A 72,089-nucleotide genomic window follows, 5' to 3' on the forward strand; every position below is an offset into this window, starting at 1 on the left:
GTATAAGAGGTTCAAGCTGGAATAAGTCTGTTAGAAACGTATAGGACTATATAATAAAAAAACTACATAATAACTCACATATGTATAGTTTTTACGTGTTGATAATTTAAACTAACTTCCTAGTTCAGTCTAAGATGATAAGGTTGTTATCAGACATGAATTATGGTGAGGATAAAACTCAGATGGGTTGTCCGTAACGTCCTGCATTTATCAGACGTCAGCTCTGTAACAGTTGTATATCCGACGGTTCCCATGACCACCCCTATCAGATGAAACACCACCATTTCGCGCCCGTTCTTTCTAAGTTTCTTGCTCAACGAAAGTAAACCGAAACAGTGAAAGTCTGACTTTAAACTTCTTGTTTTAAACACCCCCATCAAATAGAATTTTACGGATAAGTTTCCTTCTACGTGCATCTGAAATTGGCCGTAATGCTATTTTCTATTGAATTTTTTTACTAATTCTATCGTACTGTAGTTATGATATATTTAATTATTTATATTTACCCGCTTATTTTTTAAATACATTATTTTATAATCAGTAACTGACCATTGAAGATAAATGTATCGTATATATAATATAAATCATGTTAACAATTTTAACTAAATTTCATATTATGAAATTTTTTGAACTTAAAGTTTACTCCATCTCCCATAAGAAATATGTAATCATACGTTTAACTTTTTAAACATATATACCTAATACGGTAAAATTAAACTTAAAATTTGAAATTTTCGATGAATAATGATTTGAAAGTTGGATTAAAATATCACAGACAGCATAAAACTGAAAAGCGAAGTATCCTACAAATTACAAAATACAAGTTGTAATATTAAAAAAGGTCTTTATTATTAAAGTAGTATAAATTTCATATTCTATTCTTTCAAAGTCCTTTATTGGTTGGACGTATTCTGAAACTTATAATGGTTCATATTGAGATCGGGGAGCCTGTCATTGTTTAATCATTAGATATTGTCAAGTTTTAAATGTCTAAGATACAAATTAATTGATGTAAAACTGTACGCGGACAGTATAATGCGTAACCAAAATCAAAATATTTATTCCTTGAAATAAATGAAAATTGTTTCCAATTTTATTTCAGTGTTTAAAGCTGATTATGAATAGCCTTCACAATGTTCTATAGTCCATTCATTAAGCCATTCACTATATTTTACCTATGAAGCATTTGGGATAATATTACGAAAAATACATAAAATATTAGTTTTAATTCAATTATATGTGTTAGCATGGAACAAGCAAAACTTTCTGATAACTAATAATGTTCTAATGTTAAACGGAATTTTATCTAGGGAGTCTGCTTAGACACAAACCACGATTAATTTAGAGTAATAAATGCTGATTGGTTTTTTACATAATATTTTGTAAAACGTTGTAATATAGTAATTCTTGTACAATTAAAAGTTATTAAAAGTGTGTGAAAAATGTTCTAACAAACCTAAACACAGCTGAACCCAACTTACTGTTAAACCAAGTAACTTTGAAGTAACCTAGTCGCATAAAGATAAAGTCAAACAAACAAGTACAAGTACAATTCTCATTCATCGTTGGCTTACAACTGAAAGGTAGACATTACTTCTATGACCCTTCTCTTAGTTTGTCACTTTCCCTGCTGGCCAAAATTTCCATTTATATAAACTTATACAGCTGTTGTAGTTATTTTTCGTACTATATACTACTATCTATATTTAAAATTTAGTTGCATGCTTGTAGCATTTATAGGTTCGCAGGAATAACACAATGTGGAAGTTTTCCTTTACAAAGGCAAAATACATATTTCAGTTCGTATAAAATAGTTTTATAACCTAAGAGGTTTTATGGATACTATTATGTACCATTACGAATTGCCTGGTCTGTATAAAGATTCATACTGATCTATATACTAAGGTGTAATGTACTGTACTATATAAATTGTATTTCATTAAGTTCAGGATCACAGTTCTGTATTGACAGCACGTTAACTGTGTTATGTCAATTGACAGTACAATATGCATAATAAAAGTTTAATAGGTGCTATTTGTCTTGGACGCATAACAGAGAATATAGTTCACACATTGTGATATAGATCATTTTTCAAGTTATAACGAGCTTTTACTTATTCCGTGTAACATGTGTTACGATTTCCGACGATGGTCTTTTATAGTAGTCCCGTCAATCCAAAAATATGAAGAATTAGTGCGATGAAAGTAGACCTTCGTACAAAGAACAAAGTAGTGTTAAGTACTTAGATAACTTAGTTTACTGTATGTGGATTATTACACAGGAAAAAGTAATGCAACAGGAAAGGTTCTATCAAAGGACTAATGTGATATGTGATGTGACTATTACAGTAGTAATGGTTGAACTGGCAATTGGAATATTTAAGGTGGAAAAACAAGCAATTTTGGATTATGATTGGTTACTAATATCAAGAGACGGAAGGACACAATCATTTCTAGGAAATTAAAATTGTGCCGTATCAGTACATAAAGTACTGCCAGCATCAACCTGGATAATGCAAATTAACGTAAGAAATCAGTTATGTTAAACAGAGACATCTAATAAACAACTGGTACGTTTTGATAGAATATGCTATTACTGTTTGACATTCAAAACGCATAGGTAGAATAAAATCAAAGGTTATTATGTAGAATACTCCATACTAAATTTGATTAACAATTCGATGTGAATGCCACAAATCACTCCCTCTTTTACTTACAATGTTGTACTTCAAGTGCACTTATACAGAGAGCATCATGTATATACTTAGCATTAATTTCATTGGAACATATTATTGCAAGTGTAAGTTACCCGACTGCCTAGAGGTGCAATTAGGTTATTAAAGAAACAAATGTGAATTGCGATAGTAATAGTACATGAATTACCTAAGAGCGTCTTCAGTCTGAAGGCTTTTCCGTGTCAGATAGATGTCTGTTTTCAGTATTAATGTTACCAATATTTTCTCGACCCCCTGAACAGCACTCTCTAGGGTGGATCATTCATTTTATCAGTCATCCTGCCAACCGTTCCTCCAAAGGCTGTACAATATTATGTTTTATACACCGCTGAATAGAGTTTCTCAGGCATAGCAAACTATTTATAAATATTAGGCATAAATTCATCTTAGGACTATGTGCTATCAGATAAATTATTAATGCAGACTGTTTTATTAATGGAAAATTTCTAAATTGTACTATAAGTCAACTGTACTTATTAATCTGTAGTTGAATATATGAATCTTGCATATATTTAGGTGTAACAATTTTGTACCTTCCAAAGGCTGATCTGTAACTCCACGATAAAAAGGTTATTAACCCTGTATTAATGTATTATTAAATATATGGTTGAACGAGTTTTATTATTTAGACAGTGGAAACACTATTTACGGAGTACTAAAGACTTATAACTTAATATTTGTGTTTAAAATATTGTTTTTGTGCGTTAAGAGTGATTAATAATTTCAAATACGAATGTGGTTCATGATACTGTATTTTTCCCTTATTAGACATAAATTTATTTATAAGAATATAATACCTAATTAATCCATAAAAAATAATATGATCCATTAAGTATTTTAAATTTTATATCTTAACGTATATCTGATATTCAATTATAACCGTGTAAGTAACCTGTAAGACGCTTTTCTCTATAAATTGAATTCATATTAAAGAGTATTTTCTATACTTTTATAAATCTAACTAACTAAAATATCGTAAAAATCCTTCATTAACTTCTATAAGTATATATTTTAAGTTTCAATAATTTATTTCAATTTAATTGTCTCTCAAAAGAAATATTTTTATAACATTTATTTTAGAAATAAATAAATCTAGACATACCTTGATAGGAAAATTTAAATTGGCCTACCATTTATTTTCTAGAATTATTAACTTTTTGAAAGATTACAACAATCTTACAGGAGTTAGTTATTTTTTTAAGTGTTTTCATATAACTTATGAAGTACATGAACTTAACCAGTTAAATATAATTAAGATTATTCAAGTTTCCAACTTATCATACCTAGTTGAATTTATTGTATTAGGACCTCAAAGTAATATAGTAGACAGTTTTGGTTCTATGAATAATATTTATACAAAATTAACATAATAATAAAATAAGCCAGAAATAATTTATATGTATATAACCAACTTTCACTGACTACACAAGTGCTGGAAGTAATAAACCCATTCGGCTAACGTCTTGATGGTAGTAAATGGGAGATGTTGCATGAACAGCGCAGGTCAAGTTTTTGCTAGTACCGAGGGAGCTATATATATTGCAGACAATAAGCACTGCACAGTTGTATAATCTGTCCATTTCCTCCTGACTCCCTACGAGTATTTATTGGACTACAAACTGTCTGTCACGAGGATACTCTCTTTCTTAGATTTTCTAAACTTTACCCAAATATCGTTACAATGCTGTATAGGAATATGTTTATGCGATTTATATAACATTTCAACATCAGTGGACATTTTAATTGGATTTTTTCCATGGCTCTAGAACAATACCTTTTTACGTATTATCCTAGTAAACTTTATCTTTCAAGATAAAGTTGAGATATAGTTAAGTCCTGTTATAGATATAGAAAATAAATACTTACCATGCTTTTGAATATCATAATATTATGTTAAAACTATAAACCTGAGGTCTAATTCGAACACAATAGATGTAATCACAGACAGCATATATGTAAGCTACTCGTATTGCTGTTACACGCATTTTTCGGACCCGAAACATATCATATACCAGCTATTTAAATACCGTTTATCTGTAGTAAAACATTCCTGCAGCTACGATTCTATTAGTTATACATGTTTATCCTACAGACGGGTCCTACGTAATAATTAACTCGGGTATGATTTACCCAGGATCCACATGTTTCCGCAGACCTCGAAGTTTGAAAATTCTTTTTTCGTTACACTTAATCTAACCAAGTACCTCCTTAGTATGGTTACAGAAAAAGAGTTCAGCGCTTGGATCTTTTTTGCAGAATAAACAAAAAGTATCTTGTGCTTGTATACTAATCTGCTATCAAGTGAGCTTTGTGTATGTGTGTATATATACATATATATTTGTGTGCGTGTGTGTGTGTGTGTGTGCGCGCAAAAAATTGACACAGAAATGTCAGTCTGTTGCATAGTTGTGTATTGAGTGGAAATGACAGTTGCCGTGGTAATTGTCGTGCTTCTACGACTTCATCTAATTCATCTCAGTGGTTGCTCTAATGATTTGGACGAAAAAAATATTATTTTTTTCATTATTTATAAACGTCTACTAGCTGTTACCGGCGGCCTCATTTACATTAATTTGTAGCATAGAATTTAAATTCAATATATATATATATATATATATATATATATATATATATATATATTATGTGTGTGTGTGTGTGTGTGTGTGTGTGTGTGTTTGTGTGTGTGTGTGTGTATATATTGGTTAAAATTGTAAAATATTGATCAAATATTCTAATATTATTCTTATGCGAAAGGTTGTACAAGTAACGCAAAAATTGAGAATTACGTTAACAATCCAAAAAGGGAATAATATTTTGTATCAATTTTTACCCGTGCGGAACATTATAAAAAGCCTATTGAAATAAACAGCAATTGTCATTTAACAGTTATATTTTATTTTTCAACAATTTCAGTTTCTGACTTATAACTTCATTTCAAGGATTCAATTATTATATCAAATTAATAAATTAAAACACTTAGTAACCTTTTAAATTTAGTGATAGATTAGTGACAAAAAACATCATACATTTTACCATTCAAATGGTGTTAAAATGTGATTGTACCATTTATTAAGATACCTCGAGAAAGTTTTTAACTGTGGACTGGAAATTTTGCATTAAAATTTATGTATACGTACACATGGATAAGTTATATGATGCATCATGTCCAACCGTGGAATTTGGCAAGGCGGATTTTATTAATATGACTCAGTAGGCTGACAAAAGTTTTCATTCTTTCGCTGGAGGAAGTATAGTTATTTTCTCTTTTTTCTATTTTTGTATCATTCAAAGATAAAATTAGTTATACGCTAGATATTATGCATAAAACACTAGCTATTCCTGTTACGTTTGTTCCAGTGAATCATATTAGAAATTTACGTCAGAGACTTTCAAAAACTTTTCAAAAGTGTAATAGCCAAAAATGTTTGACTTTGTGGAAAAATTGTTTTGTATCACTTTATAATATCAAATTTTGGCAGTAAATATGATTTTAATGATATCATAAAATATCTGAAATATTTTCAAATAATATAGTACTTTTGAGTGTTTGTATGTTATATTTTACGAGAGTTTAAATAGTGTTTTGAGCTATAAAGTGACCATATGAAGATTATATTAATTTTGATAACAAACATTTTCAATCGCTTACTGCAATAAAAACTTTTGTTACTTAATTAAGAAAATTTTATATTTCTTAGGTAGTAAAAACTTTAGATTTGTTCATGATTGTTAAAGTAATTTAATTATAATAAATGTTTGCAGGAGTGTAACAAAAGGAAGCTAAATGAAATATTAAATATACGATGTATTATATGAAGCATATGATTAAGAATATTTGTATTCATCGAAACAAATTTTAAATTATGCAAATTTGACAAACTCGACTTAACCATAACGAGTTTAAGCTGCGACGCGTCGATTTCGTTAACAATTTTTGGGCAGAACACATCTTACCCTGACCAGAAGAGAGAGCTTATTAGCTTCCTGGTACATAAAACATGATTGTTTACGCGCTAATTAGGTTCCATACAGAGCACAGAATATCAGTGACTTTTACATATTAGACTCTAGTACATTCTTACATGGAAATGGAAAACTTATGACACACTATTTACCAGTTTTTTAACTCACTAGCAAAGGTGAACTAGAAGAAATCTGTAAAGCGACCCTACCCCTGAAAATACTGTACATGGTTGGTTTATAGCTGTACTATAGAGTTATAGAGCACTCAGCTGATGGAACAGTACGACTCAGGTGGCAGTAATACACCAAGTTGGTCGGCCAGGGCTGGGCAGCAGGCGGTCTACCGGAGCGGAATGCATCTCACATTTCCCTCGAGACCGCTTTCCATTGGTTACGCACGATCCCAACATTTGTAATAACCCGTGCAAGTTTTACATTCGAGGTTCATCTCCTAGTGGCTGAGTTAAGCTAAAGCCGGTTTAGCGCGGCTTTTAAACATATTATCATGTGCCATAATTATATTAACAGTCAGGCCAACGGTTGCAATACGGGATCAGTGGTTTTATATACATCTATTTAACATTTTTACCCTATTGAAACCCATACTTGGACAAATATTGTTTTAGACGATATAAAGAAATATCTATATATATGAAACATAATTTTTTTTAACATTTATATATGCATTATTACGTTAGAGACCACAAAAGTATATAAAAATACCATTTTAAATATTCACATTGCATTTTTAAATAATATATTTATCCTGATGTTTTAACATAGCAGATCATAATATCTTTCTTCAGCGTATTTAACTATTTTATATTAACCATGTTATTTACCTATTGGGACACGTTTTTTCAAAAGAGTTAACTATAATAATTGATAATGTTTTTAAATCAAATTTCTTAGATACATATTATTAAAAAATATTAAGCCATTTAAGTAGGGTTAAATCAGGATCGGATTACTATATTCAGACTGCTATAAATTTACAACATTTAAACTCTTTAATTAGTTGTCTGACACTGATATATTACTTATGTGATTAAATCTATGTTTTTTTACTATAGGACAGGAAAATATAGTATTAGAAAAAAATACGATTTGTATAATTAATCCCTCTCAACATCATTCCAAAACCTATTTTGGCCTCCACCAAAACTACCGTGGCTGACAAAAAACTTTTTCATATCCCAAAAATTCCTGTATCGATCTCAAGAGATACAGGTTATGTGCTTATAAATTTCACTAGCTCCTACAATATTATGGTTACATCTTATGAGCAAGTTTAATAATATGCTATATTACTACTGATATTAATCGCAACGTTGCTGTAATACGCTTATGATTTATAGCCATTACGTTCAATGAGATATGGCACATTCCCCTTGGGGAGTCCTCTAATACTTCAATGGCAGTCTGTTGTGTGTATCAAAGCTGATTATTTTGCTAATTAAATTAACTTAGTCCCACGCCTACCATATTACATATATTGTTTAATGATTTTAATACACAATGTCTGAATTATAGTGTTTGGCCTTTTGTATTATTATAAAACGGTCAAGTAGCTACTCTTATTCTAATGCATATTATATTGTTAAGTTTAAATTATATTTTTCTCATAAATTGTAGTTCAGCATTGTATTGTTCTTAGTATTAGACATACATAAATTACCCGTTTAACTATTACTTGCCTGTTAATATTTTAAAAAATTTTAAATAAGGATAAATTAGATATATTGATACCGTATACATATTGCACAGCCTTCATTAATGTTTTAAAACTTTTATTGAACTGACCGCTTCTGCTTTAAAAGTAACATACATGATAACCTTGATGTAAAAATATTTTGATTTTAATTTTTCGTCCTCACAGACAAAATTAATAATATTAAGATACAAAGTGAATAAATTTAAAATTTTTGTGTCAGGATTATCAATATACTCTATGAATGTAAACAATTTTAATATTTAAATTTAGCCCTAACTTCCCTCGATTGCATGCTCGTCTGTAAAGCGATTTTATCAGTTAATTAATTTATAATGAGCCACTGAGTTATTTTCCTCTTAGAACAAGAGGCTTATAGCTTGCACGGAGTCTTCATAGAACCTTTGTGCTGCTTCCATCCTGATAGTATATTCTGAATTGGTAAGGTTTGGAGTGGGGCTACCTCCTGTCAAGATCATATGGAAGGATTTTTTGACATTATCTCAAACATGTCTTTTAGGAAGAAGGGGAGGGTAACTCTGAACCAGCCTCTCCAGCCTAAGCTGACAGGAGGTGGCATGCACACATGCTCTTGTGCCCATGCTAGCAACAGCTTACATAATTTGGGGAGCCCAACAACTCCACCAGTCAGTACGCGCAGTAGACTAAATAAGTCGATCTACCCTTGCGCCCTAGATTATTGGAATTTGCGGTTAGTGATGTGCCACTCCTGGACCTCTATAAGGTTGCCAAGTATTAAGTGACACATTGTTAGTTTTCTGAACCAATTTTAAGTTCAATTGGAAGGTAGAAACGAGTCAGAAGTAACCCCTCCTGGGTATGAATCTGAGTTAATGTAGCTGTTGGGAAAATGGAGATAGGCAATGTAAGACTGACTGTTGGGTTAAGTGTTTTAATAACATGTCCAATATTTTAATATGGTTGGAAGACCTATAAATCTTTTAGTTTGTGAGATGTAAAACTGATAAATTACTGAAAATTATTTGAAAAATAACAAAAAAAAACTATCATGATAAGTGTAAGCATGCCAATGGTATATGTAAATATTTTACGTGTTTTAAACGTTTTAATATGGTATTATAGAAAGCCACTAACACATAACCTCACACACACACACACACACACACACACACACACACACACACACACACACACACACACACACACACACACACACACACACACACACACGAAAATTCAAACGCAAAAACACACATACGGCATACATATGTACATATTGACATCCATACATATGAACAAAACGTTTATGGAGTGGGTAACAAATACACTTTCTATGGAATAGAAAACGTATATCGCAATTCATAGGGTTTTAATAAAATAGCACCTTTTACGACAATTGTAAGGAAAAATACTTTTAACATTTTAAAAGAATACTGGTTTAAAATAGTTCCCTTTTAATCAAAATTCAAGTTTATAATAATCTATGATGATAATCCAACAAATTAAATTAATAAAACAACCATTTACAAATTTTAAATTTCTAATACTATTTTTTTAGTTTAACATGTAATTAAGATTTTCATTGCACTCAAAAAATCTTTTTACATTTCAGTAACAAGACATCATGTATATTAAGTTTAAAATTGCTTATAAGTTGTTAAACTTGTATTTGGAAGTGGAGTAGAAAATGTATTTCATAATTTATAGGGTTTTGTCATATTAAGACGGTTTGCAAAACTTTTTAGTAAAAATACGGTTAAACATAAAGGTTTCAAATAGTTAATTTTTAATCGTAAATTTGAGTTTATAATTTCACCCATCCACTGAGGTTTTATGCTATTTTTAGAGTGTATTAGTTTATTAGTTCAAGCAATAAAATTCAAGATGACCTAAATTAATAAAATATATGAGACTGTAGGAACTTTTAACCCTAAGTGACAAAATTAAATTTAATATTTTTAAGTTTTTTTCCCACCATTACGTGTGTACATCCATACGTGTTTATATTTTACACACGTAGTGGTAGGAAAAAACCTTTCATTTAAGTTTGCTTCCTTTTTTAATATTAAAAATCTTAAATTTAATTTTGTCACTTAGGGTTAAAAACTTCCTACAGTATCATATATTTTATTAATTTAGGTCATCTTTCATTTTATTGCTTAAACTAATACTATCTATACATGAGGAACTAGGATCGGTATTGTCTGTAACCTAACTCTTAAATTTAACCCCACATAAGTCATTTGTGTGAAAAAAACATAATGGCCCCATGAAAGATCCTTGAGGCACACTATGAGTGATTACACCTAATTATTACTTTCCAGTGTGCTCATGACTTCCTTTTGTGAATTCGAAACCTTGAATCTTTTAATCTTATTTCTATAATAAGACTCTTTGATAGCTCTCAGTGCAAACTTAAAATAGTTTCTATATCCACCTATACTAAAATGTAAGACGAATATTATTTTTTAGTTTTTTATGATTAGGAGACATTGAAAATTGTTATTAGATCTTTTAGTTCTATTACATATAATTTATAACAAAGAGTTAAAAGCAAACGACACAGACTGCGGTTCATAAACCATAGGCAAGTAGGTTTGTTGTAACAAATAATTTAATTTATCAGTGTCTATATTAGAGATGCTTAATTTTTATTTGCTTTAACTATTTAAATTATTACTATACATTAATAGCAAATGGTTCTCTGTCTAGTAGTTTTATATTTAAACATAGTATTATTTACTCTTTGTACGTCTTACACAGTATGTTAACTCAAAATACATAATTGCTTTATAAATATGGATTTCATGTAATATTATATACAGGTGTGCACTAATAATCAGTTTATTGCCATTCATACAAAATAAATGGATATACAAGTTTTCTAAAAGTTTTTTGGCCTTCCGAACTTATGTTATTTTGATTATTTAAACACGTGTTTGACAAAAATGGGGAAATAAAGAATAATTGATTTGTAAAAACTAAAGGATCCAGTGGTGTAGGTGTTGTCCACCGAATAGGAAGAATTGCAGTACAAGCAGATAGGAAATGCTTTGTGTAATTCAATCATTATTGACTTTTACATAAATTAGCCAGTTTTTTTGAATATATATATATATATATATATATATATATATATATACCAGTATAGCATAACAAATAAAAAGGCATATACAAATTTTCTGGGTATAACCAATAATTAATTGTACTTACAAAATTGAGTTAATACAAATAATTGATACTTTAATTATGTTATTATGCATCGAGGACATTACATAATGCTAACAAACAAAGGTTGCGGATCAATTAATCCCTAGATAACAAGTAAAAAGCGGCGTGTTGTATGGTCTTGAATAAACTACTTTTATTTTATTCTGCATACTTATATAACTTGTAATGTTTCCGTGTTATTGCTCATGATGTAAGTGAGACTCTTAAAGTTATTATTCTATAACTTTTTTAGGTTTATTAACAAATCAATAAGGTTAGAGTTGGGAAATGTTTCCATAGTGATCACTTATTACGTATAAATCTTATGATAATATAAAGGATTCAGGAGTTTGATGATACTTCAAAGATCCTCGAACCTGTCAGAGACAAGCACCTGATACAGACCAGGAGATAACAGAGACAGAGGATGCTAATTTCCGAAACTGCCTGAACCGGAATTTCAACAATTTCAGACGATGTGAAAGTCCAGAGCACCTAAAGGGTGTTAGGTCCTGGAAACAAGGATCTTCAAGAGACCGGTGACTGCCAGAACTGGTGGTGTCATTATTTGATAACTGAATGATACTAAATGCGTCATATAACCTAGAGCTGCAATATGATTACGTACAACTATAAAAAAGCGGAAGCTGTTTATGACGAGATTTATTGTTGAGAGCATCTCTGGAGAAAAAAAAGATAATCCAAGTGATTAAGAGTTTATTGAGATTATATTTTGATTTTGAAGCTTGAAAGCTATTGTTTCATCAGTTTAGTGCAAATTAAACATAAATATAAACTAATATTGGATTTTTAGTAATAAATATTCAAAAATATACCTTTAATCTGCCTTTGTCCACAGAGATATTTTATTACTTAAGTAATGCGGTTCTATGGACTAATCAAACATCTATTGCTAAATTAAGGATATTTTATAACGTGTAAAGTTTTTAGAAATAATATGGATGAGTGTATTCAATATACTCTGAGAAGCAAGGCCAGGTTACAAGGTATCTGTACCCAACGCTGTAACGTGTATTCCTTCAAGAGAATTATGTTTACAAATAAAGCAGACTGTGCTGCGTGCCTGGAATATTTTATATTGCACCCTCATGGTTACTACTATACAATCAAGTAGCGCACAAAAATTATATTTATTCTATATTTTAATTGCAAACCATCTTTAGACTCCACATGTATAAGACGAAGGAATATAAGTAGGAAATTGAATATTGGATTGTGAAGTGTATACAAATCAGTCAATACATAAAAATGTTACACTGTATGATAAATAGTTATGATCAACAATTATTCGTAACCAGACTAAGGTTTTATATTTACACAAACACACATTGGCCGCGCGCGCATACAAAGATATACGTGGTGGTCCAGGAGGAAATGAAGATATTTTTACAGATGACTGTAGACAAGACAAATAATATATAAACCTGTGTCTAGAAATACTTCCTTAGCAAGTTATACCTAATACATAATTTTCCCCATATTTACCTCACCATGTTAATTGAGGTCTTCCTAAATTTATGGCAAGGTAGATTTATAGGCAAATCCAATTTCTTATAGGGTTATGGGATTCTTCCTAAAAGATTTTAATAAATCAAGTCTAGGACATGTAACTAAAGTAATTTTTACAAAACCAGTGTCAAATGCAATACCTGGAGTGAAAAACACATATTTTATTTTCAAATAAAAATAAATGTGTTATTTTACGAATAAAAAGATCCAAATATTTAATAACAAATTTAATAAAACATGTAAAAAATTGTATTGTAAAAACTAATTGTGCAGGGTAAGAATAAATAAACGGAATATATTTTTTTATTAAACTAATTTTAATACACAACAGTACAATATACCCTTTACACTACAATAGCAATATTAATAACGTATTAAAAATTTAAATAACCCTAGAGTAGACGGGCAAAACAGTTACGTATCAGGACGGCTGGGTCTGACAGACCCAAATAAAAACAATGAAATAAAATATGTTTTAACCAGTTTATTAATACAAATTTATTTTTAAATTAAAATAAAGGCATGACTGTATTAGTATTGGCTAGTTTTAATGTCGTAATTAAATGAAGAGCTATTATTACAAAACAGCTAATTAGATCTTACACATTTACTTAAAATATGAAATGTTTTCAAAAACACGTTATCCTTACCATGATGTGTATATTAAAATTAAACTTTACATATTTTTGAAATAAGAAAGACCTATATAATAAAGTAAAAATGTAAAATCTTTCTGAAATAAAACCGATTTCTTATTATATAGACGTAAAGAATCTACTTTTGCAAATGTAAATTTCCGTATACAGAAAAGCAAAATGAAGACAAGTACTGTTCTTACTCTACAAATAGATATTTACACAATAAAACGTATCATTTTATCACTATGACTAATAAGAAGGGGGAAAAATACTAAATTACTTTCACAATCATAGATACAAGCTGTAGGAGTTGGTTGTGTCCTTATCTTAGATCTACTCAGCGCAATCCCGGCACAACAGTTCCGCGTGAGACAAGCACAGCCACTCTGTTGCGCTGTTGGAAATACAATTATTTTGAACCAAACAATTTTAATACACGTGCAAAACTTATTAGGAGTCGGATGAAACTGTTATAATCTTAATCATGGACACAGAAATAATACGAACCTGATGTATACCTGCTTAAGTTTAAAAATGTCATAAGACTTATCATATTACATAATAAGTGCTTTTTATAATTGTATTATGAATATATATTTTTAAAATTGCGTTTTAAACCGCGGGTAACAGCTAGTATTTAAATAAATACTATGAATGTCTGTGCATGTTAAAAAACTTTAAATACCCTTTATTATATGACATTATTTATTAAATATATCATTAAAATTTATCTTTCTTTGTTTGTAATGACATATTAACCTACTTTGAGCCAACAAGAGGTTTCTAGATAAGATAAGACTTCTCTTTAATAAATGTTCTGTGCCAGCCAAGCGGTAATGGAAGGATTATACAAATGTACTGCGCTTATTATCTATAGTGAATGTCTTTCCCTCGTTATCCTTAAAACATTTTCCTAGAATCCCATAACTCACCCATTTCCCATTTCTTTCTAAGATACTGGAAGAATAAATAAAAATTGTAATAATTGTAATCCTTTTCTCATTCAATTATCAGATATTTTGTAGCATGGTAGTTATGTTAGGAGTTCTGTTTAACAGGCTTCAGAGACCTTCAGCCAGTGTAAATTTATTTTCAACCTGTTATTTAACTTATAAAACACATATGTTTATTAGGGAAATGTGTTGTCCTTTCAAAACAATCTAGGCACATACATCAATGCGTTAAATCCAATCGCATTATTTCCCACATTTTCAGGTTGGATAGATTCCAATCATTCAGGTACACATAAGTTCAAGGGCAGTAAATTATTAATTAACAATCAATGTTGGTGGTAGTGAATCTGTATTTAATTATGGAATACAGCATATCATTATGAACTACATGTTGTTAAAGGTGCCAAGTGAATGAATGTTGATAAAGCTTTATTTTCCTGGCACAAAGTAAGGATTGTTTTATTACATGTAAATACAAATAATAACGAAATGTGCATTTTTTAGGAAGCAGTACGTCTTTTGAACACCTTATTGTGGTTATATAATACATCCTTGTTGTCCACAGACAAAATGTATCAGAGCAGTAATGTATTTTAGTGACGAATAAACAAGTAGTGTATGCAGCCCAAAAGCTATTGATAAAAAGTTTTTAAATAAAAAATATAAAAGTTTAGTTAATTTAATTATTTTCCGATTTTATATCCTTGTTGTTATTTTATATGTTAAACATTATAAAGTAAGTTTTATATGAATTGAAATAAAGTAAGTGATAAAAAGTACAAATATATTGTAGTACAATTGTTTAACTCTTTGTTATTTATTGTAAGGGATATGTAGTTATTAGTAAAATTTCATGACTAAAAATAGATCGCCTTAGGATAGGACGTTTTGTAATACACAGCGAAATAAACATCCGCCGGATATAAGTCGATACACATCCACTCAGACAGTGCTCTGCTTAACCTGTACAGCATTATAAGAATACACAACAAATACGCTGATACCAATCAATAATAGTAATCGGCAATCATTACTTGCGATTCTCGAGAAACGTGGTCAGGCCAACATGGCAGGAGGACTCTTAAAAACCCATCTAAACAGGATCATCAAAGCAGTGCTCCGAATGAAAATTCGATGACGATAATTAAAGATCAGGTATGCGCAAGACAGTTTTCGTGCGCGGCAGAAAAGACTTTAGGCACTATAGTGTCTTGTGTACGTGTCCATTGAAGAGATTTAAGTAGAGAACATTTTAAATTTAGTAATCAGGAGGTATTATTAGACAATAATCAGGGGTTTATCAATAATATTAATATTTAAACGTTTTAAGTTATAAAATTTGTACCTGAAACTGAAATCAATTAATAAAATAATCATACGTACAAATATAATTAAAACTTTGTTATTTGTAAATATATTTATAAATTTCATATTACTTATGTAACTGTTCTTCATTTTCAAAATAAATTAATTCGTTTTAACTAAAAAAAATTATGTGAAAGTTTAGGAATCTTGATATAAACATTTCTCTTGCTTAATTTACGAATGGTAACTTTCTGAAATAAAATAGTTTAGAATATAGTTGGCTCGCTGAAGCCATGCTTATTATTCACAGCCAAGCATAACTTGATGAACCCTCAAATTAAACTTTGCTTAGTAAAATCTAACCATCACCTTACATAATTCAATGTCACCCTTACATGACGGAACGCCAGCCTCTTACATTATTTAATGCGTCTCTTTTCGCAATGAAGATGTCAAAATGCAATTTAATACAAAATTGGCTCTGAAACAAAAACACATGTTAAAATGCAGATGGTTTTTAACTGTTTAACTTATTAAGTGAATAACAAGTGAGTGTGTTCGAAAAAAATTCTCATGATATGTAATATTTTTGTAAGCTAATTTATTTTGTTTTACCTTATCCATTGTTGTGCTACATTAGAGCCATACATTTCGATTTTGGTTTGAAACCGAGTGAATGGCACCTTTTGATAGCCAGTTAAGTTAGTGGCCATCATGTTTTAATTATTATGGTGCCAATGTTAAGCTTCACTTAAAATTGTTTTGCATAAATTCATTAAACATACTCATATGACTGATAAGTATATGAAATCCCAAAATGTATTCTTTGTAACATATAAACACAAAACTATTAATCAATATTAAGTAGCTATCTAGTAGTTGAAGGTTAAGAGATTCTAAAGAGCAATTCAATATCACTCAATGGGACTAAGGCACTATTGTGAAGAACAGAGCAGTTCCGACGGATGTTTAAACGGCTGTCCAGAGATGGCGGACATCCAAATGCTTTGTGTCAAACTACGATTTCACTGCCGTTACTGCGGCGAAAGGATTGACAATATTTTGGCCGAATATACCCATCAGAGACTTGAAGATTACTTATTAGGAATTTTAAAAATCTATTAAGTTTAATGCATATTACACCCTAGATCAGCATTCTTTGGAGTATGACATTTATTTAAAAGCCTTCAAATTTTCATTCAAAGTTTCAACTACCACAATACTGTTAAGCAATGAAAACCCTAAAAATACTGAAAGAAGTTGATTTATAGCTCCAAACTCGAGTTGTAGAGCACTCAGCTGATGGAATAACACGACCCAGGTGGCAGTAATACACCGAGTTGGTCGGCCAGGACTGGGCAGCAGGCAGTCTACCGGAGCGGAATGTATCTCACATTTCCCTCGAGGCCGTTTTCTACTGCTCAGTAACAGTAGTATCGTAACTTCCACATTGAAGAGTACATCACCACAAGACTTTCATTAGAGTTTCATTATTTTGGTGGCCTAGAAAAGCTAAACGCGGTTTAACTCGACATTTTAAACACAATAACTACTGGAAATGTTTTTTGGATTCAGACCGTCGGACGCTTAAAACACCAGAATAGTGATTTCATTTCCATGTACATAATATTTTAATCATTTCGAGTTCTTAATTTTTAACGATTTATTATAGAATATTTTTCAGAATTTTAGACAATATAATCAAATAAAAACTAAAATATTCAAACAAAATTTGTTGTTCTTACACATTTTTATATACATTACAAGATAACAACTATAACATTTTAGAAATATAAATTTTAATTTAGTTAATACAATTGTAAAACAGTTTATTTATTGAGATATTTCAATATGGCAGATCATAAAACCTTCCTTCATCGTATTTAAACTGTCTACTTATAAATGTTATTTTCTTTCGGTTCTCTTATTTTTTCCAAATTTTCCGATCGTCAACACGCTAGTGCTCTTGTAGTCTAAATGGTAAGGCATGATTAAGGTCGAACATAATAAACAATCATTTTATTTATATCATTTTTCTTATCCTGGCACTCTCAAAGAGCCGTTAGCCACGTAAGAAGTTTTAATTCAGTGTCAGTTAACTATATACAGACTCAAAGTTGTGAATTTCAGTATATTTATCAAGTTGCCTGGCGCTTAAAGAACTATTTATTCTGGGATTAACGATGTTTTATCTGTATAAAGCAAGAAAAACATAATCTGATAAAAAGTAATTTTATACATTATCATCATTTCCTTTGGATGCCACTTTAATTAAAAAAATAATAAATAAACTAGCGTGGATGACGATAGATTTATTTCTGACAGCAGGTTCCTCTACCGATTTAAATACATTCCCGGTTGCGTTCATAAATTTCATTGTTGTAGTATGTCTGTTAATGACTTACCAATGTTGCAAACAGAAGGCCTACATTTATCTTAGCATTTAATTAGTTATCAATGTATTAAATGAAGATATTTTAAACATTTTGACACCGTATGTATTTTGTGTATCCATCATTAATATATTTAACTGGTAAGTGAACTGATGGCTACTGCTTAAAAGTAACTAACAGGATACTACGTAATGACGTAAGACAGCCGACGTTAATGTTAAAGTGTATTGCTTGAATGAAAAATGTTATCTTTACTTTTTAAAATTAATATGAATGGGTTACAAAATTAAATAATACCAACACTTTTTAAATATTGTTGTCAGGGTATTCAATAGACTCCCTAAAATTATAAACAATGTAGGTAACACATGTGTAAAGTGTAGTAATCCACACTACTGACAAGGTAAGTTTTTGTAGTTAAAATTTTAAGATAGGCCATTGTATTATATTTAAATGCTGAATCTGAGGTAATGTGCTAGTTACGAGAGTAAACGTATGCAGTGTAAATTATATTGTGGGTTAGATAATGTTAACAAGATTTTTGATAATTTACTATGCCTTTACATCGCTATTCCATTTTAAATTTTTGAAGAGGTTCTGTTTTAACCCCATTTTACTAAGGAATTAAAAATAATTATATAATTAATATAAAATCTAAATTTATTACACCAAGAAACACTTAATACTTGGCGTAAATATAAAACTATCGGGGTATTAACCAACACTGGCTGTTCTTTATTACGTAATATCTTCAGATAGAACTGTAATTTAGACTATCAAGGCCTCGTGCACAGAAAACTCCAGCCAGTCTCTAAACTCTGGGCGCACGGATTAATCCACCATATGTTACTTTAATTTTGTGAATCATTGTATACGGTCTTATTTTTATTACCTATACTACAGTATAACATTGAATGGTGTAAATGTATTAAATACTAATACATGTACAGATTATTGTAATGGTTATATTGAACAGTTGTATGGACATTCTTAGGTTTCCTTGTTGGCGTGTAGGCCTATTCCTATTTCACTAATTCCTTAAAGTAACGGATCCACTAGTCATGAAATCTACACTTTTTGCCTTAATAAAGAATTCTGAACATTCATCTGACAACAATATTGATTACATAAATTATTTTTGGTTTTTAATTTCAGACGAAAGAATGCATATAATGTTATACAACTGTGTTGTAAAACCATATTGAAATATATGTTCTTATTTTGTATATAACTAACCATATTTAAATAAGAATTATAAATATGTGATATATTGACTGGCTTCAAATATTCATCACAACTTTAAATATGCATAGATATTTGAATATATATCATCAAAATCAACACATTCTTAAAGTGCTTTTACATTTATGTTAGCGAAAAAAGTATAATGGAATCTCTTTAAACCCCATATTTTAAATAGCTCTCCTTATAAGAGATTTCATTCTTTCTTTAGCATATATAATTGAGTAAATAAATCAGTAATCTTGTTTTATTTTAAAATAAACACAATCCTTTTTATCGTTTTTTTACGTAAATAATGATACAACATTGAAGGTATTATGTTTGTATTGGAGTAGTTTAAACAAAGTCTTTATTAAAGTCAATTTAGAATCTGAGTTAGGTTGTTTATTTTTCAGTATATAATATATTTTTAAACTGACTAAATAAAACAAAACTAATTAAAAAAACACTATTTGTTTCAAAGTTAATATATCTATTCAGATAGAGGAGTATTTTTTCAATTATCTTTCTTATTTAAATTATTAACATACTAAACCATCAATTTGTATCATCTACTAACAAGTCCAATATTTCTTTTTATTTAATTTCATCTCTTTTGTGTTCTAAATATGAAGAAACGTTAAATTTTTATTTACTGAATTACGTATGATAAGTTATTACAATGCATTTTATAGAATGTATTATATATGGACGTATACAGAATTTTATTTTCTTTAAAAGTAATAACTTTTTTTGTATTAGTTATTCGTGATTTCTTATATTTCGTCAAGTTTTAAGATAGTTAGATTGATTAGATAAATTGTTTCTTAGATTTGTAATGTCGATTATAGATTTATTTTTGTATCATGATTGTAGTATTTACTGCAATAAGAAGTTGTCATTCATTTTACTGCACTATATTTATTAAAATAAATATATCACAGATAACTAGCATCCACTACACTGATCACCTCTCACAAGGGTACCATCAGTTCATGTTTTGAAAGGTTAAGAATTTTGGATATCGAAGAAATCCCCATTCTTTCATCTTAACACTCGTCATTTAACATTGCTAGGAAACTCATTGGTAACATACCAAGAAAACCATATTCACCAGGAATTGAATATTCATAACATGATTAAAGATATACATCGATGACTGTATCATACTCTTCTATGAAAGCAGTGAACATTAATGGACTATATTAATACAATTTACCAACTCCGGATACTGCAGCTCTACGACTGTTCTGTTAACAACTGGCAGTTAAAAATGAAATGATAGAGTAGAAGTTAATCATGGCTTTGTACGCAATTTCCTTGCGTATAACAAAGTTTTCAATAACAGTCAAAGATTGTATAATCTATACTCTAAAAATTACTCACATAAAGATAATGCAATCTCCTGATCAATTCAAGAATAGCTACAAGAATAAGTTTTCAGTTTAAATGCAGTGTCGTGAAGACAGAAAATATACACAATTTTGTGACTGTATATAACATCAAGTGAGGCATCATGTTTTTAAAATTTGGGTGTCGAAGAAAAGTAAAATTCCAAATTTATAAATTATAGGGGAGTTCTTAAACAAAATACTGCTCTTCAAGGAATTAAAACACGAATGAAACCCATGTGGCTGATTTATCTTTATGACCAATATTTTTCTTTTGCCCGTTGTGATCATAAAACATTGCTGTATATAAAACAATGTAAGGGATTTCGTAGGGATTACAACACCGTTGTAATCCAAGATTACAACATCTTGAGGATGTTGATTTTCTTGCTTTCAGTTTTATTTTAGTTTTTCTCTAAGATTCATCCTTATAGGCTGTTGGGATGCATTTTACAAAACACAAACTTGTAGTTCATCTCACGGTTGCAATCTGATTTGAACTGGTATGGGTTATTGATGTACATCAAGTTCTCTTAATTTCTTGTCAGTATTAGACTCGTGGGTTACGTATGATATATTTATGAAAATTGTAAATTTTTTATTTTATATGTGTGTTTTATTGCCACTTTATGGGATATTGGAAAGTGAAGAATGATTGAAATCGATTAAGTAAAGTGTTTTCCTATTATGTATGTAAAGAAAAATACCTAGTTGTAAAATCCCTGTCTAATGCGTGTGGTAAAAAAACGTAATCCTTAACGTAATCATAATTGTAAATGAACATTTAAAGTTTCATCTCCAGTTCCGTGTTTCCCTGTTGCTATTTTAATACCAATAAGTTTTAATCTATAATATGCTTCGTAATAAATTCCTATAAAAATAAAAATAATAAACTTTGAATATACCACTGCCACGAAAAAATACACTTAAATGCTCAACTTTATCGTATTACCTACCTGAACTTACCGTACAGCAATTTTTAACGAAATCTATGGTATTTTGGTTATATTTAGGTTATTGTAATGAGTGTACAAAGCAGTATTACTTGTTTATTAAATATTAAGGAATCTGCAAACAACCGGCCAATAGAGCAATGTATAAAGTAACTAAATAATATTAGTTTAGGTTAACAAAGAAAAAGTTGGAATAATACCAAGACTGTTTCATAAACGGTTTCTCTCTACACTGAATAAGGATATGTACTAGCAGGTGTCTCTATAGCTGAGTCCACCAGAGAGTGCAGTTGAGGGAGAACGTAAGGTATGTTAGTTTGAGGATTATATAGTACACTGTGACCACTGTTTGTGTCGGCCGTAGCGTGCCGTGTCAACTACACTCTTTCGTGGTCCTTAGTGTAGTAGACCTGGGCAGGAAGTGGGGATACGAATTGTGTCAACTGGTTGCATCATCTCGTACCATCATATATTTCTCAGTTTCAGTATAAATCAAAACATTTAGAGCAAAGTACGCATTTATATTCGCAGAACATTCATAATTTCTGTATTGAAACAGTTAACAAAGGCATATATGTATTTATCTTTTTCATTCTAATTCAATCCTACTTCAATCAGATTATAAAACTCATAGGAAATCAGTTATAACTCAAATAAAATTAAAAAAATGTCTTATGGATAATAACTGTTTTTGCCAATATATATACGAAGGAGGGTAAAATATTGCACCAACAGAGTAGTATTATTTTAATACCATAGTAAAATCAGTGGGATGTTTTAAAGCACAATATTATTACTTTACAGTTTAAGAAGAGTTTTTAATTTATTTCAGTAAATAAATAAATTTTCGTCTAGTAAATTTATCAATGTATACCATTGTAGGTGCTAAGATTCTTTGCACGCTCACTGAGTATTCACTATACCGGGACTCAAGAAACGTTCTCAAATCTGCTAACTTAGAAACTATATTTTCATTACAATTATGTAGAACTATTCATAAATGTGGTTAAATGTACTTAGCAATATCATTGTAGAGCTATAGGTAAATCTATTTTAATGGTGTTTAACTTCTATGCATTATTAAAACACATATGGTAAATGTGTGAAACTCATGGCTACTGTCTTATCTTTTCATCTATAAGAATTTAGTGACATATTACATTAAATACCCACTTATTTTTTGTCACCCTAAAACCTCTGTTCTTCATTTAAACTCCATTCATTTCCTCACTCAGACTTAATGACTGAAAGTAGTGTTCGCATTATCTGTAAGAGCGCTCCAAATACATGTTGCCAACTCCTCATTTTCAAGTTACCTCATCCACTCTATCATGGTTCTTAGAAGTAAACATGTGTTTGTCAGCAGCGTACTCGAATGATGGTAACACCATTTACTGTAGAACCAGAGCTTTCTTTATCAGAGTCATGTGGCCGGGTTACACCATCCATTTATCTCTTTACCCAGCTTTCCGTTTGTTTACTTATTTTCAATTATCTGCAGATGACTTAATATATGAATTTAAATGTTGTTGGTACACTGGTTGTAAAGATAAACCTTTGAAGTGCCCCGTATCTCATTGATAGTAAACATTTTGTCCACATCTTACAAAAGAATCTATAGCCACTAACTGTGTCATGCTCGATACAACAGGACTTATAGTCACTTATATAATGCCTTATCACATGAGGACTTCAAACTCAACACTATAATATTCAAGATTTATACTTTGAAAATATTCAGTTATGTATTATATTTATCTTATATATAACAATTTTTAAACTTGATGGAATAATTGTTCACATAAATATTCACAACAGCTTTTAGTTACAAACAAAAGAATCATAATACACGTCCTTTACATTATTTACTGTTCAACATAGCTTCTTATTACAGTTAATAGAAAATTTTATAATCTTAATAAATGTAAATTATTCAGTGTATAAAGTATATAAATGACCATAACCCCTTGTTTCTAAACATTAAACAGGATGCTGTAAACAGTAATAAAACCAACGTAATGTATTGGTGCTGTGAGGTTTGCACAATTCATTGCATGTAAATCAGATATTTCCTTCAGTGAACTCGAGGGAAATGTTCACCTCTGAGCCGTAGAACGCTGCGGATCACAGCAGAAGCCTGCATTTATGTAAATGAAAATTTTTAGCTAGAACAATATACTTTTATTTCCTTATCAATATATGGCACAATATAAAATATCATAAAACTTTAGTTTATATTATAAAAATCCGTATTTATGTTTAAGCCAAAAGAGTACCAGTGTTCTTTGAGGAAAGGCTCATTCATAAAAGATTTATAGTTTTTCTTGATACAAAAAGCAAGTTTCATTCTAATAATAAATGTGTAATTATGTTCATAATGGTTTAAAATAAGGTTTTTAATTCAGTGAAGTAATTATTTTAAAAACACATTATTCAATAATCTAACATTGCAATATGTTTTTTATTCATAATGTTTCTTAAAGCTGCAAGTGTTTCTCCTGAAAGTACTTCTTATTTAAGTACTCTTATCACATCATTCACTGTCAGGATTTCTCCATGCAAAACATAAATTCACTCAGTGTACCAAAATAAATTTAAAACCATTCATAATATTTATCGTTTCATCTCAAGTTTATGTTCAAGAGGAAGACATAATACTTTCTAATTTCTAGGTAATAGATGCTCTTTCCTCATATAAATATTTTAGTAAGATTAAGTTTTTGTGGCTTTCAAGAGTTGTATAAGTTAAGTACGATCTACCTTAATTGTGTAGAAATATAAATATAAGGACATCTACGTTTATTTATTACTATTACCATTATATTAAAAGTAGATTAAACTGGGCAAGAAAGACTAGTTTAATATAATAGAGGGGGGAACGTCTGGGAAAAAATCTCTCTAGGTACGCTACATCATCATTCGCCAACTTATACATCTAAAAAAATGAGCAATCATTAAAATGTGAAAGATTTATATATAATTTAAGCGCCTTTATCATGCTCTTTTGCAAAAAAAAGCTAAGCTGCTCAGCCGGAAAATTTGCCAAGCAGGTGTGCTTTTCATGCATCACTATAAATTTTTATATACAAGGAGTAATTAAAAATGCCACACACTGTTTTAATCAAGAAGATGTATAATCATATATAATGCTGTATACAAATCTTATGTCTGTCTGTGTTGATGTGGGTGAAGTAATATCATAAAATCCACTAGACCGAATTTAATGAAACTTTACATCAAAATTTTCAGAACTTTTTGTATGTATTTCGTTTTTGACTAATGAAAGAAAGCAAAATCACTTGTGGTAACAAAGACTTCATTTACAAGTAGCAAAAAATAAACATTTTGGGCATATGTTTTGGTCGTAGCAACAAAGCAAACTCAACGTTGACATTAGAAATATAATTCATTGTGAAAGTGTGCTAGTCTGGGATTAACTGCTTTTTCCAGTCGAAAGTAGGAATACTTTGTCCTTTATTATATTTAACCTGACGTACAAGTATTAATACAAACTATTCGTAATATGAAAAACAAAATAAATTAAATTAGATTAACATTATTTCAAGAATGAAATTAATTGTTGCAATATATGTTATAAAAATAACAAGAAATATTGAATAACTACATTTACTCCTAAGTATATGATATTTTTTTTAATTAATGTTATATTGCGCAATAATATTGATGAAGAGGTTTAAACAAAATATATTCGAAATATATAATATTAAAATTAAAACTTTTCATTTTATTAAAATTGTTTACAGAATTAAAGTTTACTTAACTTAAGGGGAAAATACTGATTCGCAACTGTTCTACTTAGTAAGTCTAATGGTAAAATATACTTGATGCCTAGCTACAGTCTTGTCTTGATCAAGGGTGACATGAAAAATGATTTAGCCTATTCATGAAAACACAGAAACTTTATTACAGACCATACTATGTTTAGTTGGTGCAAAATATGTATTTTACCATTAGACGCCACACATTATACTGCTGAAACGCAAAATCTCTTAGATATTATTGCAGTTAACGATTTTAAGGACATAGTTCACAAGGTGTAACTTCCAATCCCTGCCATTTTATAAGACGATATTATTTTCTTTTTGTTTTTTTATAAAACGTTAAGCCTGAAGGAAACAGGATTTTTCCGGACATTTGCCATCGTTCAGTGAAACAACGTTGAATCGTCAAAAATAACCTTCAAACAAAGGACGTTAAGCCTTCTAAAAGTTTTCGGAAATATAGGGATTTTCTGCGTTTTATATAAATGTTTTTGGAAGGCATCATCCTAAAAGTCTGTCAGATGCCCTACCTTAGGAGTGCGGTAACAAACTCCCAGAGTTACGCCATCCGAACCAGACAATCCATTGTCAAAGAACACATATTTAGGTACATGTGACTACTGACTATTCCCGAGGCGAATAATCTAGTACCTTATACCGCGACACACCCACGCCTTTATTAAGTCTATGGTTTCTCTAGAGGAAGTATCCACTTAATTATACCTTTCCACTGGGAATACTTGGCTTTTACACTATAATAACATCAAAATTTTGATTCCTAAACAGCACAGATACGCTCGTTTAATGAGTGCGCATAAAAATGGGCAACTTTTATTTGTTTGTGACAAGGGAGATTTCATGTAACAAAAGTTAGGTGGAGGAGTGATTGGGAGAGATAGTGGATTGGGCAGATTAGACTATGTCAGCCACCGACATACCCAATGTGGAGCCACGACCACTAAGGGCCAGTCTGTCACAAGGCCAGGCTACACACACTGACACAATCCATTTATCTCAAAACTATCGTAAATTTGTAAACATTGTATATAAAAATTCTCTAAATATTATAAACTTACCGCAAATTTGGTTATATTAGGTGAAGATTTATATGAGGAAAGATGTAACAGATAATGAGGTTACTACAGGTGGAAAACTTCTACATCGTTAGAAGTCTTCCAGGATCTCCAGTAGGGTTTCAAAGGTCAAACCTCCAAGATTATAAGAGTTCACAAAAGCGGGAGGTTTATATTTTCTGGAACCAAGAAGGTAAAAGGATAGTTTGAAAACTCATTTTTATATTTAGGTTTCTTTTTCAAGATGAAGAGATCGATTGCAAATAATATTTTCTGTTCATAAGAAGTTGACAAGCTTCGACTTCACTACTGACAAGTTGTTAAGATTTCTTAGTGATACTAACAACAGTATAGGTCGTGGGGTGGCAGAGTCTACGTTGTTTTAGGCATTTCTTTATTTCATTCTTGACACTTTCGTTAGCAAGATTGTTTAATATCCAGAAGTTTCGACAAGCCGATTTATAATCATTGTAGAGAAACTATACTTGAGTATTGAGGCCAGTGATATATCTCTTTTATATTTGTATTATCTCCTAGAAAAATAACGATTAAGGGTATTCAACCAAAATACTCAGCACTTTACCACAAAATAATTTAAAACAACTTTTGTATGTAAAGTAAAACTTACAGACAAAACTGTTTAATGAAAGAAAATTTAAATGTATGCATAAACCACGGTAGCAATATTCTTCTATAAAATATAGAGGACTAATATTAAATTCAAGTATGGATGCGTAGCTACATTTATCTTTTAGGTTTTTAACTAAAAGCTAATTGAAAAACAAAATTTTAAAGGGGTATATGCAAATAAAATATGGAGTAGTTGTAGGGAGTAGTGGCTAAAAATAATGCTTTATCGGCGAAGACAATAAAATTAAATAAACTTCATGTATACCCATTAAACAAATTGTCATATAAAATTATTAATACATTTTGAGATAGAAAAAGACCTGCTATAGAAACAATCATATTCAATAAACTGTAGTGTAATATGTGAATAGTTTGAAATGTAATAACCTAATATATGTAAATGTATTTCAATATAGTACTTTCCAAAGGAATGACGCGATCCCAACTCATGTATGTATTCAAGTGTACTCCACAAAAGGCTCATGAACAACAATAGCCGCATCTTCAGCGCGATCCACGGGTTTATCTCAGGAGCAATATATACTACCCTTTGTATCTGCTTGTATTGAGCCTTTCAACAACACTTCATGTTTACAATACGCCCACCATATTAAGAATCTTCTGCTTAACATAATACATGCTAATATTTATCCGAGAAGTTGTGTGTGTCTTATGAATTATTTAGCAGTTTAACCTAAATAATCAGAATATACATGGTTGTTACTAAAATACCTAATAAACTTTCATATTAATTTATTCAAATATTATATTGTTTTTATGGGATTATTTTCCAAAAAATATATAATATGAAAATTGATATCTTGCTAGCACAACCGATGTGTGTGTGTGTGTGTGTGTGTTATTTTTGACCCTAGAACCTCTTTATATACTCCATAAATCTCCAGTTCCACACTTCTGCTACACTAGTTCGTTGACCTTACGCAGCATACTTTACATAGCGGAATCACAAACCTCTTTCCTTGCTCTATCCTCATTCATCACAATTTATGTCTTTATTTTTTAGGACGCAGATTAAAATCTCATCACCTATTTCTTGATAAAAAATTTAAAGCATACTTCATTTTTTTACCGTCGGAGTGAGTGCCAGCAGGCTGGTCTATCTTAACTGTAAATTCAAGAGAAAGTCATTCATAGTTTGCATCTTTCTAGAGTTCTTTCTCTATATATACAAGACACACACCTACATTTCTCTTTAAGCTTTCATATCCTTTTGTATGCTTGTGCCTTAGTGACATAACGTTGCAAAATGCTAAACCTCCTACTGGAATGTCAAATTGCATTTGCCTCATTGCACGCAATCAAAATTTTTAATATTATAAATTCATTTTTGACATTAACCACAAAATAATTGTATGCGATACATTAAATGATATTTTTGAATGGAAAATAACATTTCTAGATTTCCACTGAAACAAACCTTACTGGTGTTTTCCCAAATTGGTGTGGATTATTCAACAGGTAAAGGTATACATTTTTTACCAGATGGTAATTGCTTATAATTAGTACACGGTTTGGCTTTACATGTTCGTTATGGTTAAGGTACCTGTAATCAGGAATATTAACTACATGAAAAGGTTAACTTATGTCACGTGATGTGGTATCCGTGACGTCTGCAGAGATGTTAATACTGTGATTGGAAATGATAGCGTATATCAGACAAAACTTACGTCACTAACATGTGCTGTTTACCAAATATTAGTGGAATTTGGACTATTTAGCTCCACCAGCATTGGTTCTGATATACTGTACAATAATATAATAGAACAGATTATCTTGGATACTAGTGACGAAAATGTTATATTAACTTTTGGGAATTGTTCAAGACAAGCATATCTAAGTACTTGCTCCACCAGCGGAGCTCGAATGGTTCACAGACGGCTCTAAAACGAAAAGCGGCACAGGCGCTAGAGTTCTGGGAGTGAGACCATGTAGTGAGCTGGTGGTCCCTATGGGTCCGTATCCGACAGTCTTTCAAGCGGAGGTCGCAGTTATTATGGAATGAGCTCGTGAGAATCTTCGTCTTCGATATAGGAGCAAGACGATTAATATTTTCACGGACAGTCAGGCAGCGCTGATGGCGCTGGACTCTTGCGTGATCAAATCCAAACTGGTTTGGGATTGCTATCAGGCCGTTTCTTTCCTTGCCAAAATCAACAATGTAACCGTTTGTTGGGTTGCTGGTCATGAGGGGATTCTTGGGAACGAAAGAGCTGATGCCCTGGCCAACCAGGACTCAGCGACAATTATGACGGACCCTCTACCGTTCTGCGGTGTTCCAGGTGTGAATTCTGGAAATGGATTCGCGCGGAGCATGAGAGAAGGTGGAGGTTGCATCCGGGTTTGAAAATGAGTAGAATGGCATTACAGTTACCTTCGTCCAGGGTGGCTTCGGACCTTCTCTCATTAAACAGACCATTGTCTTCTCAGGATATTGGTCTCATTACGGGGCATGGTCACCTGAGGAAGCATCTTCACAGAGTCGGCATCCTTCAGGAGGATCCGCTCTTTAGAGGGTGTAATGAACAGGAGGACACTGCTGAGCACCTGCTCTTTGATTGTCCCGCAATATCAAGAGAGCGGTATGCCATCTTTGGTAGTTTTGATAGGGGTGGTGAATTTTTCCAGGAGGACTTGATAGGTTGTTTTCGGCGGTTTGTGGAACTGCTAAAATTGTAGACTGGTGGACCTCATTGTGTGTTCCGGGGTGCGCAAAAAGCCCTTGAGGCTTAAGTACATGGCAGTAGGCCACCCCAAGGGGAAAAAATAAAAAAAGTACTTCCTATGACGTTAGCCCCACCATCTTCAAAGAACCTCAGGTAAATATATATATATATATATATATATAACTCATGGCCATATTGGATGGATAGTGTCGTTTTACAATGATGATGATACAAATTAACAACCACTAGTTGTATGTATGTTGTGCATTAAAAAACAATTCTGGGTAAGTTCAAATCTATCATAACGATAATCAGTTAATTGTAGGCCATCGGATCTAATTATAGAAGAAAATGTTTGCTTATATTAAAATGAAAAGCGAAGGATAATGGGAGGTATTAATTTAGGATAGATTGTTTTAGTAAATTAATTGAAGCATAAGAATAATGTTATTATGTTAACAATTTAAAACATTTCCCAAAAACCGTTCTGATGTTATATTTTCCAATCCTTTAAGAGTCCTTGTCGTTTAGTTTATGTTAAAATAAAAAGATATATGCTTGAAGTCGTAAATATGCATAGTACATTATTTGAGTTAACACAATTATTTAGTGTTGGTGGCTTTTCTTACAAATAAATGTTCAGTATTTTTAAGGGTTTTTAAACATATATTACCCTTACCATAAAGAATATAATAATTATATTTAAATATATCTAATGATTAATATATTGATATATCAGTGAGAAATGTCATCCGGTTCTATAAATATCGTTCATAAAAATTTTTATTATCAAGAATATGATGTGATAGGCCAGTATAATTTGCTATTGCATTTATTTTACAACAATAATATGTATAATTGATATTAAATACAATTTAAATATGAACGAACTTATTCCTAAACTATTCAACATAGTTTATTCTCTCCAGTAAACCAGACAGGTTCTATCGAAGAAATTTCAAACTTTTAATGAGATTATGCGGTTGGTCTACTTCTACTCAGGAAATCTCAGAATTCAATAATTAGATAAAGGTTTACTTTAACTTCATTGTGGAAATAACTAACACTTTTTCAATGCAATGTTCAATTTTTTTAGATAATTAAATTCTACGATTCTGGAAAGGCCATTTTCTGGTAGTATCACGTAATAAAGACAATAGTATTTGTTTACATTTCTAACAAGTCGTTGTTGATTATAAGTTTTATAATAATTAGCATACTTACTTTTAAAGCACTACAAAAATAACAATATACAGGATAGAATTACTATTCAGTTTGTAAAATTATCTAAACAATGAATTCAATGTAGAATTGTAGAATACATCTTTAAGTTATGTAAAGAAGACTTAAAAATATTGACATTTTTTAACATTTACACAAACCTCATATTATTTAATTCAAAATGATCTACTGTGAACACGTAAGTAATAACTTCTCCTAGGGTCGTATAAAGTAACGCTGTCGATGGCCTGATTTATATCCACGAAATGCTTGTCTAATAATAGAAAATGTATTCACGATACTTTCTTTCGTTAATCAAAAATAGAATAGTAAGTTTCGGGGATTTGAATCTATCTTCCTTATCAAGAGGCAAAATTTTAATATATTGATTGGTTTAAAAAAGAATCTAATTACAGTTAAAAATGTATATCGCATTGCAATAATTGGTAAGTATGCATTTATGATAATATATAGTGTGCTCTATCTTCTCATCAAAACATTTTCACGACGTAAACGTTGTGAGTACAATGTTCATGTTTGTACGCAACTAAGAAAACCTAGATTGGAAAAATATGTGGTTGAAATGGACGGTGATCTTATCGCATTCACTATAATTTAAAACTTTATGATCAAGTTCTTTAAGTAAGAGAAATAACATTAACTAATTCTTTTTTCACCACTTGCACTGAAATGCTGATGAATAGAACAAAAATAGAATAGTAAGTTTCGAGGATTTGAATCTTTCTTCCTTATCAAGAGGCAAAATTGTAATATATTGATTGGTTTAAAAAAGAATCTAATTACAGTTAAAAATGTATATCACATAGCAATAATTGGTAAGTATGCATTTATGATAATATATAGTTTGCTCTATCTTCTCATCAAAACATTTTCACGACGTAAACGTTGTGAGTACAAAGTTCATGTTTGTACGCAACTAAGAAAACCTAGATTGGAAAAATATGTGGTTGAAATGGACGGTGATCTTATCGCATTCACTATCATTTAAAACTTTATGATCAAGGTCTTTAAGTAAGAGAAATAACATTAACTAATTCTTTTTCACCGCCTGCACTGAAATGCTCATGAATCGATTAAACATTTACAACTACGATTAAAACAATGTTTGTTAAACAACGATATGTATCGATCACAAAAGAAGCTGGAATTAAACTTATATTATTGATTCCTAGAAAATTTATGTTAAGCGAATTTCATTATTTTCGCTGAGTGCATTATGTTATGCTAATTAAACTTGCATTATCTTATGTTAATAAACCTACTTCAATTTGTAAATTATTATACCTAAAGACATGCACGCACAAAACAAAATATTATTTTTATCATACTATTTTTAAATATGTTCTAACATTGTAGCTACAGAAATATATATGCTATACCCATACATTATACTTTAGACGTCAAATTATAAAGTCTGCTAATCGAGCTTTGTATTACACATTATATTTCTGAAAATGCAAATAATAAAATATAACTCATTTACAACATTAATATTTTTATAAAAATTCTGCACTTTCGATTTCATAAACGCTCACTTTGACGTTTAATCTTGTGTATGATTTATAGATCAATGCTGATACCTCAGCAGACTTCTGCTACGTGTGGAAGTTATTTCAATAAAATGATGCACCAGTATAAAAAATTACTAGGAAGAGTACAAATGTGGGCTCGATGTTTATATAGATTAATGTAGTCGTTGGTAGTCTATACACAAATTAAAAGAAATATCCTTCAATATAAATTTATCTCAAACAATAAAAATATCATTGGCCTATTTTTATATTTAATAGAAATAATTTAACATAGACCGATACAGCTGTATAGTTACATAAATAATAAATTTAACACAGCCATAAACAAAATATTAGGATGTGTAATAGGATACATGTATTGATTATAATAAATAAAACATAACAACAACCCAAAGATATTGAAACAAAGAAAAACACGTTTAATTATCTTCCAGTGCCATTTTGCTCAGTTTTATACTTTTTTACTTTTTTTTATAAAGCTAATTTAAAAAAAAAAATTTAAATTTGGTTCAGATGATTTAAACTTTTTTATATAAAGCTAATTTTTGAAAAAAATATGTTAAATTTGGTTCAGATGATTTAACTTACTTAAAAAAATATTTATCGGTAAATTTTATGGATGAGTGTTATTATTAAATATGTTTGTTAGTTTCGATATAATAACCGGGTCCCCTTACTGTATTCTTCCATAATACCTCGTTTATTGTGGGAGAAAACCAATGCAATTCATGTGAAAATTAGATTTTTAATCTCAAAATGATGTCGTTTCGTGTAGATAGCATTAAGAAATAAGATCAGAGGTTCTTAAAAAGATTGTTCTGGAGACCTCAGTATCATTTGCTTTCCAGAATTCAAATTTACTGTTACCTGTAATTTCTAAGGGTACATGGCTTGCTGAGATTCTGAGTATTTAATGTAAACATGTCACTTTATTAAGTATTTCTGTACGAGCTTTGCTATGAATACTACTGATAATTTATTAAATTTAAACCAATAGAATAATCATTTAACATTGTGTAATGAGATTTTGCTCTACATAAACAATAGAAACAAGTTCCCATGAGGCATTGAAATGATATTTTGGTAATGTTTTCGATAATCTGAGAAGTTAAGTTTCTGGTGACAGATAAGCTGTGGTCCGATAAATACTCGAAGGGAGTCAGGAGGAAATGGACAGATTATACAACTGTTCAGTGCTTATTGTCTGCAATATATATCGCTCCCTTAGTAACAGCAAAACTTGAGCTAAGCCATTCACGCGAAATCTTCCATGATATTTTTAAGTCGTTATAATTGAATATTATAATGCGTTACTTCATACATACATACTTAGACAATTATGTTTTCTACTTAAAAGTTTTTTAATTTTCAGCGTTAGAAGAGATCCACTGAAAGTGAGAATTGATGGAACAAAGAATTTTCCTAACGGCGTTCACGATTTACCGCCCCGACCACTACCAGCGTATAGTGCAAGTAAAAAATTTGTAAATTTATTTACCACTTCAAAGTAAAACTAGATAATAAGTAATAGAAAGTTACGAAATAAAGTGAACGACTAATATATGGGTTTTAAAGTGATTATATCAGAGATAGACCTAAATAGGTTGTGGGTTTTATTTCAGGTTTTTAACAGTGGGAGAACTTTTGTTACGAATTAAATTTATTTCCTAAACTTTGGTTTAGTTTCTTATTCCTATAAATATAACAAGCCTATAGAGGCCTACAAATAATTGTACAGTGGGATCGAATAAAATACGTAGCACAATTTTTAAGTTGTCAACAAAGAAATAAAATACATAGGAAGTATAGCGAAGGACCTTATATATAGATACTTTTCTATCCTAGACAGCAAAACTTTTATGATATGCAATTGGACATTCCTTCGATTACATATAGGTTGAGAATAGTTTCTTTTAGATTTTGAAAATTTTCGAATTAATTTGGGTTATGAAGTGTTGTGTTTCTAGAGATACACAAAACTTCATAATAATAATAATAATGGTCTCTCAGAACCATTTTGATCTATCTAATACCAATTATTAGTTATTTAAAGTTAAAATAGTGATTGATTTGGCATTGTAATTTGTAGGGCAGAACTTACAGGAATACACTATATACATACATGCAATATAATAAGAAGGCTACAACAGTCAAAAAACTTCTATTTCCACAGCTGTGCTCCATTTCAGATATAACGAAAAGAGATAAAAATTGTGCCGCACTTTTACTAGACCACGTTACTAAATCTGTTATATACAGGCCATACGGTTTTCGAGAAGATTTATAGACAATTTTATGACAACGTAGAAACAAACAAACACAATTTTCAAACTGGCTCAATTTACTAATATTATAGTATTTACGATTAACAAATCCTAAGAACTAAACATAGTTCTTTTAAAGTAAATTTATGCTTGCGATTGCTGTCTTTGTGTAGACCCACTTTTATATTTTTTATAAGTTATGAATATACGAGCATGTAAAAATAATACAGTAAATATAAGCTCTCACTTCCCAATTACTGTTCGCTATATCATCCTGTTTCCTTTTTTGTTTACACATTATATCAACATTTATATACATGTTGGTATTACAACAGTATCATATTACTTATCATATTAGAACGGATGTGATGTCCTCTAAACAATTTTGTGTCATAAGACCTTGCATAAAGTGTCTGGTGTATCGCTTTGTGGTATCATTTGATAAGGTCATGATTTCATTCCATACACTCGTTTTCGAAAATTTTATTCACGGAATGAATGATTCGTTTAATCGTGTTAATACCCGATCCTTTTTTTTTTTCTTCGGATACTATGAATGAGCTATCAATAAATTTAAAGGAAACCATTTTCTAGAACCATTCAGCTACACATTCTCAATTTTGTTCGTTAAGTAAAATCAAGTATAAACTTAATATAAACAAAAAAATTGTAAGTCAGAGTGGACGAATACTAGGTCTGTAGTAGTGTAAGTGAGAGAGTAATAATTAAAGTGAAATATTGTCGAGGAGTGTTAATATTTTTAATTTGAATTAGATATGCCTAAGTTAAATATTGCTCTGTGTTCCTTGTTAAAAACTTTAAAAGATAATCATATTTCCAATAGCTTTTGTTTTAGGCTTAACACGCAAAGGAACATTTTTGGTTATAATAAATTATGTTACGAACGGTGTAGTAAAGTTGGCCTTGTTGCTATCATAAAACAATATTTTTACCTGAAAAGATATTTTGGCTAAAAAACGTATGCTTCCATTATATTAGTTTACTTCCTGTCTAAGGTATACTCGGTACCATAGTAGTGTGTGACTTGTTGGTCCAATAAAGAATGTATACACATATTTTGGTCTGAAAAGTGTACTTGAGAAAGAAAAAAGACTACTCTCGACAATTTAAATCTGATTCAGGTCTAATTTTTCAATCTACTGGTAGACTGCTGAGTACACAAATCACGTATGTGAATTTTCACATCTATAGAACAGTAGGGCGTTTAGAACCAAACATGTATCTTCCATAGGTTGCTAACCTATTTCAGCACCTATGTGTAAGATCTCCATAAAAACACTTTTTATTTCCTCGGAAGAAATGAGACAGATTTCTAGGATATCAGATTTCTGAATGGCTAGGGCTTCAGTTAATCATCCCCAACTTATACTAGGTTTCATATCCACTTTGGTAAAATTATTTTGAAACGTTATTAAATGATATTATTCTTTTTACTTAACGTAATGTTGTATGACAAGTCGAACAATTTAGGAATTCAGAGGATTTACATAAAATCTAAACTGTTCAATACATAGATTTAAATTATTAAACGATAATATAGTCCACGACGCAAACTCTCAACTGTAGTGTAACAGAGGTATAGAATTGGGTACTATAATATAACCAAGTTACTGTTACAATAATTGCTACAATAAATTGCAATAAATACATCGCAAGTTAACAGCATTGGACTGAAAATAAAATATAACTTTTAAATAAGATATTATAGCATATAGTACTGTAATGTCTCATGGGAACAATGATTGCAATGCAATTGATATTGTTTAAGAACATTAAATCAAGTTCTATTTGAAATATCTGTTTTAGTTAATAATAATAGTCTCACACCCGTTAACATCAGATCTTTAATCCTAGAAGTGTTTTATGAACGATATGTTTTCAAATTATTTTAATGCTTAGTACCCTATTACAAACATAAGTTATTCACAATTTTAATTTATTCATATTTTATACTTTACTAAGGCCTGTTTTAAACATTATGTAATAAATTCATATTCTATAGCATTATAAAACATAACGACTATGTACTGAAGGTTATACATGACTATGATGGTTATATTAACTAACTTTACGTGAATAATGTTAATTAAATGTAAGTTTTTTTATTTGTAGTTATATTTTTTAATGAAGAAGCTTGCACCTCTTTGTACTTCTTATCATTGCCAGAGTTAAATTCAGTACAGTTTAAGTTTTACTTTGACACACAGTTAGAGGAATGGATTTGACTTTAAACTAATATCAATTAATAAAACAAATAGTTGCTCACCAATAATGCCTAGTGTTATCTTAAAACCACACTTATTCCCTGCGACTGGTCAAATTATAGTGTACAATCAGCCTTCGTAGAGTGAAAACATTCATTTGCGTCTCATTGAACTGAACGGTTTGAAAACAACGGAGAACGAACGATTGCTTACTTCCCGTAATGACAATGACAGTTGTTATTACTGGTAAACTAAAATGTCGCAAATAATGGCGTGAATTATTTGAGTAAGTAAAAGTCACTCTATTTGAAAAATAAGAATACTAAAATCTAACTCACAGATTTCCTAAATCAACTAGTTCCGAGATTTGTTACTATGTTTTAGCTTCTCATTGTCATCATATATACTCATAGATAACAGGTTAATATGATAAAACTGACGTATCATGGTTTGAGCCCGAAATAAACCCCTGAAAGTTTTATAGTTAGAATGGTGTAATTTCTACCGGTTTAGAGAAATTATGCATTTTCTGGATGTAGTTAAATTTTGTGTTTGCCAGATTCCAGGTTAAAATGTTTAATTTAGTCATTTTTGGCAAGTTAAATTCTCCGTAACGTGGTAGACGCAAATGTAGTTTTTATTGATTACCCACAGTTCTTTTTCTAAGCAATGGCTCAGAAGAGATGAAATAATAGTCACAATGTTATCGAATAAATATCAACGTTAGCACTGCTTTTATCTGTGTCCCACAATTTCTAATGCACATTATGGATTCCCTGCATTTGCGTGTGGGGATTTATATCATAAACTATACTAAATAATAAATTAGAGCATTGTTTTAACATAAATTTAATTCTTGTTTTGCTATCATGAGAACCTTACCAAGCTTCCGAAATAACACATTTTACAATACATACATAACGTCCTTAGAGTGTCTGAAAACCCCTATTCAAACCGGATACGTATTCTAGGGCAAGTCAACAGATTTGATTGATGTCTGAAGTTATTATAAGTTAGGAAGTTACAAGTAAGAAGTTACGATGAAAGTAAAACACGAAAACGTCATGACCTCGTCAGTCCGTAGTGTTTGAGTTAATATTCATTCGTTTGAGATATTTTGAATAACATCTTATAACCGTATAATTTATTTCATTTTTCTGTCAGAATACATCCATATTGAATAAATAAGGCTGCAGACTTATACGCGCTTTGTAGGAAGGGGATTATATTTTATACATTTAAAAAAATGTTTAGTTCTTGGAATTATTATATTATTATTATTCTGCGCCTATTATAAATACCGTCACAACATGCCCCAAACATAATAGGATACTCGGCATTCATCCTTAATTTTCATATGTATTCAACATCAAATATTCTTAAAACCTGGTGAAATATTTGTACTAATGCGCGGCGCTTAAAATAAAACTCACATTAACATTCAAATTTACGGTTGGATATCACATATGAATAAGTAATTATTGTAACATATAGTACGTTTTATAAAAATTTCGGAACACGCATATGCAGGTTTGTTGGATATCAAGAAACACGTGGTAAAAAAATAAATTTACCATATAATTGTTGAGGAAAATTCCCTCATTAACCAAGGTCTCAAATCTCACGAAGGGCTTAATACTGTCTGAATAAAACTTCCAGTTAAACCTGCTCCGAATGCAGCAAAACCAAATATATTACTTTTATCTAGGCAACCATACGAGTGGCACACTAACTACAGCAAACGTTGAGATATTCAGATAACAGGACAAATCAGTATATCTAGTATTCATTGGAGGATATTACTGAGGAGGTAATGGTCCTTTAATGTTAATGCCTGCTGCTAGCCGACAGATAGGAGGGTACCATTTCCGTCCTGCTTTGACTGGAAGAGGCTATAACAGATCTCCCTTTCTTTCTTTCAACGTAACATGATTGCTATAAACCTCACTATCCTCCCTCGTTGGAGCTTGACAAGTAACGGCCTCTACCATCAACCATGCCCATCCTGAGTGTCCTGTTACTGAATGCAACCACAAAAGGCCCTTTTGGAGCAAAGTTTATTACGTTTCTTAGCTACTTATCCTAACTGTACAAAAACATCAACTTTCCAACAGAATATGTATTGATGGCAATAATAATATTTTACGAAAAGTAACTGGCAATTGGTATTTCTTTTCGTCTATAAAAATGTAATATTACAAATTACGTGATCACATATAAATTGCGCAAATATATCATAGATAAAAACATAACCTTTTTTTGAAATGTATATCATAATAGTATTATGAATGTGACAGTGCTTTTGTTTGTTTATTCAGGCATAAACTATTCAACCAATTGTACCAAAACTTTCCTTGTACGTTCTAAAAATCTCTGTGATGAATATATGAATATTCGTATTTTGGTAACTTCCCTGGGATTTGTTGGTCTCTACAACTACAACATGTATTTTACTGTACCATGTATCATCTTTAAATGTAAATAACAAATGACATATGCAAGTATAGCTATTATTTATGACGATTACATGTTTTAGTCTTCAATAAAAATATCTATGCCAATAATATTTAGAAAACTGTAATGTTTTGAATCCAATCTTATTAGAAAATTATAAGTAATTTTTCTACATGTACTTTTTCTCAGAGTAATATAGTAAATTTAAACTTTGAGTTTGACTTTGAAATATAACTACGTAGAAAAAAAATTCCATAACTTATATAAAAATGACCTCCAACTTTTTCTTAAAATCAAGCCCTCCTTATCTGAAACATTGGAAAATGGGTACATTACGCATGGTTTATGTCTAATTTAATTTTTAAACTATAATAGGACCTTATTGTATTACATCACAAGGCCTTACATTAGAAATCTATGAGCTTCAACTTTGGAGTTCTTCTAAATTGGCCTAAAATAGTGTTTTTGAAGTCGTGGGAGCTATACAATCAAATACTCGTAATGTTGTGTACAAATTGCGGGGAAGCCGAGGGTATATAATAGTGTTACACAATAATGAGGTAATTCGTCAAAGATTCCGCAAAATTGCATATTTTGGTTATTTTGTCCACAAAATCGTATACAAAGACTAAAGAACACAAATCATTTCTGGAGATTGGTACTATATTTATAATAAATTTCATACTCACAACGATCTGGAGCAAATGAAATATCTCAGGGACTTAGCCTATAGAATAAATATAAAAACTGTCTAACTAACTCCGCCTCAACTTTATTTAGTGGCTTGTTCTTTGTTACTAAATCAACGCAAACGAAAGCGAAGCATCCTCTACAAAGAAATCCCCTTTAGATGCATCTTATATTTTGGCCTATAGAACGAACATAAGTTGGTCACAAAACCATTTGTCAGTTTTTCAGAACCCTTAAAGTTGTTTCCAATATTATGACTATAACTTTAAAATGTTTATCAGTTTATAAAAATGTAAAGGTTTATATAAATGAAAGTTATAGTTATTTTATAATCTGGAAGGGATTAATTAAATTATTTATTATTTAAAAACTTATTATAAATTGCCTTTAGCTCATGTTTACCTTTCTATTAGTGCTGTGTTTAGACTTGATCCTGGGAATCTACAGTCATGTCCATCTGAAGAGAAAAGAAATTACGGCTACAAAGTAGCTCAAAATGGACTTTGGACATCAGAGACACCTAAACTACATAATATAGTTTAATGTATGTGAAGAAGATATGTTATCTTTCTCAGACACGCAGATACACAACTGAGTGCACTGAGATGTTGTAGACACGATATTTAGGAATGCTATAGAAACTATTGTTCTACACATGCCGTTACTATGGTGGCAAGACCTGTCACAGAGAATCAGTAATTAGGTTCCACTGTAGAGATAAAAACAAAGTTGGAGAGGAAATAAAATGGTTTACTCCTTTTATGGATGACTGAAATCTATATGTTATAGTCCATTAAAAGGTGGTAAAGTTTTAAAATAATTTAAAATAAATAATTAGGGTTGAAGGGGTATTTAATAATTGTAATTATAAACCTGTATAATTTTTAGTGGCTATAGAGATAGGAGCGATCAACATGACAGGATAAATATGGTACGATATTATTAAGTTTAATTATTACTTTACACACATGTCACAAAAATAACTTTTGCTATTCGTTTTAAATATACACTCTATTTATTTTTTTCTATTGTATTGTATATTTTATTGTTTTTTCAGATTTCTATTATTTGTATTTAATAAATTAATTATATTAGCGAACATTCCTTCATGTCCTTGTACTGAATTTAATGTTATCTGAATCATATCTAGTGTTATTCACTCATTAATTTTAACTATTAAAAGGTAAATTCTTATAATAAGGAATAATTTGATTAGTATTAACCGAGATTGGTATTATTTTAAAACTATAGACATGTTATGTCTACAAATGGTGAATTCTTTTCGCGTGTATTTCTTACCATTTATAAAGGTAAAATGGTTTCCATACTTAGATAATACAGAAATAATGTTAAGGTGTAATTTTGAACAAAGTAAAGTTAAATTTTACACAACTTATTTCCTTAGAAACAATTTTGAACTTACTTCAAGCTGCTGGGAACATGTTAATAGACAAGTTAAAAAAGAGTTTTCCGCTATATTGTAGTTACAGTTAAACGGAATGCAAAGTTACCTAAAGAAGCAAAGGCGGTCTTCTATTTCCTATTACAACAGTTAAACACATTACTCTTTCTGTCAGCTGTTAAAGAAACAACCAGGATTATATTATAAATTTTAAGCTATTTGTTCTAATTGAGCAATATTTTACTCCATACAATACAGTTTACATGCACCATTTTTAAAAAACCCTTTTTAAATATAACTGGTACTTACAAATATGACAATTCTAATTCATAGACTCTCTACACCAGTCAGCATACGTTTTAATAATAAGGTTGAATGACAAAAGTTTGTCTCAAATAGGATCCTTTTATACTTCGAGAACTTTTTTAGTTTAGGATAATTAATATTCAAAATGCAAACAAGTTTTTTCAATAAAATACCTCCCAATTATTTTTCGTATCTTCCATTCCTCAGAAGGACACTTTAAAAATAGAGAAAACATGCCAAAAGGTCTTCCTGAGTGGCCAACCTTAATGAAATATAATATAGATGAACGACATATTCGTATTATTGAGAATAGTTATCTTATTGGCTTATCAGATAAATTGTCAAATACAAACCATTATAGTCTAGTTTAATGAAACTATTCGCTTATGAAAATCTCACTATTGGTCAAAATCCATATCCTGCACCAACAGCAAACAGAGACAGCTCTTCTGTGACGTAAAGTGTAATGATGTTTGATGCACAGTACTGTGACCAAAGACCGAAATTAGACTTTAAATTTCGTTTTCTTCTTGATATGACTATTCTTTCTCGGAACTGAAATGGCATAAACGTAATAGAAAATTATTTTCAATTAAAACTTATATTAGGACCATTGATATTAAACTACTTGTATTAAGTCCCACCAAGAGCTTCAAATAGTTATTTGGAATACGACGTGTATAATTTCTTCATACTTATGAAATAATAAAAGTAAACAATACAGAATCCTCTTGGAACCTAAGGGGAGTCGGATGGGCCTATCCCCGCAATGTTAATTTGATGAATTTTAGGTACCATTATCTTAAAAACTATAAATGGTAGCCAGTTAATTCTTTTTTTATTCTGCTCCTTGTACTTTTCTTAACATTTTGAATACAGGGTTATGAAAAATCTTTTCATATAAACGTGTGACATTTTTTTTCTTTTTATGCAAAAAATATCATAAAAAATTACAATTTACTCTGATGTATAAAATTAAGTAATGAACATAACGCAATAATATGTATTCAAAATGTAGATTATTACTTAGGGAACAAATTAAAAAAAGAATAAACAGGCTACCTATAATAGTTCTTGAGAAAAGTGTACCTATCGAACAAAAAACATAGTTTTACAGAAATCGCATTTGAAGTTCATTGTAACCAACTCTATAAAAATACAAAAATAAACTACAGTTAATAGTGTCCAGGGGCATATGCTGGGTTATCGGGATCCTCTTCTTCCTCAAGCAACTCTTCCAGTCTTAATTTGGTTAATTTTGCCCTCTGCCGGCACTTCTTTTCTAATTCCTTGATGGCATTTTCTGCTTGTCGGATTCAGATCTCATCTTTCTGTTTCATTTGTCTGACCAAATTTTTGCCAGGCTTGTAGCCTAATTGTTAAAGCTAAACATCTAACAATATTACCTTGATTGAAGCAAGCAACAGCCTCATATCACCTAGTTCAAGGGTTGACCTTAGCATAAATGTATTTTTAGGAAGTCGAGACCAAATTATGTTGTTGACGGATTCATTGGGGTTTTGTGTACCTCCGTGTAAACATTTCCTTAGAAGGTCTGGTGAAGCCAAGTCCCTAAATATTGGTTTTATTTTGTTCATTACCACTTTAGGCAGGTGGAAATGATCTTTATGATCATAGGCCTCCTTATTGGCCATCGCTCTCTGGTACTTGCAATTAAAAATCTCTTTGCAATTCTTTAGAAAAACAGCTATAAAAAAAGAACTAACCATCAGAAAATCTTAAGTGAAGTATTTTCTGAAAAAGAATGAAACAGGGAATACAAAATCACAAAAAAAACAATTTTCGGTAAAAAAAATTTTTTGCCCATCCGAGTCCCCATTTGCTGCTGAATAAATATGGATACTTTTTAAAACTGTAAAACGTTATATCAATAAACCTGACATAATAAGGGTTATAACGCAAGCGTACGGACTGACGTTTTACCTTTTATAAAAAATACACGTATTTTTCTTGGTCAGAGATTATCATATAAAAACTTTTTCACTCTATGTTGTTAAACTCTATTAAGAATTATTTTACTGACGGACAAACAGAAAAAAAGACCTCTGGATGAACTATTCTTTGTTCTTTTCGCCATACCTCTTATAATGCCTTTTTGGTATTTGGACACATTTTTTATTTATAAAATTTCTCTAAAATGTCCCCTGGCCCATATAACAGGTGCAAGAAAACGTATCGTATAGACAGACTGAATAGTATTAACGTTTCTTACTGAGCTAATTGTTCTAAAAGCAAAACAAGTCGTATTTCTTTTATTTATTAGTTGCTCTAGGTGTTCATGCCATTTAAGATGTCCATTTATTATTAACCCAAGGAATTATTAAGTGAACAACCTTTTTGCATTAGACCGTTAACTTTCAGCCAATTGTTTGCTTCACATAAGGAAGTCTGCAAGCTCAGCCAAATTATCTTCTTTTACTGTTAAATTGCTGTAATCTGCAAATAATGTAACGGTCGAACAAGGTAGGCTGTGTGAAAAGTCATTAGTATAAATTAAAAATAGCAAAGGGTCCAATACTGATACCTGTGCAATACAACGAGTAATGTTTTAACATGTTGAAATGAGTTTTTTTATTGATTTATCTTTGTATGTGACTCTGTATCTCAGACAAATAATAAATTCTCCAGTCGTAAATCTTTCCACTTAAATTATAATAATCAATTTTCAGTTTAAGTTGTGTTCCACAAAATCTAATGCTTTTAACAAGTCACATAAAATAGAAGGAGTTTGAACCTTTTTATCAATGAGAGTAAAAATTGACCCCAATGAACTTTAAACTGCAGTTAATGTGGGAAATTTTAAAACGAAGCAACATTTTCTTTTTTTTAAAGGGTTTTAATATTTAAAGATTTAGTTCTTCTGGAAACGCCTCTGTCTCAAAAGGGGCATATATTACACCTGTAAATGGAGATGAAATCAGATTGGCAGGTGCAATCTGATGCACAGATTGCAGAATGACGGAGGATTTAATGTCACCCAAGCAGGTTTGTGTTTTTAAGGCTCATTATAGTTCGATGAACTTCCTCTGGGTTAGCTGGAAACAAAAACATTGTAGGATACGACTTTCTATTTTTCTCTAAAAGGTTAAAGAGATTAAATCATCTGTTTTTACTTTTTAGTAACACTTAAAGAAAGTTTTGAAATAGGTTCACTAAGGCTTAGAAATTTTTTCTCCCGTTTACTATTTCAAAGTTATGTTTTCCTGCTGTTTACAGACCTATTTTCTCGCATACGAGATATATGCCTCCTGTGGTTTATTCATTCTGCCGAGTGGTAAGCTCTGAAAAGTCGACAGTTCTTAGGGTTTCGAATAAAAATATTTTGCGTTAACACGATACAATACTCACAGTCATCCAACAGGCTATGCTTAGCATATTTTTCTTCCGCTTTGGTTTCAGATGGAAAGATTCGGTAAAAGTTAACACAAGCAAACTATAAAGACAAGTTGTAAAATTAAACAGCACTATTTTGTAGTTTGTAAATATCATATATGTATATTTTAACGTTTTCTTTGTTAAAAATCCAGTTTTCACAAATTGGGGTTTCCTTAATCCTGGAACGGTACATGACATTTAACGACCTGATAAACTGGTTTCAAGTTTATATATCCGTGCTGGAACAAAAGTGGTTAATACGTTATTAATTGAAGTTTGTTTCCTTAATCTAGTGACTTCAGTGAAACATATACTAGACTCAAAAGATAGAATTATTTTTGAAATCAATGGAAGCTTTATTGTCTGATTTAAATTCTATATTAAAATGGGTAGCTAAAAAAACGTAATATTGTTTTTAGTGTTTGCTAAAACATTTTTAACATTTCTTCAATTTAAAAATCGTCACTAGAGTTACTTTTATTTCTTTAAAGAGACATGATATAGAATAATGCAACAATATTATTTACTTACATTTCAGAGATATTAAAACTGCCTTCTTAACAGCTAAGTGACTAAGAAAAGGAATATGTTTACATTGAAGTTAGTTTATTATCAAATTGCAACGCTTTTGTATGCGTGAGTACACGAATACTGGCTCGAATATCGTCTAAGTATTCAACATACAACAGCACTGTCACCAAAAGTCCATGTCTATTGTAGACAAAACACATCGGGGCGCTGAGGAAGGGATGGTATGGAGACCATTACTCAATAATTTTACGATTACCACTTCTTATAGTACAACTAACTACAGTGAAACTGTGTTAATTTAACTCTTTACCTCTAATAGACCAATGGCTGCATCACTGTCATCGCAAGCCACATAAGTCTCTACCTTCTGTCGCAGAGAAAGATTGCTTACTTTAAATTCTAAAAAACTTCTAAGACTTTTAGTTGGATGAAGGAGAGTGATGCGACGTACCAGTTACTGTAAACAGCTAGTGGAGATGAATGAGACAGGACTACAAAGAGAGATGACATAGATTGCATGTAACGTAATTTTATGTACAACGCTTTCAAAGTGAGTTACTTTTAAGTGTTTAGGTAAAGAATATACACACAGTTTTAAAGTATTTGTTTCCTATTAGTGTCAATGAGCATAAATAGAGCGTAAGTTAATAATTGCGCTCAAAACAAATAAGCGTATTCAACAAAAAGTTTTATTACTCAAAACAAATAGCTTACCATTTATAATTTTGCATGTAGTTATACAGTTTTGAAATAATTTTGTATGTTCTAAATAAATAACGAGCTATCATTTCAACGTTTTAAACAACACAACTTCTTACTTTTTGTTGCAATCGTATTTAACACTATATGACTACGAACAAATCCGTTATTTTCAGCTATTTTATAACGATTTGTTACTGGATTGTACCCCCATCTGGAAGAGGCAGGTAATTATTCGTAAAGTTAAAAGTTAAGTTATTGGTTTATCTAGTAACAATAGTAATAATTATAACAAAATGTTTTAAACAAATGTAAGTTTTCCTTGGTTTTCAACCACAACACTAATAATTTTAAAGCTATAGCCCTGTTATTTGTATTAAATTTTAATTATCTACAAGTATATTTCCTGAAATTTTCGCTAATAAATAGTTTAGCATGGTGAAATAAGATTCTATTTACCAAAGAGTAATACAAAAATGTAAATAACACATATTCGGCAGATTTGTTTCGATTAATACGTATGAATCTTCTTTGTGTAATCAGTAATACATTTAAGTTATCAACGATCAATTAAAATTAAAAGACCCTAGAAAAAATTTTCCAGTGTTGAAAATTCCGGTCTCACACAAGTTAGTAGTAAATTTTTGAATATCTGAAAATGTATTTTTGTACAAAATAAAACCTGTTTGAATGAAGGAGGTGTATTGCTGTTGTTAATTGCATAATCATAAATTTGGATACCATCTCTTTATATAAATGGGGATCTCTTTGATAAACGAAGATATATATGTGTACATACTCTAGGCAACATTTAAAGTGGTTTTAAACTGCTATTTATTGTGCCTAGGGACGAGTTTTATAGTGGTTTCTAGTTATAGCCTAAAGTCTAGTATGTTATAATTTAATGTGCTTAACTGCTACAGACGTCTCTTGTAAATTATATACAGTAGACAAAATATACCCAACTACAACGTTAACTCTGGGCAGTAACAAATGAGAGAAGATAGATGGAAGTCATTGGTCAAGTTTTTGTTGGCACCCAGAGAACGATATTTATTGTAGACAATAAGCACTGCACAGTTGTATAATATGTCCATTTCCTCCTGGCTTCACAGGACATTTATTAGAAGAACTCCATCTGTCACCACAAAAATCTAGTCTTTCATTTCTTATCCTGGTCACTATTATGTTAGTTTTATTGTATAATACAGAAATTGCCTTCACTATTACTTATTTGTTTATAGATCGAATATTTAATAGATGGATTGTCGCAATATGTATATTTTTATAATCAAAATATTCGAGCAAATAATGCTTTTAAATATATAAAATATGGTCAACTTCTTATTTTAACAATATTTTTTAATTTAAGAATGAAAACGTTACATAGAAAATAATTTAATAAATAATTATAAATAATAGATTAATAAATAACATTTTATTTGCGTCATAAATTATTCACAACAAACAAAGTAATTTTTGAAAAATAAAAATAAAACTTATTTTTTAGTTACGTTACCATCGTTCAGTGATACAAAAATAACAAAAAACATCAAGCTTCAATTTCTTTCAGTTCAATCTATTCCTCATATCGATAACTAAAGAAACAAATAAGTAAAACTTAATTTAAAATAAACTATAATATCGAACCTCTGTCAGAAATCACAACTATAATTTGAAAAGTCCTGGTAAAAATAACAAGAAGACTTGCTGGGATTCTAAGAAAGTTTCAACACACAATTCCTATATTACAGATAATGTATCATAAATTCTTTCCAAATCTTCAAACGATGGAACTACGGACAAGATAATTGCAGCTAAGCTGTCATGGGTTCTTTGCAAATCTTCTGACGAGGAAACTGCAGAAAAGATCTTCAGGCGACCGGAAGCTGAAAAGTGTTGAAAAATATCTTGCAACCTACTTTTTCAGAATAACATTAAAAAAAACTTTAAAAAGGCAAGGAAAAGTAAGGAAGGAGCTTTTTGAAACTCGGATGGACGGCGAAAAATGAGATAATTTACATAAACCAAATGTGATTGTCAGTGAGCCATGACTCAGATAATCATATATCTATAATGTATTGGACAAGGTTTCAACTAAAATGTAGTCAAGGTTTCTACCTTAATGTAAAATTACGATTTAACTTTTAGTATATCCTTATAATTAAGAATACCCTTTAATTAAACTTAGGTATAAAAACCAGATTAAACTAATTATAAAACATCTCTATTCCCTAATTTGCAATGACATTATATGACTATTTTTATCCATGGAACAATCAGTTTATTTTATTCACTTATTTTAAAAACCTAACCATAACAATCTTTTAGATATCTTTTTATAAGCAACATAATTTTTTATGATGATTTAATTAGACTTAACGTTTAGTAAGTATATAAGTTTTAAAATCATAGGTAATAGTCTGCTGCTCACACAGCCGTATCGGAATATTAAACATTGGAAATATTTTGATTTTTTTTAATATGTTGAAGTTTTCGATATATACTAAAACATTCGCGACACCTTCCATATGAGTTAGGTCTTTAATGATATAATTATTATTAAAAATTCATTAGTTCTTGTTTGAGTCATAATAAATGTAAATAAAGATTTGCTTACTACACAGTTAATTATATTTCTCAACAATATGGAGCTGTATATTTTTTATCATTTATGTACTTGTACATGTATAGGTTTTAGGGTGTATATCTATTTATAGGGATTTTAGTGGATGTGAGGTTAAGTAATCTTCTCTTAATCATAACGGCTGAGATATAACTCTTTTCAGTATATGATATAGTAGATTGTGACAGTAATTCTCTGTTAATATTTTACTATACCTAATTCATAGCTAAAATATAAATAACATGTTAAATCCAAATTAAAATACTTTACAAAGATATTATAGTTTATACACATTAATTTGGTAATACCTACAATTAATGGCACTCAAAATATCCATACACAAACATAAATTAAAACTGATACTAAATAGCACGACTTAATAATCTAAATATTGTTTCTTGGAGCAAAATCGAAACCTCGAGTTTTACGTTGGTAATTGAAATAATTTGAACTCGAACTAACCGTGATGTCAAAACATGAAATAAGAATTACTCGCAAGCTTAAATTCTTGTCCTTTTATTAATGAACACTAAACTATGTGTATATATCTGATACATGATATATGACTAATTCCATTTAAAAAATATCATACATCGTCAATACATCAGAAGTGCTCTCGCTAGAAAAGCTATGAACTTTGAGTTTGTTCTTTCTCTAAATTGGTCTAAAATAGATAGTGTTACTGAAATCAAGGCCACTATGTAATGAAATACACGGAATGTTACAGTTGCGGGCAAAGCCACTGATATCTGCTAGTTAAGTTATATAGGGTGGTAAAATCAAAATATGTGAAATATATTGTTTTTTTCAAAACATCTGTATACGATATTTAAGACTTTCATTTACATAGACAAATATGGAGTACTGCCTATCGGACACACTAAGAAGGGTAATCATAGAGAGGATGTCTTTATGCGAGCGGGAACTATTCCTGGTTAATTAGGGAGAGTCTCTGGAGAACGAATGTAAGGCCAGACAACAGCAATATCATCACCTACAGTCCACTGATCCCTATGTACCTTTAATATTGAAGATAGACTTAATTGTTAGTATCCGTTCAAACACTTTATCGTTAGTAAATGTAATAGTTTAAATATATACCGTTTATAACGCAACACGTAAGATTTCCGTATTTCTAGCCAGGCTTAAAATAACATTATACACCATACAGGAATTTTTTTTACATACAGATTTTGTAAATTCTGTAAAAATTCTTTATTTTTAGTATATTGGAGAATACAACTAACAGCTAATTTTTTTTGTTTTATCACAGGATTCTACTGCTATTAGCATATGTTTTTATGAAGCATGATGGGAAGTTGCAAACAATTAGGTAATCCCATAGATATAAATACAAATAAACAGGCAAAAAAACAAATAAAATATTTTTACATTAAAATGATGTACATATGTGTAATGTAATAGATGATTAGAAAGTATTAAATGCTTATATAATTTGGCTTATGTTAAAGAATGTGCAACTCAAAAACTTCGTAGGGTGCATGTGTGACCATGCCCATGAAAGGTTTCTTTTATCATTAGCAAGTGCTAATAGTCAACATATCAACCGGTACTATCTCAGTCTGAATCGATAAATCTTACTGGCATCACACCTTTATACAAAACATTATTTTTGTCATTTTGTCTCCCTGTATGTCTGAGCGCGTGATTATGAACTGACATATTATGAAATTGTGCATGAAGCTTCATAAGAGGAACACTGATATAGGTGATAGTACATGTCATGATATTTAGCTAAGCGCTAATGATTTTATTTTACATTATTGTTATGGGTAACAATAATGAAAACGAGAAAATATAAGAAAAAACTAATGTTTAAACCAACCTAGTACACCCATAAGAGATTGAAGCTTGTGACGTGCCTACACATGTACCATAACTATCGAAATATATTCATATTAAATATTTATAAACACCAAATTTTGCATGGTGTGTAAACGTTTTTTATTACATCACTTATATAAACTGTAATTGAATTAAAATTAAACATGCGTGTTTGATAGAGCAAAATATTTCAAGAAAGATTGCTTGTATATAAATCTATTTTGCATTGACCTTAATTCTATGATAATTAATAATTTTCTGAGCCTATTTTTTAACTGACAGTCTGTCCATATGTTCGCAGAACACCTCGAAAATACAATAAGCCATAGATTTGAAATTGTTAATGCAACCCATGCGAGGCCTGTTATGATACGTGGTGTAGTGTACTTCTGCCTTAATTTAATGTGGATTTAATAGTGATAACTGATTTATATAACCAATTATTTAATTATATAAATAAATCATATTGTTGATTTCGAAACATTGCATAATGTGCAGTGCGTATGAGAGAATTTGCCAAGTTTATACATTATTTTCAGGAGAGTATTTGTGAGCTGGTGATTCCAGTAACGTATATAAGATTACTATTACAAATACAATTCTCCTTCATTCACTATAAATTACACGAGGTATAAGTTCTGTATTGCATAACCTGTACCGTATACTGTTTACGTACAAAATTCAACGAAATGTTACGGCATGACGGTAAATACTTTATATCATTTAGCTCATATTAAATGATAAGTCTACATTTCTTCTAATATTCTATTTAAATGTATAGATCTAAATGTCAATAAATCACAAAAAAGTTTATTATGCTAACCTACCCGACTTTCTCTTTAAGTTTTATGTATCTCACGTGTTTTGTTAGTCCATAGGTACATGACGTGAATACCTATACGTATTAAATATATGCATTGTTTTGTTTAGCCGTTTAACAATTATGGAGAAAACAATATTTTATTGTTAATTTTAAACACATATAATTATACAAACAACATATGATTTGTTTATGAGTTATAAAATTATAATTCTTAATTTGTATTTTCTTAATAATAATTTAAAGGAAGAAAAAAAAGTTTTAGAAATGGGTGTCGCCTTTAAAAGTATATTGAAATAATTTTTTGAGACACACTGTAAGTTAGGATTTTTAGTGGTTTTTAGATGTTGCTTCGTCTTATAAATTATGTTATTTAGGTTTGAGTTAGGTCATTAGGTCATTTAGTTTTTTAAATAGAGTAAAACTTGATTTTTAGATTCAAAATACAGGTTATATCTAGAAATTCCACAATATTTTTTCCAAATATATATTACAATGTCTTATTTACTGTACTTCATCAATGCCACATATCCAAAAATTAAGACTCCGTGATTTCGGGAATAGTATAAGTATAATATTTGAGGTAATGAACATTATACCAATTATTTTTATAATAAATTACCACATTTTGGAGGAGAAAATTACAAAGGCTTTAAAAGATTTATTTGTCTTATTTATGATTAAACACAACTAACATGTTTTGTTAGAACTTTATTTTACTTTTTTATAGATATAGTCTTTGAACAGCCATTTTTATTTTCTTGAAATTGTTTACTAAAAATTGGTACTCTTACTTGTGATAAATTCAATGTTTTATCAGATACAACCGGAAGGTCTATCCCTTCCTTTACATACATTTTAAATATTTAAAACAGAAACCCCCAATAATTGCGATTTATGTAAAATTACATATAATTAATTAGTTTGTATAAATCTGGATATACCCTTTTTTTAATTGCAGGATATTAGGGAATTGTGGATTTAGGATGAGTAAATTATTCCAAAGCGATTAAAGCTTTAAGTCAACTATCATAAACATTTCGACACTAAAAATTAATCTCTAAGTCTGATATTACACAAATTCTATAGAAATATGTGTAAAATTCGTTACAATTGTAGAAATATATGGACATTTATTAAGTATATATATATATATATATATATACGAAAAATTGGTACTCTTATATATGATATATATATATATATATATATATATATATATATATATATATATATATATATATAATTCAATAATTACACAAATAAATTTACATTACACTTCACCACATTAGATACTCAATCCAGATTGCCACTGGATGCACTCGTAACACGGCCGTCTATTAGTTATAGAACTAGAGTTTTACACAACAAACTACAGCCACTGTACAGTGCTCTCACCAAGCACTATTGTTTCAGTTTATAGCGGTGCTTTGACCTGTATCACCATGTCAAGCATCCTTGTACTCTTTACTCTTATGAGACCTCTTTCTATCCTGTGTTGCAATTAAGGGATGTAATGTAATTTATTCAACAAATAAATATTTAATCGGAACCACTTTCATTCAAAAACTCTTTTGTAAATTTATTAATTATTACTTCCCCACCTACACTGTGTATTTTTATTGAAAATGAATTTGGTTGTAGTATTCGATCCAATTTCCTTTACTATATAGTGCACAAAACGTTAAAATTAAAAATTACTCAATGAGATAATATAAGATGAAACAAGTAATTTTATTTCTGAATATATAACTTTGAATTAAATAAAACAGAATAAGTTAATCCTGTCCTAGTAGTTTATTATTTTAGTGTAGACTTTACCTTTTTTAGGAAAGTATGAGATACATTTTGCGTCTCTAAACCAGCGGCCAAGAAACTTTGTCAGGAAAAACCCCATAGTTAACATTCTTGAATAAAATAGACCGGAACGGAAATTAAACTCTCTTTATAACAGGTGTTCATTCATTCTGTCCATGAAAGGTGAAGAGTAAATTTAATTATTTTAAGCGTCAGTATCAGTCAATCGATTATTACCACAACTTGTGCCCATTGATATAAATTATATTGAACGTAACTAAAATAAGATTGAAGTAAGTATATAAAAGTAGACCATCATAATCCATTATAAACAACACTTAATTGATAGTCCTTAAGAAGCCAGAGTACAATAGATTATTATTAGACAGTTAGAGTTATTGTCTGAGGGTTAGCAAAACCTCAAGTGGCTGGACAAAACTGCATTTCTATCCGTCTATCCGTCTAAACTGGCCTACAAAACCATATTAAGTTTCAATATTCTATAAGCAACAATCAAAATATATTGAACGGCCTGAAAGACCCCCAACATGATTCTATTAGACTTTTGTATGGGTAAAATTAATTATTGTAATTGGTTCGTCATAAAATAGCTTTCAGAATTTGGAAGATTATAACATAAAAAAACGGAAGTTTAGTAAAAATACTGTCACCTGTATGTCTCTCTCATCAGCTGATTTGCCACTGTACATGGATTATAATCCCGCAATATCATACAAAAGTATATTAAAGGTATGATTAGATCAATTATAGAGCAAAAAGCAAAGGGATGGATTTGCTATCATTACATTTAATTATAATGAAATGTTTCTTGTTTTCAACACAAAATAAAGCTTTGTTGAATAATTTTAACAATGATTAAGTCTTATTAAAACAACAATAGAACATATATTGCAATGCACAGATATTTTCTAGATGTGGCCTATTGACTTAACAAACTCGTATATTTTTGGCATAAATTATTTTATTATTGTAAATAGTAAAAACGTGTCAAGAATTTACACAGTTATTTAAAAATTACTTACAACGTCGTTTTCAGTGCAAAAATGTACATTAAACTCATGTATTACAAAGTTAAAAACACGTCATTAAATTCAAATTTGGCGTTACTAGTGTGGAATCCAAATTACATCTGAAGAAAAATGACATGTTATTTCTTAGCGTTGCAAAGGACAAAAGTGAATAAAATTGTACAAGTTTATGTGACCTAAACCATCTGACTACAGCACGTATTCCCTAGTATAATGTTGTTAATATATCGGTATTGTTAGTATATCAGGCCATGGTGGCCTGTTTAGAAATAAGCAAATGATTTGCAGCCGTTCTTATAAAATACGTGTAATTAAATTAAATAAATTAAACATTTGATTGAAATAAGTTTATGATCAATAGTGAGCGGCAGAGAGAGCAAACTGATTGCTTCCATTGTGTGGTTTTGGTATTAATCAAATGAATATTGTTACATAATTATCTCATACCTGATTTAACTAACACAATTACAGAACCGTCATATGCATTACACAGGGAAAGTCAGATAAGCGTGGCATAAACAGATATTAGGAGCATGGTTAGAGAGCTATCTTTGGAAAATTGTATACTTATTCTTAAGGAGTTTGAGAAAGGCTTATTGAAAAAGAGGGATCGGAATGTCTTCCCACATAGTCTGGAGTTTTTGAAAAAGAATATTAGTATTTATATTTCAGGATACAAATTTAACTGACGTTAAACAGCAGTTGAAATATTTGGTAATATTTCCGTTTTATTAATTATTAACTTCGCAGTGCTTTATTGGTAGAAGAATTTCACGGTAAAACGAGACCATTTTAATATGTCACAATTAAATTGAGGCAATAAAAAATTTTGGTGAGAAGCAAGAAAACTAAATGTTTAAGATAAATAACATGTATCAATGTAAAAAAAATAAAAACATAAGAACAACGAGATATGGAAGAACAATAGATACTGCGTTTATAAAATATTATAAAAATCTGTATTAAAAATTATTAAAATTAAAAAGGTTTTCTAGCAACTTTAACTATTAGAACTATCTGCAGTTAAATTAAACAAATAACCGGCAACGGAACGTGCCACCCACAGCAGAAAACTCGAAACGGAAATGTCAGTATTTTTCAGAGATGTGCTGTGAGTGGCAAAATAACAGTTACTATGGTTATTACTGTGCTTCTACGACTTCATATTGCTGTTTCTAATGATCTGAACGAAGAGAGTCATTATATTTTCTCTTTATGTATCAACGTATACGAACTTCTAACCTCGGGCTCACATTTCCCCCTGCTATTGCATATATATATATATATATATATATATATATATATATATATATATATATATTCAATATTAATATAAATTTAATTTTTACTGATGATGTATGACATATGACTAACTCCGTATTAAAAATACCACATGATCATATCGTATTTTATCACGAGTGGTTTTACTAAGAAAGTTATTTCTTTTGATTTTGGAGTTCCTCTGGATTCGCTTAAAATATTTAAAGTGATACTGAAATCATGGGAGCTATTACAATAGACAGAAACTTGCATAGAAATTGCGGGTTAAACCGCGATTATGTGCTATTGTCCTTATAATTATATCATATAAATATCCATCAAACTATACAATGACATACATATTGTTATGGTTTTCGTGCAATTATTGCACGGAAGTTATAAAGTTATGCAACGAACTGACCATCGGTGGTTACGAACATTATATTATTATTTTCAAATCGCAGTTTATATAAATTTAATCACCTATTGCAGTGAACATTATTAATATTATTACATTTATTATATAAATTGGATCGCCAATTAAAGGAAGTGTATGGAGACAATGTGATGGAAGAGTCATCTGTTCGGCGCTGGTGTCGTAATTTCAACTTGGGGAGGGGGAACACACACGACGATGAGCGTTCAGGGAGACCATCTGTCATTACAGATCAACTGCTGAGGTTAGTAGACGAATTCGTGAGGAACGATCGGCGCGTCACAATTGATGACATCTGTGAACATTTCCCTAATGTTTCTCGAACAATTGTTCATGAAATTGTCAAAGACCATCTGCATTATTCAAAAATTTGTGCAAGGTGGGTCCCTCGCATGCTTACAGACGAGCACAAAACCAAGCTTATGGCTGCTGCATTCACGTTTTTGGAACGTTATTCTGATGAAGCAGACACGTTCTTGAATCGCATAGTTACTGGTGATGAAACGTGGGTTTGTTATGCTTCACTTGAGAGTAAACGACAGTCAATGGAGTGGCATCATACTCATTCACCAAAGAAACCAAAAAAAAAAAATCAAGATTGTTTTGTCCACCAGGAAACTTATGGCAACCATTTTCTGGGATCGACGTGGTGTACTGCTTATTGATTTTATGGCCCGTGGAGACACTATTAACACTAATGCGTATTGTGAAACAATAAAGAAATTACGGCGGGCAATACAAAATCGACGGAGAGGTCTATTGTCTGATGGCGTCATTCTCCTCCATGACAATGCCAGGCCTCATGCAGCGGGGATATCACAACAACTTCTGCAGCAATTCAATTGGGAAATTTTCGACCATCCACCGTATAGCCCGGACTTGGCCCCTTCAGATTTTCATCTCTTTACAAAACTTAAAGAGTTTTGGTGGGAAAAAGATTTGACAGCGATGAAGAACTTAAAGAAGGCGTGACTACGTATTTCAATCGGCTGGCGGCGGTGGAATATGACGCTGGAATACAAAAACTCGTCACACGTTATGACAAATGCTTAAACTTGCTTGGAGATTATGTGGAGAAGTAGTTTAAGGTATGCTCTTTTCAATAAAAATGTTTATATTTGTTAATATTTACTTTTGTGTCTTTATTTCACAAACGGGTTCTACTTTCCGGATGGCCCTCGTATATATAACGTAATGTTTTCCCCTGTAATTACCTTTTTTATATGAGCATAAGATTTTAAAAATACTTGTTTTATTTTCGTTGAAATATAACTTTTAACAAAATTATTTTTAAAGCTTAATTAAAATTTTATTAAATATTTAATAGAAATAAAAAAAAAATATTTGTTTCAAATTTTTCTAATCCTATGCTCATATGAATAAGGTAATTATATATACACTGAAGATTGTAAGTTCTCACACGATGATATCTTGCATACCCTCAAACCTTTGAGAGACCAGGTCCTGATAGAAACCGGTTCAATAATTTCAGTAACAGAGAGAGCCCAGGGCTTCTAAAAGGAATTAGGGCTTGGAAGCTGAATCCTCCAAAGGACCGGGGAGCTGAGATCACGATTTAACCGATACAAGCCATAAGCTGAGAGCTTTGTAAAATATTGACAAAGCTGTTAATGTGATTTTCAGAACTAAACTGATACAAATATATTGCTGTATTAAGAATATTTAACACTTTGTAGTGTTTGTAACATTAATCCGGGTTTACTTATTACCATCTGACAAGCAAGGCCAGCTTAACGCAATTACATGTTTTCTCTGCTCAACGCAGAAACATGTATTCTTTCAATAGAATTCTGTTTATAAACTAAGGAGACGGTGAAGGCGTGCCTAGAATACTTAATTTTATTTTTATTTTTTAGTACAGTAGTAACCTCATGACTACTACTATACTACAATTGAGTTGAGCACAAAAATTAAATAATATATTTAATATGTAAATTTGAAATCTTCTTTAGACTCGAAATTTATCAGTTGAAGGAGGCTTTTTTCTTTAACTATTTTTTATAACTTAAACATTTTATGTTATATTAATTCAAACAAAGTCTCCAATAACATAAAGTTTTTTATTTTTGTGAGGCCTTTCGTACTCAATGAGTACATCTTCGGACTCACACAACTGAATGAAAGTAATAATAACAATAGTAACATAAACAATTTTGTACTAAATAAAAACATATGTAATTAAAAATACAAAGAGGTAATATTCTATGACAGCACAGTATGTTATATGTATATATATAAATAAAGTATATATTTTAGTTAAATCAAATAAAGTAACGGTGAATTTTGAAAAGGTCCAGGTTCGTTGTTTACCAGATTATTTTGGTTCTTTTTTATAAAAATTGTTTCATATGCATCAAGGAATTTTTGTATTTTGTACCTCTTTTAATAATTTTGCATTTGAAAAAAGAGTGTCCAGTTTGAAGTGCATGTTTTGCCATGGCTGATCTTTCTTCCTGTTGGTATTTTAAACATGCCTATGTTCTTTTAGCTCTCTGTTTTTTAACTTTCTTTTTGTTTGGCCAATGTATTTTAAATCGCAATTGTCCACAATTAATTTGATAAATTCCCAGATTTTTTTCTTCTTCATTAATTTTAATCTTGGGATTTCCTAATATATTCTTTAATTTAATTTTGATATTTGTAGATACATTAATATTGGCATGTTTCTTAAAACTTTTAGTAATATCTGTAGATAGATTGTTGTAGGAAACAGATATCCAATTTTTCAGGTTCTTTACTTTTGATTTGATTATAAGGTTGTTCTAGAATTTCTTTCAATAATTTTCTTTTTCTTTTTTATCATATTGTCAATCATGTTAGTTTTGTAGCCATTAAATAAAGCAGTTTCCTTTATTTTCTTAACTTCTTTTTTTATAATTTTCTGTTGATAATGGAGTATGTAAAAGCCGATGGATTAAATTGTGAAAAAGCTGCTCTTTTTTGTGATGGGGGATGAAATGAATCAACTGGAATGAATCTGTCATTTTGTGTTGGTTTTCTGTATATATCGAATTCAAAATGGCCATTCGTATTTTTCATGATTAATAAATCGAGAAATGGGAGTTGATTTTCATTTTCTATTTCACAAGTGATTTAAAGAAAGGATAAAAGGAGTTGAGAGAATCGATAAAATTTGGAAGATTTTGTTTCTTGTCGAAAACAGCAAAAATATCGTCAACATATCGCTTCCAGATTCTGGGAAAATAATCCATTGTTTCCTTTGCATGGGTTTCAAATTTACTTAAAAATATGTTTGCAATAAATCACGAAAGTGGATTTCCCATGGCAGTACCATCAAACTGTTTGTAATATTTTTCTTGAAATTGAAACACATTTTGGGACATACTTAAGATTTACTAAATTAATGTATTCGTTTAACAATCGTTGTTTCTAATTTTAAGGAAATCAGCCAGTCTTCTATGATTTTGATAGTATTTTTAATTGGTACGTTTGGATATAGTGATTCAATATCAAACGATACAAGATATTCATCTTCTTCGATCTTTAAATCTCGTGTGGAGTTTATAAAAATCATACCTATCTTTAACGGAGAAAGTGGGAGGAAATTGAAATTGTTGAAACTTCCTGCACTAACCATTTTGATATCTTTTAAGAAGGAGAATTTATGCACGAAACTATGGGCCTCATTTTATTACCAGGTTTGTGTGTTTTTTGGAAGACAGTACAATCTTGGGATGACTGGGTTTGATACAGTAAGTGATTTTAAAAATTTCTTTGGATATGATTGTCTTGCAGTGTTTTAATGAGGCTGTAACTGATGCAATATATTGATTTAAAGGATTCTTTTTGAATTCTTCATAAGGGCCGTCTTTAAGCATGTTTTGAACTCTTGAGTAATATTCACTTTTATCTAAGATAACGATTGTGTTACTTTTATCTGCTTTTTAGGTAGAAAACTTCTTTGCTTTTTAATGATTTTTATTATATTATTTTTATTTCTAAATGATTCTTGAGGTAGTTTTGAAATATTTTTTTTTGTACATTGTTTCGTTTAAATTTTTAAGAAAAGATGAATTTTACGTCATTTCTAATAGCATTTCCTTTGGTCATTATTTAAGAATTTGATGTTTGATTCAACATCAACAAATACATCTTCCTGCTCATTAAATGGTTTAATGCTAAAGTTTAAACCTTTATTCAAGATGGATAACTCTGCAACTGAAAATGTACATGATGATAAATTTTCAACTAACGTAGGGTTTGAAAAATTATTTTCAAGCAATCTTTTAGTGTTCGGGTTTTTTCCAAGAAGTGTATTGAACTTCTTTTCGAGTTTTTCTAGTTTATGTTTGTTGTTTGTATTCAATACTTTCTAGAATCATTGTATATTTCATATGAAAAATATGGAATTCAATGTTATTCAAATTTTTAGTGATTTCTAGATGGAGCTCGAATGCTTGGAGTTCAAAATTCGATTGTTTTGAATACAAAGATTTAATTTCAAGATTTAACCAGTTAACTTTAGCATTATGAAGAACATATTTCTGTTACAGAATTTTTTATTGGAATCGATATTTTAATAAATTTAGGAAATATTTTGTTTTTATTACATTTTTTCAAAAATTGTATATCATTAGATATTAACCTTACTTTTTGTTTCAGTTGATGTAGTTTGTTGAGCTGAGAGGACTTGAGTGTCGGTGAATACATTCTTGAAGCTCTTGCCTTATTGGAAATGATATATTAATTCAAACAAACTCTCCAATAACATAAAGTTTTTTATTTTTGTGAGGCCTTTCGTACTCAATGAGTACGAAATTTTATGTTATGACAATAGATGTGCGCTGCTTCAGGAGTGACAGGATATTTAGGATTGGTAGGGTTGGAAGTAAGTGCCGCTTACTTTCGAGATTCATGAAGAAAAGTTTAGGACACTAATCTCCTCATGTCCCCTCGGAAGAAGGAAAAGCCATCTCTGAACCACCCTATCCAGTCAAAGCAGGCAGGGTGTGGAACACCCTTTTTGAGGCTAACAAGAACCTCTGGTACTTAGGGAACGAATCTCACCAATTCCAACAGTTATCTCCTGCAGAAGAATAGACCTATCGAATTCCTCTGCACCCCAGAGTCTCAACATTTACGGTTAGTAATGTGCCGCTCCTGGAAAAGTTTGCCCAGATGTGATTCCTGCTAAGTTATAAATAATAAGCATACATATATGAATAGAAGCAAATATATGTAAATATATAAATATTTGTTTTCGTAGATTGAAAGTCAATGTAACAATTACAGGTTTGCTTACTAATCGATAGCCTAAGTTATGTTATTCTGAATTTGCTCTTCATGTTAATATGAAGGGAACAAGAATGCCTATGTACATTAATTGGGCAATTTGACATACGTTATTTAATTTCAGACCTTATGCAACGAAGTGAGGCAATATTTCCTACAAAAGGTACACAAATATTCAGTTGCACACAGATAGCCTTGTACGAACTATTGACTAAAAGCACCGTTTGAGATCTCCAACAAAGTTTGTTGCTTATAATCCTACTGTTTCTCCGCTCCCCAATTCACAATTGTTACACAGAACAGAAAGTGTAATGTGCTGCCGTATAGTGTAGGGTTAGCAACCATTGTGTGGTACAACTACGTTAGTTGTTACTGTAACAGTATTACCTACAGCATATGTAGTGCATGCCCATTGAGTTTGTTTCTGTGTTCAATCCTTTGTTAATTTACTGCTGAGTCAAAATTAGGTTAATCATTTATATGGTTAAGAGTATACTCTTGATAATATTAAGAATCAAATATTCACCTTGAATGATGTAAGTAAATATTATCGAATTTGGCTTTCTATATGTATAAAAATGCTTACTGACAGTTCACGTGTGCAAGATATCATTGTTCTTGATATTTACAGTTTTTAATGCCGTTAAAATTAATGCGATGTAACTTCAAACTTTGGTGATCTTAGACTCGACAACAATAGTTTCGGAAAACAACACATGCACCAATTGCAAAATTAATCTGTGTTTCGCAAAGTAAACAAATAAAAGCTTTATTTTATCTATACTTTATGAAACGCTGAAACGGTACGCACAAATGTCTCCAAAACTGTTCTCAAAATAAATAAAAACAAAACAGAAGATCTATTGTTTCAAAGCAAGGTTTGTTTCCTTTGTATATCTTATCTACAGTTGACAGCAGCAACCTAAGAAGCTTAGTGTGATGCAGATGCAGAACAAAGCTTATCCAGTCTGTTCACATTGATATTTCAATTTACATCTGATCTCGCAATATTTATCAATGTATTTAAAATACATAGTTTATTAAAAGTATATTTTATTGATTAAATATTCAATAGTATAAAATATTCCATTACGTATTTATTTTTATATCGAAGAACTGTATGTGAGTATCATAATATTACAATAGACAATTAAAAGTAAGTATCGAAAATATTAAAAGATATCTATATTTAATATAACTTTAGTATTGTTTTTTTTACTGGATACGATTCCTATATATTAATATTTTTTTTTTTCTCTAAACGATAAATCCAATAAATGGAAAATATATTTGTAAATAAACTATTTCTAGTTATATTTATTACGATATATCGGCATCCTTTGTAATAAGGAAAGTTCATGTTCTGAGCAATTTTACTATCACAAATATCTTACGCTGGTTAGAATAATATAATTGTATCGTTTTTAAAGCTACATTGGTTTATTTTTTTTTTTTAATTAAAACTTAAATTAAATGAAAAGTTTTGGAAAGAAATATTGGGATATAGATTGTGAGAAGTTAGGATAAAAACGAATATGTAATCCTTTGGCAAGTCACTGCTGCTAACTTTTAATTATTAGGAAGGTGGTTCACTGCCTTGAATTTATCAGAACTTGTCTTGTTCTGCAGTTACGTTAGATATGACAAGGCTACAGTTCGAGGTGTTTATAAATTTTTTTCCGCGAGGGATTTTGAGGTAAGCATCAAATTTATTGTACGTTATATTGAAATAGTCTTCCAGATTTGATATTAAATTAATTTTTTTATAGGAAAAAATTAAATTCATAGAAACTACAGAGCAATCTGCATAACTGATTCTCGATGAACAATAGAGCACAATATAATCTTACAAGTTACATTTGGTTCAAACTTGCAAGAAAAGTAAATCAAAAATTGAACTGTTTTTAATAACTTTAATTGAAGTTCGGAAATTTATTAATTTATTAATATTTAATTGTAACTGTTTTATTGTGAATTATTAATTTGAAATTAATTGAACATTAATTATTGTTTAAGAGATTGAATCTGAATTGCAAAGAGTAATTCAGTAATAATTGAAAGTTAAGTACAACTAGTGGAAAGAGAAGTTTGATTCTTTATTTTGAATTTTGAGTGAACTTAGAAGTGAACATTTTTATTTTAGTTATTTCCAAGTAGTATTTAATTTTTATTTAAAAACTGTATTATTTTATTTCTGCAGAGAGCTCTGATTTTTAGTTTGATATATTGATTAATATTTGTATTTCTTGCTAAAGGACCTATTGAAATTACTAGACAATTTTTGTCAATTCTTTGTGGAAAATAGAGTGATAAACAATTTTGAAAAATTGAACTTATTAATTTGCCCAATTTAAAATAAATCCATTATTTTAAATTTAGAACTGTAATTTTAATTTAAGACAAACCAGATAATATTTAATAGTTTAAAAATCTAGTAATGAATTTTACTGAACATTCACTCGGAGCTTACTAATCAAAAAATATTTTATATCGTCTTGAATGTCTGAATATTAATATCTAAAATCCAAGTCTTTATAATAATATAATAAATATTATCTTTTTACATATCTAATCCAACATTAACATCACGAAAATTCATGCAAATAATCTCTGTACTGTTAAATAGATGGTTGAGTATAACACAATATGAAAAAAATATCATTGCTGTCTTTATGTAATTTTTTTTAATTGGAATTTTTTCAGTTACAGTTTACTTTTTCCATTTCAATTACAACCACTTTGGTAATAAACCTACCTTAAAACAACGTATGTAAAGAAAAATGTCAGAACAGTATGTATAACACAATATGTATAAACCTTTTAACATTCTTTTAAACTTTTATTTTCATACTATGTACATTTCGAAATCTGGGATTTCATCTTCAGGTACTAAGGTTAAGTTAATTAAATAAATCATTAAAACCAAATTGTCTAGTGTTTTTTCACTACCTTGGTGGCTACATTTGTTGTATTTAATTTTATGTGTGATCAATGCATATTTTTTTAAAGTCTATCGAAAAAATAAATTTGTTGTTAGAAAATCTTTGTCATTTAATTATATATTATGATTAATTTTGGCACTTTTGTAAATTTCAAAATGCTCTAAAGTAGATAATAAGCGACTTTTTTACTTGTGTGTAAAATTTCAAGATTGTTTTCGATGTTAGTGTATGTATGGCCGGTGTTATTTAAATGGTCTGTATATTTTGAATTTGATGATGTTTTCAAAACTTTTATGTGTTCAATAAATCTAATTTTGAAGGGTCGGCCGGTTTGTCTAATATAGTGGGATCCAATGACTCGTTACGCTTAAGAATTTCATCTCTTTCCGTAAGTACATCTAACTTTCCGTACGATATCCCAAAACGAATGACTTAATGATAAATTCAGCACGACGTTTTATTTATATTTATTTTTTTATATAATAGCAACACCGAATTTAATGATGGTATATGTCAATTCATGGGATTTTGCAGACCATTAGTAAATATTTTATTTGGTCATATAGGTAAACATAATCAATTTTTCGTTCTAAAGTTTCACTTATCTCTTACACTCTTAGAATCGTAAATTAACATTTGGAGACGCCCTATCAACGAACATGTACCTACAGAAACTTAAAGTAAACATTATAAATTTGTTTAAGCTAATTATGATTTTTGTCAGGGTGTTCAATCTCCTAAGAAATATGCATTTTAGTTAGTTGAACGATACATTCAAATATTTGCAGACATTTACAAACAAAAATAGATAATAATAAATACATATTTCGATATTAATACTCAAATTTACCGTATCAGAGTCCTGACTCTGTTTAGTTTGTTTGTGTACTCCATTTACGAGACAGATTTCGGGTAACCGACTTCCAATGTAAGCACTAAAGCCCATAAGTGTTGCATGATTGTTTTATCCCTCAGTGAAACAGGTGTTTGCTTGCCACAAAGATAATGAATTCGCGCAATAACAGAGAGATCGGCACATTTGGTATAGGGTTCGTTTGTTGTGTTGATTGTGTAGGAAAACATATATTTCTGAGGCGACGTATGGCCTAAAACGTTGAACGTTGATTGATCTGTTGAGATCATCTGTGAAGAGATGAATTGCAGTTGACTGTTTGATGCCTACTTGCGAAACCCTTGATAACTCTTATTATGGACCTTTGTTAATCGCCTATAGTATCAAAAACCCTTACAAGAACCACACATAGAACACTCCGTGTTACTCTTTCTTTAAATACATTGAAAACTTGTACAGACAAAGATTTCTAAAATGCAAAATAAACCTAATTACTCATATAAATCTGTCTTTCCTTAGGACCCTCTAAAGTACAAGGTAAAATTATGTACCAAATCTCATGTCTCTAACATTTGTGGTTTTAGATGGACATTGATGAATTTGTCAGTCAGTTAAGAAATCTTATGATATAGGAATACTCTGTCTAATATAGTTATAAAATTTATAACTTGATTTAAAATAATCTTCCATCACAAAAACTACAATGTCTGTTTAACTGTGTAGTTTTTAAAGGCTTTATATTCAGAAAGAGCTGTTCATTTTACGTCTTGCTTCAGAAATAAAGTTTCTTAAACTTTTAAAAAAATATTGTAATATATTTGTAACTCAATAAGAAAATATATTAAGTCTGTTAAAAGATCAAAGGAAACAAGGTCGAGTGAAATACAGAGATCAAGTGAAGTGTATCTGGAGTAAAAACCGAGAATTGACGTTCAATCATTGGCTTCTAACTTTGGCAGTGACAAACTGAACTCAAGGGAAATTGGAAACAGCAGACGGAAAACAGCTTTGGAGACATCTGGCAAAACTATCTTTACTTCACTCTACTGACTTTAGCTCACACTACTTTTTATTGATCTATAGGTATTATTGTTTTCACTTAACTTTACAATTAATATTACCGATTTTAGTATTAACTTGTTCAAATATCTAAAATATCAAGTTTAAACATTTTTGTGTCAAGTGCACTTTGTGTCGTTAGTTAAAAATTCAAAGTAATTTTAAATTGCGAATGAAGGGTTTTCCTTATTTGGCTGTTTGGATTGGGAGGGATAAATAAATAATCATATTATATCTTTAACATATTACCCGTTTTAATAATTTTATTTACTAATATAAACGCATATTTAAATTTTAAATAATTAAAACACTGTACTATAATTAATATATATATCTAGTTCTGTGCTTTTATACATTCACAGGTACTGTTCTTTTATCCTTAATAAATTTGTTTCACTATTTATGGGTTGGTGCGTGTAATGTAAGCAAATGTATTTTTTCGTAATGTAAATGCGGCATATGATTGGCCAGAAAGCAGCATGAAATTATTGCTGAATACGAGTAAGAATTTATTTATTATTATCAGAGCTACAGAGGCTGCACTGTAAATTAATCCAAGAGAAAACAGCAGAAAAAGAATTCTACTGCACTAGGGTTCGACTGTTTTAAACTACCCAGGGTTATAGTGATATTAAATATAATAATACCTTTTCATGGATTCCATATAAATCTATTGATTTTTCAGTCATAGACATGTTGTAGCATATATGGTGAAACTGTAAAAATATACTTCATTGCAACTTTAATATACACCTTGTTAACGATACTTATTTTAAAGAGGTATACTACAAAGAAAAACATAAAAAATACTAAATTACCAAGTTAATGGAACAGAATATCTTAAAAATAATAACAGACTACCAAACAAACTTACGCGAATCCTTTGTAAACTCACAAACAACATTATTCCAGCTATGTATTTATTTTGTCTGAAACAAATACCTATTTTGCTTTGTCAACATTACCTTAGGTTTGTTACGTTGTTCCCCACTAAACTGTTTGTTTATCCATTTAGTATTTATTCTCTAATTTACATTGTTACTCCCTACATTATTAAAACACTACAACGATAAAACAAACAATATAAAAATAGAAGCAGGCAACAATAAATTGTATAAAAATCAATGATAAAATACACTGAACTTATTAAAACATCATATGGCTTACTTAATACGGTAAAGAATTTTATTATAGTAAAGAAAGGATAAATAATATAAAAGTTATTTGCATATATAAATCAAATATGAAGAAACTATAAAAAAAACCTAATACAATCTGTCAGCTGTCGGTAAATATATACTAGTTGAATACAACTTTTGTAAAGAATCGTTTGGTTAAATCAATCAAACTGGTGAATCTGGCTACTCTGTCACTCGATAACATACTGGTGTATAAAATATTTTCAGAATTTTATTGAATATATCAATTGCCTTTGTTCCTCTTGAAATTCTCAGGTCATGCACCGTTTGAACTTCAGAGCAGCCAGGAACTTCATGCACATCATAAGAACGTTGACTATGTCTCTAATTAGCCTTATTCTGCGAAGTACCGAGTGCCTGAGGTTCTTTTTTCTAGTCGATTACAAGTTTGCATGTGACTCTACAGAAGGATTTATATACGTATTTATTTTTATTTGGGATGAAATAAATAATAATACTTTAAAATTTATAGAAAGGGAGTAACAACTTATATATACAGGGTGAATAAGAAAGTCAGACCCCCCCCCCTCTACTTTTTTCTCTAGGTAATATAAGGAGATATCATTTGGGTAGTGGTGCAATATGGAAAGGAAGTTTCATTTTATGATATTGAAAATTTTTTTTGTCCCCCAAAAATGCGAAATTTTGGGGGGAAACCCAAAAATTTCAAATGTAAAACCCTATCAAATGACCCCTCATTTTAAAGAGCATGAAAAAACTTAAATAGTAGTGAAAACCAGAGATTGCTATCTCTTTCCTAATCCGAAATAATAGCCAGTATTACCAAAACAATTTTTAATAACTCACCACGTCACGAAGTCAAATCAAATGTTCAAACTGAAGCCCTCCAACTATTTGGCAGTGAGACAAGCGTAGGGTGAACGCCTCTCTGACGTTTATGAAAGTCTGAGGTGGTATTTGGTTGCAAGAATTAATAATCCTGTTTCTTAAATCTTCAATGTTTGCTACTGGTGTTTTGTAAATTGCGGATTTTATGTGACCCCATAGAAAAAAGTCCATGGGTGTAAGGTCCGGAGACCGTGCAGGCCATTCTATTACACACACGCCTACCAAATCCACTGACCACGTAGCTGAGTTCCCAGGAAATGTCGTACAGCACGATGATAATGTGATGGGGCACCATCTTGCTGGAAATGAACGAGTTCTTCTTTCAAATTCATGTTGATTCTCCCTAATAACAGTATTTATTGCAGGAAAAATTGATTCTTGTAACATTTCCAAATACAGTTGACCATTGAGATTTCCATTAATAAAAAATGGTCCTATAATGTGATTCCTAAAAATCCCGGCCTAAACATTAACTTTTTTCTGGGTACTGCGTGCGAGATTCACGGAAAACATGGGGATTTTCTGTGTCCCAGTACCTGCAGTTGTGTTTGTTCACATCTCCATTGACGAAAAAAACTACATTCATCACTAAACACAACGTTTCGAACAATCAATGGATGAGCAGAAAGTAGTGCTTCCATTTCTTTACAAAATTGTAGACGACGGTCTGGATCGTCTTCGTTTAACTCATGGATAAGCTTAGTTTTATAGGCGTGAAATTTATTTTTTTCAGTAACTTTACCACAGACATTTGGGAAACATCACAAAGATTTGCTGCTAATCTGGTGGACTGCTGCGGATCTCAACAAATTGTGCAACAATTTCGAACTGTTTGTCACCACCTAAAGGAGGCCGACACAGCGTGGAGCATCTTTGATGGAACCGAATTCTCGGAAACTTATTTACTAAAGTTCTTAAGTATTTCCTTGTCACAGGTCTATCAGGATGTGCCAAATTAAACCGCCTTTCTGCCTCATGATAATTTTCATTCGAAGCCCCGAAAGTAAATATCATTTCTACTTTATCTTCGTGACTACGTGCCATTTTTACTCGTAATCAGTATTAGTTAGATAATATTATTTTAAAACTCACAATGCGAAAAGTGCATTCTAAATAAATTATTGTAATAACACTAAAACATATATAAACTTCTCAAAATACTTCACGGAACAGTAACCCACACAATACCACTGGAATAATAATGTTCTACTAAGATAATAACTACTCGCTACCTTGGCTTTGACAAGGTTCCAACTAATATTTTTTATGAAAATTGAGTTTATTTTGCAATTATTCTATTTAAAACACTCTCTATCTAATGCACTAACTCTCATTGTCGTATGTTTCATAATAATAAAGATACGAAAGTGACAATGTTCCAGCTTCATGATCAGCTGTTGGTGTCAGCTATACTGTCTATTATAAATAATAATGCATCAGCTGGACTCATACTGCTTATTGTGTTCTGACGATTTATTTACATTGAGGTTATGTATACTGATGATAGTCCAGTTGATTTTGATGTGAATATTTCCTAATTTCTGAAATTAAAAAATGGCACAGAGTGATTTTAGAAAGTAATTCATCCAGTGATTTTATTTGGAGAAATAAAAAAAATATCATAAAGAAAGTATTACTTTCTGACTTAGAGAATGTCATTACATGTCCCAGAGCATCTATAAGTTCATTTTTTCTATACATGAAACTTGAATGTGTACAATATGACAGCTTACAGTGTAACCAAGCAAGTATATTGTGCTATATGGAATGAGACAATGGCTGGAAGAAGTGGGAAAAACATTGCAAGCGCAAAAATATTCTTCTGGGAAAAGTTTTTGTGCACAATATTTAAATAAATATAAATAGTCTTAAATGGTTTTCTGTTTACTTTACATCCTTCTGGAAATTCCTATCCCAAAAAAGTTGAGAAATTATAGTTTGATAAGTTTTGAAATGCAAAATTGCATATCCAGAAATCATGAAATTACTTAAATAATTTTATTTTACTAGTGGGCAGGTGTAGCTATTGACCTCAAGAACAAACCTACTGAAAATTACGCAATAATTACAATAATGTACGTTTTGTACAATATCAAAACTTTGAACGAGATTTTCTCAAAATAAGCAAAAATGGACTAGTTTTTACTAACTGTACTTCGAACCGGGAAAGCCCAGTCACTCATTGACAATAAACTCCTTATCAGTTTACTTTCTAATATTGGATTCTTCATCCATTGCATGCCTCACTCAATAAAGCTGTTTCCACGCAGATGGAAACTGTACCCAAACAAAATAAAATTTAGGTGTAAAGACTTGATTACAATTTTTATTGGCTATGTTGTTGGAAAAAAGATAGCGATCTCTGGTTTTCACCACTATTTAAGTTTTTTCATGCTCTTTAAAATGAGGGGTCACTTGATAGGGGTTTACATTTGAAAATTTTTGGGTTGCCCTAAAATTTCGCATTTTTTGGGGGACCAAAAGAATTTTCAATGTCATAAAATGAAAGTTCCTTTCCACATTGCACCACTACCCAAAGGATATCTCCTTATATTACCTATAGAAGAAAAATAGAGGGGGGGGGGTCCTGACTTTATATTCACCCTGTATATATCGTCGGCCTAATTGTAAAATCACTTAACTCCACAAAATTCAAAATCGGGGCATTCTACTTATATTATCGGGAAAGCTATCTGCTTTAGACTTACAAAATCACAGAACTCCAATAAAATTATTAAAAGAGAGAACAGGGAATTTGCAAATCACCTATCTATTTTGTAAGATTTTTGTTTTTGCAAACCTGATATCTCCAGCTGTTTCCATAGTGTTGCCATAGGGTTAAATTGTGTGCTGCATTCTGGAGTTAGCTACACTACAGTGCGGATGTGAAATATCTTATCGTGGTTGCTGATCCCTGTCCTAACCCGATTTATGTGTGGTAGTGTAATTAATTGAATGTTAGTATGTAATTATATGTTAATACACTAGATTAGATCAAAATAACCTTTTAGCTTTATTAAACACTTGATTTTAGCATAAAATTAACCCAAACTCAAAACAGTTCACTAAGTAGGCTCGTCGGCTGGACCTGTCAGGGCAGGTCTAGCCATGTCTGGCCCAAGCGGAACTAAAAAGGCTGTTGAATCTATAATGGTAAAAATGATTCAGTAATGGAAGTTCCTGAAA

The sequence above is a fragment of the Homalodisca vitripennis genome, chromosome 6 (genome assembly GCF_021130785.1).
Source record: "Homalodisca vitripennis isolate AUS2020 chromosome 6, UT_GWSS_2.1, whole genome shotgun sequence".
Lineage (NCBI taxonomy): Eukaryota > Metazoa > Arthropoda > Insecta > Hemiptera > Cicadellidae > Homalodisca > Homalodisca vitripennis.